The sequence below is a fragment of the Ornithorhynchus anatinus genome, chromosome 4 (genome assembly GCF_004115215.2).
Source record: "Ornithorhynchus anatinus isolate Pmale09 chromosome 4, mOrnAna1.pri.v4, whole genome shotgun sequence".
NCBI classification, from domain to species: domain Eukaryota; kingdom Metazoa; phylum Chordata; class Mammalia; order Monotremata; family Ornithorhynchidae; genus Ornithorhynchus; species Ornithorhynchus anatinus.
The window spans coordinates 7019754-7089643 of NC_041731.1; the positions used below are offsets into that span (position 1 = coordinate 7019754).

Below are 69890 nucleotides of genomic sequence, written 5' to 3' on the forward strand. Positions count from 1 at the left end.
CTTCCTTCCCCCCGTTCCCAGATATCCTTTGGGACCCCAACACTACTTCCTCACTCCCTTCCTCCCCTCCCAGTTCCAAGACCGCAAATGGAGCCAAGAAGGTGTGGGGGCATACTGCCTTCAGCTCCAGCCCCAAGCACCAGAAGCTCTTTCCCCAATCTGATGCTCAGGTACCAAACCCCCCCGCAACCAATGGCCTGCCCAAGTCTGGACTTATCGCTTGGTGGGAGGGTGGGGGGCAGTTCCTGGACTGGTCTGGGTTCCTGACACCCCCAGAATGACCAGGTTTTTTTGTATGCCCCTTGGGAAGCTGCTTCCAGAGGTACTGGGGAGGGGAGAAGAGCAACTAGATTTAGGTGGGTGGGCCATTTTGGGATTCTATACCCCCCCCTCCTCCCAATGCTAACTCGCCCTTGTACCCACAGCCTTGTTCTAGGGATGGGGGCAGTCCTGCCCATCCCAACAGTTGCCCTCTGCCCTCGTCATGCTGTCACCCCCACCCCAGCCTCCCGAGGTGTGTGTGCGAGGGTTAGCTCCCACAAGCCAAGATGAGCTAGAGTGCCCAGGAGGGTGGATTGTGGGCATGGGAAGGCAGGGCTGGGTGTGTGCCAGACTAAACCCAGATTAAGCCCCCCCTTTTCCTCTGCTCCTCCTCCCCTCCCCATCGCCCCAACTCCCTCCCTCTGCTCTTCCCTCCTCCTTGCCCCACAGCATTTGTGTATATATGTACATATGTATTATTTTATTAACAATGTGCATATATCTATCATTCTATTAATTGATAATGATGCTATTGATGCCTGTTTACTTGTACCTGTTTTGTTTTGTTCTGTTGTCTGTCTCCCCCCTTCTAGACTGTGAGCCCGTTGTTGGATAGGGATTGTCTCTATCTGTTGCTGAATGGTACTTTCCAAGCGCTTAGTACAGTGCTCTGCACACAGTAAGTGCTCAGTAAATACGACTGAATGAAGGAATGAATGAATGTCACACTGGTGCCATCAATAAGAAATGCAGAGACCCAGTGCAATTGCAAAGCGAGGAGCAGTCTTCCTTTCCAGATTATGCCACGGCCTGGGGATTGTTTCAACACCAGGTCCCTTTTATCAGGAAAATAAGCAATCGATCCATTTTCTGTTTCACAATTATTCAGGACAAATGATCACTTTATAAACAAGTCCCCACAATAGGCACCTGGCCTGCTTCCCTCCCCTTCCACTCCCTTCCAGCTTCCTGCTTTTGAGTACAAGTCAAAACTGACAACAACTGCCAAGTCAAAACTGACAACAGCTGCCAAGCCCAACATCACCAGTCGGGTCCCGTAAGCAACTTCCGGGACCTCTGTCAGAGAGAGACAGAATCCTGTTACGGGTGGAAGGTGAGTCTGACCCAGCCTGGTTTCGTTAGGGCCTTGTGGTCTGAATCAGTCAATTAATCCATCAATCAATAGTATTGATTCAGCACCTACTTTGTGCAGAGCACTGGACTAAGCACTTGGGAGAGATACGATCTCTGTCCTCAAGGAGGAGACCAACACTGAAACAAACTGCAATGAATTGCAACAAAGTGAGAGGAGGAAATAATGTGTACTAAGTATAAAGATAAAGACACAAGTGCTATTTAGGCAGCCGAATGCCTAAGTGTTTAGGTTATAAAGTGATAAAGTGGCATTTGTGGGATGGGTTTTAAAGTACATATACTAAAAGTATGAAATATATAAACTATGAATGTATATATTGTATATATGCAACTGGATCTGTGACCTTCAGGCATTTGATATTTACCCCATCCTCAACCCTACAGCACTTGCGTACGTCTTAAAATAATATATTATAAGTTATTTATTTATATTACTATCCGACTCCCCCTCTAGACCGTAAGCTCGTTGTGGGCAAGAAACGTGTCTGCCAACTCTGCTGTAGTGTACTCTCCCAAGTGTTTAGTACAGCGCTCTGCGCATAGTAAGCACTCAGTAAATATCATCGATGATGATTGAAAATGCATACATGAATGCACATAAAGTATATACATTTACCATATAAATATAAACATATAAATATATTTATATAACTACCTCTATATCTCTACTATAATATATAGTAGTATATACTATAATTTATATAGCCAGTTTTATATGCATTTATATAATATACAGAGTGGGCCAGGGGAAGAGTGTGTGTGGTAAATCCAGAAAAAGGCATACTAACTAGCCAATACTCGGTTAGCAATAAAGATTTTGAGCTTCATTCTAACCCAGCAATAATCTTTACCTCCACTCAGAGCTGGATTTGGGTGCGGGGGCAAATCGACCTGCAAATTTTACCCTTTTCCTGCTAATCACCAGCAACATCTAAAGTGGAAGTTGGAAGGATCTGGGGGATTTCCTGCCCTACCTTAAGAAGAACAGAACCAAGGGGGGCTTGGGGTAAGTGGGGAGGGGAGAGGGGTGGTAAGGGGGGCGAGCCCCGGTGAGTGGGCCAGACCCTCAGTTAATTTGGTGCATTAACTGAGCACCAAATGAGTGCAGTACACAGTACCAAGAGCTTGGGAAGGACGAAACAGAGAAATCACTAATTTCTTGCCCACAAGGAGCTTCCCTTCTAGAAGGGAAAGACAGACAAAAATATTAACAGAGCAATCCAAATAAATAAATAATAGGATAAACATATGTACACAAGGGTTGAGTTGGGTATAAATAAGTGCACGCACGAAGAGAAGCAGCATGATGTACTGGAAAGAGCTTTGTCCTGGAGTTTGAAGATCTGGATTCCAATTCCGGTTTTGCCACTTGTCTGCTGTGTGACCCTGGGCAAGGCATTTAACTTCTCTGTACCTCAGTTTCCTAATCTGTAAAATGGGGACTCAATCCCATTCTCCCTCACCCTGAAACTGTGACTGTCAGGTGGGACAGGGACTGTTTCTGATCTGATTATCTTGTCTCTACCCCGGTACTTAGCAGGGTGCTTGGCACATAGTAAGCACTTAACAAATACCACAGTGTTTTATAATAATAATAATTATTATCACAACTATTATTTTCTAGAGAGTGAGCTAGACTCAGAAGCTGCCCTCCTTCCACCCAGTTTGTTTGTCTTTCTAGTCGTAAGTGCGTTAGCCCTGAAATTTATTGGGCTATTCAAATACACCTGTAAGAAGTCCAAATTCTGAAGCTCCTAATGGTCCTTGGAATTTTATGATGCCCTTCCCTTCCCCATGACTGATTAACAAACCTCTCCCTATATAAAGTGAAGAAAGAGAAGGAAAAGTTACACATCCTGGTTCCGGTCCTTGGCCACACAGGAATCTTAATGGGCAGGAAGATGGGGAACTTCCATATCATTCTCTTGGTGGTCCTGCTGTGGATGGCGTCAGGTGAGTTACCCCCTGGAAAATGGTTAAATAGATGTGGGACCGAAAATGTAAGCAAGGCATGTTGGTTGTGGACAAATCCATAGGTCAGTGGCTCCTACTGGTCAAGGGATTTAAAGGGAGAAGTTAGGGATGATAAAAGGTCCATCTTTTAGGGGTCTTAGAAGGTCCATCTTCCAACATTAGGAGCCATCGGGATCATCAGGGGAACCGTCGCTTGGTCCCTCCAAGCCCCCGGTTGCCCTTGCCAGAGAGACAATGCTGGACTGGATGGATCAATGGTTGGACCCTGGAATAGCCCTGCCTGTGGAATTCTCGCCTGTGAATAGAAATTTCACGGGTCAGGCAGGGGTGAGCTGGAGGGGCCCTGGGCTTTAATCCGGGGCTCGGGGTTTAGTCGCTGTTTGTTATATTGTATTCTTCCAAGTGCTCAGTGCAGTGTTCTGCACACGGGAAGCACTCAGTAAATGCAGACTGACTGACTGTTTCTGATGGGAGGAGAGAGAACTAGCGGATCCAGAAACAAGAGGACTCTCCTCAGCTCCAAGGTTCCCCGGGGAGGGAAGCCAGTCATGACTTCCAGCCACAGAAGGACAAACCAGTTGATATCTCAGAACCAAGGGTCCCTGGAGAAATTGAGGAGACTCGGGATGCCCAGCAGGGTCTTATTTCTAGAACCTAGATTTTCCTCCATGACTCGGGGGTCTCTCTGGAAGCTGAAGCTGGAAGGTCTCCTGGATTCAGTCAAGACCCCGGGGTTCCTCTGCCCTGGGGACAGGGTGGGTGGTTGAAAAGGTGGGTAGGGGAGGGAGCTGGTGGAGGGTGGATGGTAAGGTCGAGGCCCCCAGGGACCCCTGGAGTCAGTCAGCTAACGAATTCTGAGGGGCAGAAACTGAGAACCAAGTGGTTGGAACTTTTTCACCACTGTGAGTTATGGGGTCTGCAGGTGGATTAGGGGAGAGGGACTAATGTTTCCTCCCCACTTCCCTATGGCTTCCTTACTGACCAACCGAAAGCAGAGCTTTCCCGCTGCACTAGATCTGTTTTCACCACCCACCTCCTCCCCAGTTCACAATTCCTCCATTCCACCGCTGTTCTGCGATGGAACCCCTGCAATCCCCGATCGGGAGCAGGGTTGGGGCGGGAATCTAGAAGCCCTTTCATCATAGTCCCCCTCACCCAACTCTCCAGGATGTTGGGACGTAGGATGACCAGGGTGGTTTGAGGGTTATTTTATTCACTTTATCCTCCTCATTTTCAGCCAAATAGGTTCTGGAGGACCTATGGAGTCCTCCCATCAGCGGAATCCCCTTTCCCTGGACCAGTCTTCTAACACTGCGTTGTTTTGTGTTTTCTGCTCCCAGCACACTCCCTGAGGTGCCACGTATGCCATTCAGAAAGCTCTGACTGTCAAAATCCAGTAGAGTGTAAGCCCAATGAGTTGGCATGTTTCAGCAACTATAAGGGTAAGTTTTTACCTTTCTGAAAAGGAACTAGGTAACTCACTAATTGTGCCTCTGGGTTGTTCTGTCTCAATCTCTCGTGGATTTTGCCTCTGACTCCCTTTCAGCTCATCTCTGTTTCATTATCTTCCCATCTTGGCCTCTCTCTCAGCCTCAAGCCTGTTCTTGGCAGGCTCAATCTCTCTTGGTTTCAATCCGGTCTATCCTTAGTCTGAAAGTGAGGAAACCACTCCTCCAGGATCTCCACTGGTTGCCTATCAACCTCCAGATGAAGCAGAAACTCCTCGCTATTGGCTTCAAAGCTCTCCATCACCTTGCCCCTTCCTACCTGACCTCCCTTCTCTCATTCATTCAATAGTATTTATTGAGCGCTTACTATGTGCAGAGCACTGGACTAAGCGCTTGGAAGGTACAGTTCAGCAACAGACCGCACACTCTGTTCCTCCGGTGCTAACCTCGTCACTGGGCCTCCTCACCCGTCCCGCCGTCGACCCCTGGCCCACGTCCTACCTCTGGCCTGGAACACCTTCCCTCCTCCCATCCGCCAAACTAGCACACTTCCTCCCCCTTCAAAGCCCTACTGAAGGCTCAACTCCTCCAGGAGGCCTTCCCAGACTAAGCCCCCCTTTTCCTCAGCTCTCCCTCCATCGCCCCGACTCAATCCTTCTCCTCTCCTCCCCCTCCCCGCCCCACAGCACTTGTGTATATATATATACATCTATAGTTCTACTTATTTATATTAATGCCTGTTTACTTGTTTTGATGTGCATATATATCTATAATTCTATTTATGTAGATGCTATGATGCCTGTTAACTTGTTTTGATGTCTGCCTCCCCCTTTCTAGACTGTGAGCCCGTTGTGGGCAGGGACTGTCTTTGTTGCTGAATCGCACTTTCCAAGCGCTTAGTACAGTGCTCTGCACACAGTAAGCGCTTAATAAATACGATGGAATGAATGAATAAAATGAGGATTCACTACCTGTTCTCCCTCCTACTTAGATTTTGAATTCCATGTGGGTCAGGGACCGAGTCCAATCTGATTAATTTATATTGACCCCAGCCTTTAAAACAGGGTTTGACACATAGTGTGCGCTTAATAAATTTAATGATAGTAATAACAATTCATCATCTGTCATCCTCAATGGTATTTACTGAGCACTTTCTATGTGCAGAGCACTGTACTAAGCACATGGGAGAGTACAATTTAACAGAGTCGACAGACACATTCCCTGCCCACACTGAGCTTACAGTCTAGAGGTTGGAGGTATCAGGCAGTGGGACTTAGTGGGAAAAGCACAGGCCTGGGAGTCAGAAGGACCTGGGTCCTAGTCCCAGCTCCACCACGCGACTGCTGTGTGACCGTGGGCAAATCACTTGGCTTCTCTGGGCCTCAGTCACCTCATCTGTAAAATGGGGATTAAGAGCGTGAGCCCCTTGTGGGACAGGGACTGTGTCCAACCCGATTCGCTTGTATCTACCGCAGCGCTTAGAACAGCGCTCGGCCTATATTAAGCACTTAAGTATCATAATTAGTTTGGCATCACTGGGAGCAGGGCACCGTCTCTGAAATGTCCTCATCCTACCGTGGGGTTTGTCCTGGTCAGGGAGGACCCATGAGCCACCGGCTTTCATTCAGTGTGTGGGGCTCGGGCGGGAAGCAGGCCAGCCTGTGCGCCAAAGACTCTACCCACAACCCACTCCCCTCGGTGCCTGCCCTCCCTCCCCCCTCTCCTTCTCTTCCTACTTCCCTCCTCACCTGCTCATTTTGGCATTCAGCACCAGGAGCTCCACAGAATTTATGTACACAGCTGTAAATTCTTTATATAGTCCGTCTACCCCGCTGGACTCTAAGCTCGATTTGGGTTGGGAATGTGTCCACCAACTCTATTATAGTGTACTCTCCCAAGTCTTTAATACAGTGTCCTGCACCCAGAAGAGCTCAGTAAATGTTACTCACTGTACCTCGATCTCGTCTATCTTAACACTGACCCCTCACCCACATCCTGCCTCCGTCCTGGAACACCTTTCCCCTTCCTACCCAAGGAACGATCACTCTCCCATCAGACTTTAAAAGCACACCTCCTCCGAGAGACCTTCCCTAAATCCTCATTTCCTCTTTCCTCACTCCCTTCTGCGTCACCCTCGCACTTGGATTCATTCCCTTTATTCACCCTCCCTCAGCGCCACAGCACATAGCCATAAGTTATTTATATCAATGTCTGTCTCCCCTACGATTTTCTCATTTTCAGAAATAACAAATGGTTCTGAGACCATCAGATCAACAGTGAAAAACTGTACTGCGAACTGTGACCACTGCGAGTCAGAGCCTACACCTGTGACTTCATTTTTCCTGAGCTCCATGTGCTGCAACAAGGATCTGTGCAACTGGGCCAACAGTGGGAGCAGCAGCTTTGGGGTGGGGGTCCTGGGCACTGTGATCAGTCTGACCTGCACCCTCCTCAGGATTTAGCTGGGAGAAAGTCCTCTAGAAGAGCCTTTAACGTAACCCTGCCTATTTGGAGTCCCCAGTCCAGAAAGAGCACGGATCTGGTGTGCATTTGTGTGTGTTTGTGTGTGTGGAGGGGTGCTGGGGTGGTCAGAGGGCCTGGGTTCTATTCCCAGCTCTGCCACTTCCATGCCGAGAGATCTTGGGCAAGTTATTTCACTTCACTCGTTCTCGATTTCCTCATCTGCAAAATATGGATTTAATGCCTGTTCTCCCTCCCATTTAAACTGGGAGCTCCATGTGGGTCAGGGACCCCGTCCGATCTGATTGCACTCTATCTCTCCCGGCACTTAGTGTGGTGGTTGGCACACAGTAGGCACTTGTTCTACAAATGTTGTTATTGTTATGATTATTGTAATCATCAGAATAATTCTAAAATGATGCACTGAACAGGAGCTACTCTCTGTGCAATCAGTGTGGAAGTCCCTGTGTGGCTGGACGCTAATGTGTGGAGTGTAAACTAAACTGTAAGCTCACCGGGGGCAGGGAATGAGTCTGTTTATTGTTATAGTGTACTCTCCCAAGTGTTTAGTACAATGCTGTGCACACAATAAATGCTCAATAATACAAATGACTGGCTGACTGACTGGAGTGGGGACCACTGCACTCTCAGGGACCTTTCCCCGCTTTCTACTCTTTCTCTTGCCTCTCCCCAGCCCTGCTTAGGTCCTGCCAGCGATGCAGTCGATGCCCCCGCTCTCCCTCCCTCCTCCCCAGATCGCTTTCCGTCTTGTTCAACAGGGCAGGAAGGAGGCACCTCCAAACTCCCTCAGATCCGCTCCCTGCAAACCCCACATCCCCCCGACTCCTACCCTGTCCCCCCCGTTCCCCGTGACACTTCTCCCCATCCTCCACACCCCGCCCCAGGCCCAGGGCTACCCGCGTCTACACCTCCAGGCTTGAGGGTGGGATTGTTTTCCCCAAGATCCACCAAGCCCGAGGAGGCATCGTAGACTCTGCTGGGAGGCTACTTCCCCACCCGACTCGTCCGTGAACTGATAGTTGAGAAGCAGTGTGACCTTCAGAGCACAGTCCCGACAGTCAGAAGGATGTGGTTTCTAATCCTGATTCCGTCACCTGTCGGCTGTGTGTGACCTTAGGCGGCTCACTTGCTTCTCTGGGTCTCAGTTACCTCATCTGTAAAAGGGAGATTAAGACGGGGAGCCCAGTGAAGGACAGGGACTGGGTCCAACGTGATTAGCTTGAATCGACTCCAGCACTTATTACAGTGCCTGGCACATAGTAAGCACTTAACAAATGTCATAAATTTAAAAAATTGACTCGGCCCCTGATTTGAAGAATTCTGTCACCGCTTTCCTGGAGGCCTGACGGCTGTGACAGAGATCACTGGTAGTCACTGGGGTATTTTCCCTTCCAGACTAAGCTCAGCCAGTCCAAGTGAGCCTCTCCTGGAGGGCCCCGAGGCCCCGCTGGCCAGTCCTGATCCCTTTCCGCGGGAAGTCATGGCCCAGCTTCAGTCTCTTGCGGAAGCAGCGAAGATGATAATAATAATGTTCGTATTTGTTAAGCACTTACTATGTGCAGAGCACTGTTCTAAGCCTGGGGGAGATACAGGGTATTGAGGTTGTCTCACGTGAGGCTCACAATCTTCATCCCCATTGTACAGATGAGAGAAGATGTTAAGTCACAACTTTGCCCCAGTCCTGCAGTATCAGTTTTGGCAAAGTAATAATCTGTTAATTGCTTACTATGTGCCAGGCACTGTACTAAGCGCTGGGGTGGATACAAGCACAACGGGTCAGACCCAGTCCCTGTGCCACATGGGGCTCACAGTCTCAATCCCCATTTTACGATGAGGGAAAGGAGGCCCAGAGAAGTGAAGGGACTTGCCCAAGGTCTCGGAGCAGATAAAGTGGCGCAGAATCCATGACCTCCTGACTCCCAGGCCTGTGCTGTATCAACCACGCCATGCTTCATCTATAAATAATAATAATAATGTTGGTATTTGTTAAGCGCTTACTATGTGCAGAGCACTGTTCTAAGCGCTGGGGTAGATACAGGGCCATCATATTGTCCCACTTGAGGCTCACAGTCTTCATTCCTACTTTACAGATGAGGTAAGTGAGGCACAGAGAGGTTAAGCGACTCGCCCACAGTCACACAGCTGACAAGTGGCGGAGCCGGGATTCGAATCCATGACCTCTGGACCACTCATCCCTGTCTCTCCCTAGGATGCAGGACTGTCGTGCGGATGAAACGTGGTTCAGTGGAAAGAGCACGGGCTTGGGAGTCAGAGGTCATGGGTTCGAATTATTTATCTTGATGATGTTGTCTTGTTCTGTTTTGTTCTGTTTGGCTGTGCCGTCTGCCTCCCCCGGTTAGACTGTGAGCCCGTTATTGGGCGGGGATCATCTGTTGCCCAATTGCCCATTCCAGGCGTTTAGTCCAGTGCTCTGCACGTAGTAAGAGGTGCTCAATAAATACTATTGAATGAATGAATGAATGAATATTTATCTTGATGATGTTGTCTTGTTCTGTTTGGCTTTGCTGTCTGCCTCCCCCGTTTAGACCGTGAGCCCGTCAGTGGACGGGGATGGTCTCTGTCTGTTGCCCAATTGTCCATTCCAAGCGCTTAATCCAGTGCTCCACACATAGTAAGCGCTCAATAAATACTATTGAAGCAGAGCAGCAGCGTGGCTCAGTGGGAAGAGCCCGGGCTTGGGAGTCAGAGGACACGGTTTCTAATCCCGGCTCCGCCACTTGTCAGCTGTGGGACTTTGGGCGAGTCACTTCACTTCTCTGAGCTTCAGTGACCTCATCTGTCAAATAATAATGTTGGCATTTGTTAAGCGCTTACTCTGTGCAGAGCACTGTTCTAAGCGCTGGGGGAGATACAGGGTCATCAGGTTGTGCCACGTGACGCTCACAGTTAATCCCCATTTTACAGATGAGGTACAGAGAAGTGAAGTGACTTGCCCAGTCACACAGCTGACAAGTGGCAGAGCTGGGAGTCGAACCCATGACCCCTGACTCCGAAGCCCGGCCTCTTTCCACTGAGCCACGCTGTTCATGGGGATGAAGACTGTGAGCCCCCCGTGGCACAACCTGATCACCTTGTATCCCCCCAGGTCTTAGAACAGTGCTTTGCACATAGTAAGCGCTTAACAAATGCCATCCTTATTATTATTAGCGGGGCTCAGGGGAAAGAGCATGGGCTTTGGCGTCAGAGATCATGGGTTCGAATCCCAGCTCTTCCACTTGTCAGCTGTGTGACTTTGGGCAAGTCACTTCACTTCTCGGTGCCTCAGTGACCTCATCTGTAAAATGGGGATTAAGACTGTGAGCCCCACGTGGGACAACCAGATTCTCTTGTGTCTACCCCCATTGTTTTTACGAGATGTCCTTCCCCTCGACTCTGTTTATTGCCATCGTTCTGGTCTGTCCGTCTCCCCCGATCAGACCGTAAGCCCGTCAAAGGGCAGGGACCGTCTCTATCTGTTGCCGACTTGTTCATTCCAAGCGCTTAGTCCAGTGCTCTGCACATAGTAAGCGCTCAATAAATACTATTGAATGAATGAATAAATACCCCAGCGCTTAGAATAGTGCTCTGCACAGAGTAAGCGCTTAACAAATACCAACATTAGCGTGGCTCAGTGGAAAGAGCACGGCCTTTGGAGTCAGAGGTCATGGGTTCGAATCCCAGCTCAGCCACTTGTCAGCTGGGTGACTTTGGGCAAGTCACTTAACTTCTCGGTGCCTCAGTGACCTCATCTGTAAAATGGGGATGAAGACTGTGAGCCCCCCCGTGGGACAACCTGATTCCCCTCTCTCTACCCCAGCGCTTAGAACAGTGCTCGGCACATAGTAAGCGCTTAACAAATACCAACATTATTATTATTATTATTATTATTATTACGAATGAGAGAGCTGTCCAGCCCGGGGCTGCAGGACGTCCAGAAGAGGCCACCAGAGGGCGCCACGGCCCCCCATCCCGCCCCGGCCGTTGCCATGGAAACGGCCCGGGCTTCCCCCTCGACCCGCCCCGTCGCCGACTGCCCTTCGATCCAGCCTGTCGTCGACTCCGCCTTAGCCCCTTGCTGCCCCAGGTGACCTTACGCCCCGAGACCAGCCTCAAAATTTCAGCATCGGTCGCGAGACCTCCTTTAGGACGTTTTCAGGTACCGACCACCCAAAGGAGAAGAGAAAAATGGTTCAGCTAAGGTGCAGGTGACTCTCCTTGGATGGGAGGAAGGACTAGACAGAGGGAGAAAGAGGAGGAGGGGAAGAAGGGGGAGGAGGAAGGCAGGGGACGGCAGCCCTGGCAGTCCCCCAGATCCCCAAGGCCTGGCTCGGCCGGCCCGTCTTCCATCCCCGCTTTCCACCCTGGCCCAAGAGGTGACCGGAGGCAGGATGCCCAGGATGCCCAGGATGCCGGGTGAGCCGAGGCCTCCTCCAAACTCTGCCCCTCCACGGTCCCGGTCCCCATCTCTGGCAGAGACTTGCTACCGCAGGGGTCCAGGTGGCCACGACGGTGGGGCAGCTCCGGCTGGCCTAGGCCGAGGTGACCGTTTGTGTGTCTCTACCTGACTGTGGGGGTGTGGGGGTGTGGATGATCTGGGCGTGTGGCAGCTGCCCCCCGCTCTCCCCCAACCCCTCATTCAATCGATGTCCTTGTAATAATAGTAATGTTGGTATTTGTTAAGCGCTTACTGTGTGCAGAGCACCGTTCTAAGCGCTGGGGGAGACACAGGGTCATCGGGTCGTCCCACGTGAGGCTCCCAGTTAATCCCCATTTTACGGATGAGGTCACTGAGGCACAGAGAAGTGAAGTGACTCGCCCACAGTCACACAGCCGACAAGTGGCAGAGCCGGGGGTCGAACCCATGACCTCTGACTCCGAAGCCCAGGCTCTTTCCACTGAGCCACGCTGGACCGGGACAGTGTACCCATCTGCTTATATTGGTCTAGGCGCTTTGCACAATGCCTGGCAGAGAGGAAGCTCTTACCAAATGCCACAGTTACTAAAGAGAAGCAGCGTGGGCTCAGTGGAAAGAGCATGGGCTTTGGAGTCAGAGATCATGGGTTCGAATCCCAGCTCTGCCACTTGTCAGCTGTGTGACTTTGGGCGGGTCACTTCACTTCTCGGTGCCTCAGTGACCTCATCTGTAAAATGGGGATTAAGACGGTGAGCCCCACGTGGGACAACCTGATTCCCTCGTGTCTACCCCGGCGCTTAGAATAGTGGTCTGCACGTAGTAAGCGCTTAACGAATACCACCATTATTATTTTTTCCTTTTCTCCCTGCCCTAGTCCCGGCTCCACGTCCAGGCATCATCCCCTGTCCACTTTGATTTCTCCCAAATCTGGTATCTGGTCCCCCTGAGCCTCCTGTCTGCCCACAGCCCAAGAGGGGATGATCACGGCTCTTACCTGCCCTTGCTGGGTGGCTTGGGCACCATCCTTCGGTGGAGGAACATTGTACTCACGTGTCCAGGGTCTCAGAGGAAACGCATGCCCAGGCAGAGTTTACAATCCAGCAGGGAAGATGTGAGTACGCAGAAAGGCAGTAACTGAAAGAGCAGCAGAATAGATCTGAAGGACTAACGTGGGGACCGCGATAGCCATAACGAGTCAGTAACAACTAACAAACTAGCAAGCGCGACGCGAGTCCGGCCCAGAGTGCGGGGACCCCAAACCCCGCGTGGGGCACCAACCTGGATCGTCCTCCCTCGGGAGTCGGGGTCCGAGGGCCGGACGGGATCGGGGTTTTGAGGCTTTGCTCTCCCCCAGGACCGGGTGCCGGGTGCGGGTCCAGTGCAGGCCTAGCAAAGGCCAGAGACAGGCTGGGTGAAGGCCCCACTGCAGCCGTCCGGAGATCAGGAGTAGGGGCGGGCCAAGGGCCGACATCCGGAGGGCTCCGGGGCCCTGAGGAGAGCGGCCCAAATGGTGACGGGAGCCTGAGGAGAGGCGGGGGGTGGCGGGGGGGGGGGCAGAGGTGTGTAGTGGAAGTGTGATTGTGTCTCTCTGGGTGTGTCTAAAGAAGGAGCGGCGGGAGCTGACTCTGGGGAAGGGAGCAGTAGGGGAAAGGGCCGGGGCCAGAGGAAAGGAAGGACGGCGGGAAGGAACTGGGGGTGCAGAACGAGGCCGGATGGGGAAGAGGGAGAAAGGGGGCCAAACGAGAGGTGGGGGTTGGATGGGTTGGAGATGGAGTGAGGGTGAGGACTGAGACGGGAGACCCAGAGTTGGGGAGCAGTGGGGCACAGAGTCAGAATAAGGGGAAAGGAGCGACCAGGCCAGAGGATAGGGTTCAAGTGGGAGAGGGCCGGTGTGAAGATGAGACCAGGTTGGGGAGATCTAGATGGAGAGAGAAAGGGTTGGGGGGTGAGGGAGTCCTGGGGCAGGACCCTTGAGACAGGAGTGAGAGCAGCAGCCGAGGAGGAAGGGAGGAGTAGAGATAAATTAGCAAAATCCTCGCGGGGCTCAAGATGATTGTTTCTAGAGGGCGTACGTAGGGGTGGTTGCGTGATCTCATGGGAGCGCGTGACCGTGGGTTTGGGGGGAACACGTGAGGGGGTGGCGGGTAAGGGGGAGCGGTCAGGGCTCGTCAGTGGGATCGGTGAGGTCTGAGACCCCAACTGACCGGGCTCGACCCAGGCTTGACCAGCTAATCTAGCCCGCCCTCCTGTCAGGTTTGGGGCCGAGAGGCAGGGAGTGGCCCCTCTCCCGAATCGCCTTCTCCGGCCTGCGTGATCCCCGCTCCCATTAACCTTTCCTCCTAGTTCCCACAGGCCGGTGCCGGTGTTTTGGCTTCTGCGGGCCCCGGCTCCGGCCCCGGCCTGGCCCCGGTCCCAAGACCGGCCGAGACTTGGAGCTTGAAACCTGAAGCTTCGACAGCCGCTGGCCCCGCTGACCCCACTTCCCTCTGCTCCTGCGGCTCCCGCTCCTCTGAGCACCGGCTACCGCTGGCCAAGGGCCTGGGGGTTGGCATCAGGATCCCGGAGGCTTGCGCTGGGTTCCTGGGGGCTGGCCTAGGGCCGGCATCGGGCTTCTGGAGTCCGGTACCGGGTTCCTCGGGGGCCGCCATCAGGCTGGCACCGGGCTCCCAGACGCTGGCATCGGGATCCCTGGGGCTGGGCGGCTGCGGCTTTGGGATCATCTGGCGGGGAGGCGAGTCCTCGTGACCGGTCCCTGAGGCGACCTCACCTTTCCCCCGGTCACAGCCAGCCGTCGCGGTCACGCCGACCCCTTCCTCCTCACTCACCGACCCCTCCCGCTCTGCTCGCTGACCCCCATTTCCCCACTTCTTTGACTCCTCCCATCCCAGTCACTGACCACCCCCACCGGCTCCCCGATCCCTCCCACCCTCCTCATCTGCCTCTTCCAACCCCCTCACTGATCCATCCCTCCCAGCTCAGCTCTTTGCCCAGGGAGTGCCCAGAACTGGCTGGGCCCTTTGATATCATTAACCCCAATAACCACCCGTGCCCCCCTCACCTCTCTTCTCCTTCACCCTCTGCTAGTGGGTGGGTGGAGAAGAAGAGCCCTCTACGGGGTCTGCCACCGGGAAGCCCGGCTGAATGACTGGTTTCCAGCCCAACCTGGCTTCCCTGGGAAGCAGGGGGTCCGGGGAAGGTCCCGGGCTGCTGTGAGTCTTATCTGATGCCGCTTGGATACAATGTGCGCTCAAGGCCAAGAGTCCTTTGATGGCTGATGGCCTTTCCAGCCCAGCTGGGGCAGATATTTTAAGCTCCCGAGGAAGCGCGGACGCCGGGCAATTCCGCCGTCGGGGAGCGAACCGGTTGGTCCCGTGCAAGGTGTTTCCCCGCCAGCCGAGGGAGAAGAGGCCCTGCCCACCCCTACGGTCAATCTGCCATCCCCCTGCTCCGGCGGCTGGAGCCGGAGGAGCCGGGAGGAGCTGGGGCGCTTGGAGGCCCGCGTTGGTGAGTCCTACTCTTCAGGGAGGCTGGGGGCTTGACGAGGTGATCTCTGGCATCAAGCTACGATATGTAGGTTCCTGGATGCCGTTTCCCTGGCGGGGCGATTGACATCATCATTCTGGCTTTTGGGGTTACGTTCTGGCAGTGAGGGCATTCATGGGATTCCTGCCCGCATCTGTCTCCCCATCTGTCTCTAGCAGAGGGGCCGTTTTCCAGTCAATTCAGGTCCCGGGTCACTGACCACAACTTTCTGGGCTACTCAGGCGGGCTCACGGGCCTGGCTCAGGTCTCGGCCTCCGGGGACGGCCGGGGGCCTACTGGAGTTGGGAGCCTGGGTGGAGAGCGGAGGGGGTGGGAGGGAGAGCTGAGAGGGCGGGAGGGAGAGCGGAGCAGGTAGGAGGGAGAACAGAGCGGGCGGGAGGGAGAGGGAAGGATAAGCAGCATGGCCTAGTGGATAGAGCGCGGCCTGGGAATCAGAAGGTCATGAGTTCTAATCCCATTTCCCCCCACTGTCTGCTCTGTGGCCTTGGACAAGCCACTTCACTTCTCTGTGCCTCAGTTACCTCATCTGAAAATGGGGAAGAAGACAGTGAATCCTGTGCGGGACAGGGACTGTGTCCAATCTGATCTGCTTGTATCCACGCCACCGCTTAGTAGAGTGCCTGGAACGTAGTAAGCACTTAACAAATACCGTAATTGTTATTATTATAAGATGGAAAACAAGGAGATGTGGGGCTCGAGGAGCAGGGAGGATTAGGGATTCAAGAGGAGGGTTCCTCTGTGACCCTTCCTCGTTCTGCAGTCCAGGGTCCCCGGAGAATCTCTGATCAATCGGTCAATCAATCAGTGGTAATCGAGTCCTTACTATGTGCAGAGCACTAGTTTTAATGCTTGGGAGCAGATAATGGAAGAGAATTAGCGGACACGTTCCCTGCCCATAACTAGCTTACAATCTAGAGCAACAAAACAACATCTTCCTTTCCCAAGCTTTGTGGGGTGAACTGACGTGGAACTTCCTGTGTGACGCAGGCCGATGCTTTCGCTGCTGCTTTCTGGGCCTGAGTTTTCTCTCCAATATGATCCCGGTGCTATGTAAGCCCTTACTATGCGCCAAGGACTCTGCCCAGTTCTGGGGCTGATCGGACACAGTCCCTGTCCCACATGGAGCTCCCGGGCTAAGCGGGAGGGGGGAACAGGTATTTACAGCTAAGGAAACTGAGGCCCTGGGAGGGTAAACTCACACAGCAGGCAAGCGATAGAGGCAAGACTCAACGCCGGATCTCCCGCTTCCAATCCTGTGCTCTTTCCACCAGGCCACACTCTCTCCCTTACGGCTCTTACGCCGCCATCTCCTCTCCCCTCATGCTGGGTGAACAACCCCGCTGAGAGTCCTGCCCGCCCAGGATCACCCGGGGAGGTGAGCCTGGGCGACAGTTGAGGAAAGACCTCAGGAATGCTTGGAGACACACCGAACACAAACTCCTCAGCCCTGGCTTTAAAGCGCTCCATCACCCTGCCTCCTCCTCACTCGCTTCTCTCTCTTTTCACCCCAGCCCGCATACTTCTGCTTCTCTTGCGCTAATCTCCTCCCTGTGCCTCCACATCGCTGCGCGCGCCGCTGACCCCTGGCCCACGTCCTGCCTCTGGCCGGAAAAGTCCTCCTTCCTCAAATCCACCGGACAATGACTCTCCCCTCCCTTCAAAGCCTTACAGAAGGTCCATCTCCTTCAAGAGGCCTTCCCAGACTAAGCCCCACTTTTCCTTACCTCCCACTCCCCTTCTGCGTCCGCCTTGACTTGCTCCCTTTATTCTTCCCCCTCCTCCCAGCCCCTCGGCGCTTATGTATAGAGCTGTAATTTTATTTATTTGTATTTTTGTCCGTCTCCCCCGCTTCTAAACAGGGACCGTTCCTGTTTATTGTGGTATTGTTCTTTCCCAAGCGTTTAGTACAGTGATCTGCATACAGTAAGCACTTAATACGATCGAATGTATAATAATGTTGGTATTTGTTAAGCGTTCACTATGCGCAGAGCGCCCGTTCTAAGCCCTGGGGTAGATCCAGGGTCATCAGGTCGTCCCACGTGGGGCTCACAGTTAATCCCCATTTTACAGATGAGGGAACTGAGGCACAGAGAAGTTAAAAGTGACTCGCCCACAGTCACACAGCCGACAAGCGGCAGAGCCGGGATTCAAACCCGTGATCTCTGACTCTCAAGCCCGGACTCTTTTCACTGAGCCGCGCTGCTTCTCTTAGACTACCTAGCTGGGGGGCTTTCAAGGCGTGGCCTGAAGGGGCCCAGTTTGCTGCCTTGTTCCAATGCTCCTAAACTCCTCGTGGGTAGGGAACATGTCTACAAACCCTCCTATACTGCACTCTCCCAAGCGCTTAGTACACTGCTCTGAAATCAATCAATTGTACTGATTGAGCATTTATTGTGTGCAGAGCACTGTACTGAGAAGCAGCGTGGCTCAGTGGAAAGAGCACGGGCTTGGGAGTCAGAGGTCGTGAGTCCGAATGCCGGCTCTGCCACTTGTCAGCTGTGTGACTGTGGGCCAGTCACTTCACTTCTCTGGGCCTCAGTTCCCTCATCTGTAAAATGGGGATTAACTGTGAGCCTCACGGGGGACGACCTGATGACCCTGTATCTCCCCCAGCGCTTAGAACAGTGCTCGGCACATAGTAAGCGCTTAACAAATACCGGCATTATTATTATTATTACTGGGTGCTTGGGAGTATATAATGTAATAGAGTTGGTTGACACGTCCCCTGCCCACAACAACCTTACAGTCTAGAGCCTGTAAGGGCTCAGTAAATAGGACTGATGGATTGATGATCCTGTGCTTGGCCATCCAGTCTATGGATTATCCGGGCCCTTCGGCTCTGGGCCTATTCGTCCTCTCCCCATGCCCATTAGCAAGAAATTAAGGAGATGTCGAAGAAGAGTTCATCGTGGTGTAGCGGATAGACCATGGGCCAGGGAGTCAGAAGGTCACGGGTTCTAATCCCGGCTCCGCCACTTGTCTGCTGTGTGACCTTGGCACGTCACTTCATTTCTCTGTTCCTCAGTTATCTCGTCTATAGAATGAGGATTGAGACCGTGAACCCCGTGTGGGTCGGGGACTGTGTCCTACCTGGTCAGCTTATATCTACTCCACCACTTAGTACAGTGCCTAGCACATAGTAAGTGCTTTGAGCCCATCACTGGGCAGGGATTGTCTCTATCTGTTGCCGCGTTGTACGTCCCAAGTGCTTAGTACAGTGCTCTGCACATAGTAAGCGCTCAGTAAATACTCTTGAATGAATAACAGATACAACAATTATTATTATTATTTTGGGGTGGGGGCAGAAGGTAATGATGGCTAGATCATCTGTGGTTTTCAGTTATCCATGAGGATCTGCTCCCAGGGAACATGGATCACAGACAACTTTCTGGAGTGTGGGGGAGGAGGGACAGGAGATTGTCTGTCCCCCACCCCACTCCCGGGTACAAAATGGGTTGACGAAGCACCGGCGAGCAGGGCCCCAGGATGCCGTCTGACCCGTTCCCCTGTCTCCAGGAGGGTGAGCAACTAATAATAACCCCTACCCCACCCCCGGGTACCAAATGGGTTGACGAGCAGGAGGTAAGAGGGGGCAAGGTACTTGATAACAACTGCGATATTTGTTAAGCGCTTACTATGCACCCAGCCCCGTGCAGAGCGCCAAAAGCAATACGATCCCATCGGGCCCCGTCCCTCACGGGATTCCCAGGGTTGTGGGCCGCCAGGACACCAGGAGTCCGGGCTGAGTCCACCTGCAGGGCTGGGGGCCAGATGAGGTCGACCCCCCTGCCCCGACGTGGCGGGGGGACAGATGGTCAGGGAGAGACATCAGCACCAGGAGGAGAAGGAACAACATGGACCAGAACAACTTCCACCCTGCCCCAACACCCTGACCTCTGTCCCCCGGCTCAAGGAGGGAAACACACAGTCTAAGGCCAAGCCCAAGGACAGGCCAAAAAAATCCATTGTTCCCAGCAAAAGCTGGCGGGAAGCCGGAGGCAATTAAGGTTGGGGGCCTGGCGGAGGCCCTTTCCTTGCCCGCCCCTCCCCACCCCCGAGTTCCCGCAAGCTCCGAGGACCCCCAGACTCCCGGGTCTGTCTCTGCCCTCCAGGAGACCGGCAGACCCTGTCCGCAAAGCCCCCGAGGATGAAGGCTCTCATGACCGCCCTGCTGACCGCCCTGCTGACCGCCCTGCTGACCGCCCTGTTTTGTGCCGCGCAAGGTGAGGGGGGCATCACTGGGAGCGCCGAGGGGACCGAGGCTCGGGTGGGCGGCCCCCCTCTCTCTGGAGGTTGGGGAGGGTACGGGCGTGGGGGGCGGTCAGGATGTTGGGGGAGGGGACCCGGGGCGGGCAGGATGTTTTGAGAGGATGAGCCCATCTGGGCTGGATTGGGAGCAGACGGGGGTTGGCCGAGGTGATCCCCGAAAGTCCTGGGTTTCTGCATCTAGACAGGAGGCCCAAATTTAAGTCCCTGTTGGGAAGGAGTGAGCTGTTTTTTATTCCTTTTGGACCAGCGGGGGTGGGCACGCCTCCTCCCCACCTCCCTGAGTCCCTGACCCTGGAAGAGACCCCGGTGGTCTTTGCCTGGGGAGAGTGGGAAACGGGAACCGGGGAAAAAGGCACCTCCAATCCCCGCCCTCCTCACACTCCGCTTCCTCTCCACACCCGCCGACCTGCCCCGGCACCGGCCGACGGAGGGCTTTGGGGGCCTGGAGGGTGGGGAAGGAGAAAGAGATGATCAGATGCTACGCCAAGCAGCGGCACCCCGATGCGGCACTCAGGGTGGCCCCCACACCTGCTCGGCTGCCGGATTCCAGTTGTTCTCCCCTGGCTGATGGGCCCCGTTCCAAGGCAAGGGCACAGGATTGGAGTAGCTACGTCCGTGCGGGAGAGCAGCGGCACAGAACCGGGGCAGCGGGACGGAACCGGGGCAGCGGCACGGAAGTCGGGGAGCATTACGGAACACGGGCAGCGGCCCAGAGCCCGGACGGCACCCCAGAACCCGGGCACCGGCAGAAGCAGCTTCCTCGGCACCTTTTCCCCTTCCTTCTGGGGTGGCGTCGATCCTCCGTGTGACGCCGGGGCAGAGGCCGCTGACCCTCTGGGTCATTCCCGGGCACAGGCGCCGTTGGGGGCGGCAGATGGAGCCGGGGGGAGGCGTCGGAGCCCTCCGGGCTGGGAGCTTTACGGTCCGGGGGTCTGGCAGGTGTCGTCGGCAAGGAGGTGGGGCCTGACAGGCCGGAGACTGAGGACGTGGAGGAGGAGGAGGACTATGACGACGAGGATCTGGAATACGAAGCGCCGACGGACGGAAAGAGAGGTATCCCCGGAAGGCAGGGGGAGGATTGAGGATGGACCCCAGGAAGGGCTGCTGACAGCGGGGAGGACGAGTCCCTTCACTTTTCTGGACCTCACTTCCCTTCTCCGCAAAATGGGGCTTCTATGCCTGTTCTCCCTTCTACTTGAACTGTGAACTCTAAGTGCTACCTGATCATCTTGTACCCACCCTAGCACTTAATACAGTGCTCGGCACATAATAAGCGCTTAACAAATAGAACAACAGAGGGATTGAGGGAACCTCGTCCTCACAGTCTTAAAGAAAGATTGATTTTGCACCTCGAGATGGGTTCACGTGCTCTTAACCCGGAAGCGGGGGCCTTATCCCAGGCTGAGCATTTGTGGGAGTTTGTCAGCTTGCAGAGCCTAATTTAGGCCGGGGGGTCCAAACGCCTTTATGGCTCCGAACTCCTTCTTGGGAGGTGTCGGAGGGAGGCCTCCCTGCCGGATCCCTTACCCTCTCTTCCCTCGAGGAAGGAGCGAGGTAGGGGAGAACCCGGCTTCCCCGGAGCTCTGTTGGGCGGGGGAGGGAGGACGAGGAAGGCTGAGCTGGCAAAGCGCTCTCGCTGATGAGATGGACCCCTGGCCTCGAGCAGGGCCCCAGGATGCCATCTGACCCGTTCCCCTGTCTCCGGGAGGGTGAGCAACTAATAATAATAATAATTGTGGCCTTTATCAAGCACTTATTACGTGCCAGGCACTGCACTAAGTGCCGGGGCAGATACAAGGTAACTGTGTCGGACACAGTCCCTGTCCCACGTAGGGTTCACCGTCTTAATCCCCATTTTCCAGATGAGGTAACCGAGGCCCAAAGAGAAGGACTTGCCCAACGTCACCTAGCGGACACGTGGCGAAGCCAGAAATAGAACTCGGGCCCTTGTGACTCCCGGGCCCGTTGCACTATACTCTAAGCCACGCTGTTTCTCTCAGGGACTAAACCCACCAAGACAGATTGGTGCCTGATATTTCCTTAGAGAGCTCCAGGGACAGTCCCCAGTTCCAAGATTGGAGCCTACCAACAGTCAGGAAATGCTTCCAAATAAAAGCCATTTCCTCTAGTTGGTCCTCGGGGGCCCCAGAAACAACTGGTCAATCTCCCCCTCGGTGGAGCGGGACTGAGCTTGGGGCTCAAGATAAGGTAGGGGGAGGCTCCCAGCCCCCAAAGGCAGGGGCGGAGGTCGGGGGAGGTCTTGGCTCGGGCTGGCCGAGTGGGGAACGATGCCCCGTCTCCTCTCTTCCCCCACCCCCTGCCCTGCAGGCGGCGAACTGAGGTGTTACACGTGCGAGTCCCAGTTCAGCAAGGAGTTCTGCCTCAACGACACCCCCTGTCCATCTTCCAGCAACTACTGCAAAACCCTCATCTCCTCAGGGTTGACAGGTGAGCCCCCGACCCCGGAGAGACTCCCGGCCACCCCGGCCCCCGGCCCCTAGCCCTCCGGGAGGGTCAGTCCCGCCGCAAGAGGGGAAAGCGGGACCAGAACCGAGGTTAGGGGTGAGGGGTCAGGAACGCGGAGCTCAACCCAGTGACCTTCGCCTCCTCCGCAGCCTCAGTTTCCTTGCCTGGAAGATGGGTGCCCAGGTCCCCGTTCAGTGGCTGCCTCCCGGCAAGGGAGCGGGGAAGACGAAGGACGGAGGGACTGGTGCGGGGGATCGGGAGGCAGGGAACACGCCAGTCTTCGATTCGCTCCCCCCAACCCCGCCTCAGGGGTGATGGGTTCCTTCAGCTGGGACCCCCCCCGCCGCTTCTCTGCTCTGTGCCCCCGCAGATTCCGGGCACCTGACCACCTACTCCATGTGGTGTGCGGACTTCTGTGAACCACTGACCAAGACCGTCCACGGGACGTTCTTCATGGTGAGCTGCTGCTCCAGCAGCCTGTGTGGAGCGGACAGCCTCGACCGGAAGGAGGAGAGGGACGGGGCTGCCGCCGTGGCCGGGGGGAGTCTGGCGGCCCTGGGGGCCAGCGTCCTGCTCGGCCTGCTCGGGGCAGGGCTCTGAGGCAGCGCCGGGTACGGGGGATGCCCTGCAGCCCCCGTTCGCCGCGAAGTCTCTGCAGACCTGGCATCCCCACCACAGGGCTCGACCCTCCCAGACCAGCTCATTCCCTCTCCCTGCATCCCACAACTCTGCTTCCTCCATCCCCGCCCCGGCGACCCCGGGGATGACCCGGCACTGGTCCCGGTGGGATCTGGACGGGCAGGAAACCTGGGAATACCGGCACAAGCTCAAACCGACGTGACCCGACAGTTTCCCAGCGCCCCCCGCCTCCGTTCCCCACCGCACCCTTGCCGGAGAGGGGGGCGGGGGGATCGGCCGAGCACCGAGGCCTTTGCCGCAGACAATAAAGGTTTTATTTCTGAGTCAGCCGTCAACCCCACCGGACCCGGTTGCCTGGGAATGCCTCTCCACCGGGCCTCCCTCTCCAGGTGTCCTTTCCCTCAGCCCCATCCTAGGGTCACTTGTTTCCTTCGAGGAGTGGACGTTTGCCCAGTCCGCCCGGAAGACGGATGAGCAGCAAACCCTGCCCTGGGCACTGGGCGGATGGGCAGAGGGAGGAGGAGGCCCGGGCCCTTGACCCTAAGGGACTGCCCGTCAGCTCGGGGAGACCAGACCGACCCCCGCTGGGCCCCGGTTCTGAGGGGAGGGACTCCTTGAGGGAGGAGAAGAAGTGGGCCCTGGCTTTGAGGAGCTAAGGATCTGAAAAGAGAAGATGAATCAACTCGGAAAATCCCTGTTTGAGCCCAACAACAACCTAACTGGAAAGTTTCTCCCGGCTACCACGGGGGTCCCAGATAAATCCCATGTATGTACACACCCTGGGCCTCGCCGCCCGCCGAAGGTTAAGAGTGAGAAGACCCTTAAAAGAGAGAAGAGGCCTGCAGGCACGGTGGCCCTGACAGCAGATTAGTCCGGCTGGAAACTGGCCGATCGGGAGGGACGAATTACTAACAATTCCTTCCCCAGAACACACTTGGTCTGGGGGAGGATGCAGGGCTGAAGCCTCGGGTACCGGTGGCGTTGGCAGAGAGGCTCAGGCCCGGTGGGCGAAGGTCCGGGCTAGTGCTCTGGCGGCCTGATGGTGACAACTGGCCACAGTAAAGGTGGGCAACAACCCACAACCCCATGAAACAGTTTTTATCCCACGGGGCCAGCGGGCATAGAGGTGTGTGTGGGGGCTTCCATGGCAAACTTGGGTGTTCGTACCCAGTGGAGCAGGGAGCGAGAAAGTGGGGAGAGGAGAAAATCTCTACACCGCCTTAGGTGGTGCCTTAGGGCCGGAAGGTCTGTGGAGCCAGGAGATCCTAGAATCCAGAAGACTTCGATAAGACTTAGAATCCAGAAGACGTGAATCCCAGCCTGGGGTTCACGTGATGGGTAAGGACAGAGGAGAAGGGGTAAAGGTGCGGAGGAGACCAAGGCTGCTGGGGTCCAGGCAACCGTCAGACTATCATTTGCCTGGTCAGGCCAGTGGGGAGGGTCGGGGACACAACGGAGGAGGGGTGAGAGGAAGGGAGAGGAGGTTCTTGAGAAGTGATTGGTGTGTTTATTCTCAATGGCCTTTTTTTTTTTTTTGTATTTTTAAATGCTATTTGCCCAAGCACAGGGGTAGATAGAAGCTAATCAGGTTGGACACAGTCCACGTGCCACATGGGGGCTCACAGTCTTAATCCCCATTTTACAGATGAGGCAATCGAGGCAGAGAAGTTAAGGGACTTGCCCAAGGTCACACAACAGACAAGTAGCAAAGCTAGAATTAGAATCCAGGCCCTGCGGCCATGCTGCTCTTGCCTTACAAGGCTTCCCGGGCGACAACAACTGTTAGCCAACTCCTGCAGCAGCGGATGGCAGGCAGCACCCCCAGGGCAACCGGGCATCCAGTATGTCCCCCCGTTCCACGGCAGCAGGGGCTCCAGACAGTTGGCACGGCCCCCAAACATCCGGCCAGCAAAGGAAACAGCGCGCAACATCAGCGGACAAGCGACAAGGAAGGAATATCTTCCCAGGACTTAGGACAGAGTCAGAGGGGAGGGAGCTCAAGAGGGAAGCTCCCAGTTCCTCCCAGTCCAGTGCTGACCACAACCAATGTAACGGTGACCAGGAATCCCAGCCCCACTCCCTCGTAGCTGATCTGGATGCCGACGACTCTGTCACCCAAGTCGGTGACACAGGAGGTCACGAGCGGGTGCCTGGGCGGGTCCCAGCTGAAGACGCGGGGCTTGGTGGAGGTGGTTATCACACTCCGCATCAGGGAGACAGAGCCGCCGTCGACCGGGAGAGAAAGCGCAGAGCAAGTCCCAGCCCGCCCTGAGCTCCTTTGGGTGCTGCAAGGAGCGACAAAGAAAGCAGCGACGTCTAGCGGATAGAGCACGGGCCTGGAAGTCAAAAGTACCGTGTCTGTTGGTGACCTTGCCCAAGTCACTTCACTTCTCTGTGCCTCAATTTGTAAAATGGGGGCTTAGACTGTGAGCCCCAAGTGGGACACTGTGTCCACAGAGTTCAATTTGTATCTACCCCAGGATTTAATACAGTGTTTGGCGCATAGTAAGCACTTAACAAGTAACATTTTTTTTAAAAGTTGCTGTTCCCGCCATCAGGGAGGTGGGAGACAGGATATACACGTATGTATTTATGCGCCCTATTAGAAACAGTCTGCGTTTGAAAGGCTGATAGTGGGCTTCCTTCTAGGAGGCCAGAAGAAGATAAGGGGAGGAGGGAGGGCACTTCCAGGAATTGATCACGTGTGTCAGAAAAGGCGGAGGAAGAAGGCAGAAGAAGTGGGGAGGCCCGGGGACAGAAAGCCTCTGGACTCAGACTGGGGGCGGCTTCTGAACCCACCAGAATCCCGGAGGTTGGCACAATTTACCGCTGGGGATCTTCACGGATCGGACCCTTTGCTTCCAGGACTTGAGAGAGAGTCAGAGGGGCGGGGGCTCGAGGGGAGCCCCCAGGTCCTCACAGTCCAGTCCTCACCACGACCAACCCCAGGGCGACCAGGAAGATCGGTTTGAGAGGCCCCGCGCTCCACTGGCTGACCACGGTCTGGGCTGGTGCGCTGCATGCAGCTGTAGCCCTTGAGGTTGGCACGAGCTATGAGAAAGAGGTCAGACCGATCCAGACGCCCGGCGTCTACCCCGCAGACCACTGACGTCCAGAAAACTCCCCCTCCCTATCCTTATACCCTCACACCCAAGTCCACACCCTCCCTATGTTCTGGAACTCTGTTCACACCTCTCCCCCCTTGTCAAATCCTACAAAAATCACAACTCCAAGAGGCCTTTCTCATTTCCCCTATTCACTCTCTCTTCTCCATCACCAGTGCACTGAAATCTGTGTACCCACGAAGCCTTTGCTCAGTGGAAAGAGCACGGGCTTTGGAGTCAGGGCTCATGAGTTCGAATCCCAGCTCTGCCACTTGTCGGCTGTGTGACTGTGGGCAAGTCACTTAACTTCTCGGTGCCTCAGTTCCCTCATCTGTAAAATGGGGATTAAGACTGTGAGCCCCACGTGGGACAACCTGATTCCCCTGTGTCTACCCCAGCGCTTAGAACAGTGCTCGGCACATAGTAAGCGCTTAATAAATACCAACATTATTATTATCACTCAAGCCACTCCCAGCAGCTCAACACTTACAGCGCTTATACAGTGCCCTGCGCAAAGTCAGCGCTCGAGAAATACTATTGATTTTGTACATATCCTTATACTCTGCTTCTTCCTATCTGTAATTTATTTTAATGTCCATCTCCCCCTCTAGATTGTAAGCTTTTTGTGAATAAGGATCACATCTACCAACTTAGTCTTAATGTACTGTCCCTAACACGTAGTACAACGCTCTGCACACGGTAAACAATACCACCGATTAATTCGTTTCACAGGCTGTGAGCCTCATGTGGGACAGCGACTGTGTCCACCGAATGAATTTATACCTACCCCGACGCTCTTTGTGGGCAGAGAATGTGTCTCTTATATTGTACTCTGCCAAGCACTTAGTAGTGCTTTGCGCACAGTAAGCACTCATTAAATACCACTGACTGACAACCCTCCATGTGGTTTCTCAGATACAGCAGTGAGCTAATGGCTTGAATTTTGTTTTCATTTTTACTACTTGCCATTTTCAGGGTATGGTGAAATGAGGACACAGCTATTTACATCATGAGCAAAGTCTTAGATTAACATCAGTAGGGCAGCAGGAACCAAAGCCCAAACACCAACATCCTTATCATTGTTGCATGTTAATAGAATAATCAGAGAAAGGAAGATTGATCAGATTTATGGCCTCGTGAGATATGGTACAAGAAAATACTGTTAGACCAGGCTGAGCCAGCCAAACTGGCAGAGACCAAACTGCTTCTCTGGGCCTCATTCTTGTCTTCCTCACCATCCACCCCGAGCTCCCTCCCTCTTCACATCTGGCAGGCCCTAAGTAAAATCAGATCTCCACTAAGATGTCTTCCCTGACTTATGTCATCTCTCCACTCTATTTTCCCTACCTACCGCATCAATTCCACACGAATCTGCACCCCTTAAGCACTTCAATATCCGCCCCGGCCCCACGGCACTCGATGTCCCTGTTCTTATGTCAATCGATGGCATTTATTGAGTCCTTACTATGTGCGGAGCACTGTCCTAAGTTCTTGGGGGAGTAATAACAGAATTAGCGGATACGTTCCCTGCCCATAACAAGCTTACACTGCAGAGGGGGCGACAGACATTAATATGAACTGTGTTGCTTCCCCTACCTGCAACTTATTTTAACATGTGTCTCTCCCTCTAGATTGCACGTCATCTACCAACTCTCTGGACTCTCCCCAAGGACGTGGCACAGTGCTCTACATACAGTAAATGCTCAGTTAGGGCCATAGATTGATTGTTTGGAGACCTGACCAAGCAGTTAATTAGCAAGTGGATCTCCTCTTGTAAGTCTATAGCAGGCCACTACCGATAGAGCCTATCCTGTGCCCAGTTTAAGGTGAGGACACTCGGGCCCTGTAGCACCTTCCCAAGCACCAATTGAGAGAAACATTGGGTAAAGAATATACCTGAGTCATCTCTTAGTTTCGCACTCTGTCTGGCTAGGGAGGCCGTGGAACGTTGTTGGGGGGCACTAAATTAATAGTGTTTTCTTATAGAGACACTGAACACGCCCAACTTAGAACATTTCTACTCCAGCCAACTTCCATTCCTTCAAAACTCCCCTCAGAGTCCCACCTCCCACCCCCTTGAAACATACTTCAGCCAGTTGGTTCTCCTCAGAGCAATATGTCATTTTCCCCTTTAAATCGCCCTTTTGCTTGGACACTTTCCTTGGTCTTATGGCATCCCAAACAACTCAGTTCACTCCCTAAAGGTCTCTTCCTCCCCACTCATCTCACAGGAAAAACGCCCTGCTGCAGAGGGATTCCTTTCAGAATACCACCAAGAACCACATACTTAACGGAATCCAAAAGCCCGACGTGTTCTCGGGGAGTCTGACAAAAGAGTGATGACAGTAGTGGTGACGGTACTGTCGCGGTATGGGCTTTCGCCGCCCGCTTTGGCTAGAATGATGTTAGGGAATCTTCGTATGACAGGGCGGGCCCATTTGGCGGCCACGATCCGTGAGGTCGGACAGCTCACGGTCACGCTCGCGGTCTCGGAATGGGTGAGCGCTACAGCCTGAGTTTAGCTGCATCTCTGGGGGAGTGGGGTTATGAAGGCTTCCAAGCAACTTTTCACACTGTCCCTGGCTTAGGAGAGAAGAAAATTATGGGATGAATACAGAACAGAGGACGATTCCTCTTGGAATGATCTCTCTGAGATTCTCCCTCTTCTTGGCCTGTGGATCCTAAAGCTCCTGGGTGGGTAGGGACAGCCTCCACTTAGCTTTTGTTGAAAATAATCTTCTCTGACGATGCTATTCAAATCTACTCGGGCACCTACTTTCACCCCCCAAAGTGAAGGAATGACAACAGAAAGAACAGAACACCAACTCTCAAAAATCCTGACTTCCACGCCGCACAAAGGCAAAATTTTTGACAACGGCAAAAACTGACTTACGATACAGTACACAAAAATACGTTGATTTTATTGAATTGTGATTCAAATGTAAAGAAAACTGAACTTGAAAACAGTACCATTATACCATAGAAAATGCTGCCCCCAAAAGAAAAGGAATGAACTTGACAGCTGCTGAGCCATGCAAAACTTTTTTCTTGGAGTCAGTTAAAATGTATTCTCTTCAACTAACCAACGGAACTTCCTTACAAAAACACTCAAAAAAAGGTGAAAAAAACTTTCACTGGGAGCCAAATAAATGCCAATGCAAAAAGAGCAATTTGATTTCAAGCTAATTTTCACTGTGTCTCTTCTTGGATCTACTGGTTTTGCCTAGGCTCACTGCTGTTTATCCATTTACCTCAATCTAAGTAGCAGCTTAACTAGAATCCCACACCCAAGATAACTGTGTAGCACAATGCTACTTTACAGTGGAAACCCCCTCCTAGAATTGCAAAATTTCCTGAATAGCCTGCTCTAGTCCAACACCCTTTCTCAAAGTTCAGCACTTTTCAGTGAGACTCTGAAAAACTAACATCTCCTTTCCCAGAAATCTTCGAGCTTTGTCTTCCCCAAATCGCAAAGTCATACAATGTGGTTTTTGCTGGAAGATCTTTGCCTAGCCTTCAGCAGCAACTTCTCCATAACTGAATCTTTCTCCTGCCTTTTACTAGGACCCTTTTCCACCCCCATGGAAAATACATCAGCTCTACTTGTGGACATTATGAAAACTTTATCGACGAAAAACAATTTAAAACTCCAAATTTCTCAGTTGCCCTATTTTCTTCAGTGTCAGAAGGCGCATCTCTGTACATCTTCAGTTGTTTGGCTGCATTAAGACCAATTTGTGTTTTCACCTTCAGAATTTCCAAGAATTTCAATTTTACTCTGACAAGGATGAAGGGGAAGAACTGCCAAAGTCTGGGTTGTTCACAATTAAACTTCCTGTCTCCTCTGGGCTGGGAAAAAATTCTGACACTGCAGTTATAGAAATGAGGGAAACCTGTGCCACCTTTCAGACCTATATATAAATATTTAATCAAAACCTGACTATATTCCTTGTCTCACACACAGAAAAATCCTTTATCAATATTTTTAAATTCTACGTGAAAGAGGTAAAAATATCAAAAAATAACCTTCCAAAATATACAGAAAAACATCTGTTTGTTGGTAGATACGTGCTTAGAACTCGAAATCTTCATCCGCCATGTCAATTGCCCAGGCAAACTTCTCTCTCTGAGTCTTATTATAAATCTTCTCAATGGGCACCCCGAACTTCTTACACCTGTGAACAGGTTAAACGAATAGCTATTTCACAAAGCATGAGGTTGCTTAGCGTGGCCAAACTGATGAGCCACTAAATTAATTAGTGCTTTCTTATAGAGACACTGAACACGCCCAACTTGAAACATTTCTACTCCAGTCAACTTCCATTCCTTCAAACTCCTCTCAGAGTCCCACCTCCCACCCCCCGAAACATACTTCAGCCAGTTAGTTCCCCTCAGAGCAGTATGTCATTTTCCCCTTTAAGACAAACTGCCTTTTGCTTGGACATTGTTCTTTTTTTTTTTTTTAACATATACGGAGCGCATTAAATCATTAATACGATGTCACCTCACTCCCTCGCCCTGCCCCGCATCCAAAATACATATAACCGAGCAAGATTTCCCTAATGAAAGAGTTCTCAGCTAAGGATCTTCCCCATTCATTTCTCACTAATGGCTCAGTAACATACCATGCTACGCTAATCCTGGGATCAAGGTAGTTGAGTTTGGACGTGCCCAGTGCAATCTGTTTGTTCTCCTCTTTATCTGTAGCTTGTACACTCAGCTTCATCAGCTGTTCTTCTATTTTCTGGAGAAGCTTCTTTTTCTTCTCCAGGTTACTGGTGGAAAAAATCACAGAAAAGCCCAACTGTCAGCTACAATGCATTCTTTCTAGCATAGAAAACGATGCAGAGAGTAGCCTAGTCCTCAGCAGTCTTGGAAAGAAGAGAGGTGTAGGGGGAAATTGGTGCCTGACATCAGAGCTGGGCCTGTCTCAAAATAATAGGTGGGCCCTCTTTAAGGAGGGAAAAGAAATCTCAGTCTCCCATCTCTACAGTGGACTTTCCTGGGATCTATCCATCTCCCTTGGATTTAATACATTAGAAAAACTGAAGTTCTTTGAGAAAATAAAAGGAATTTGAGAGAAGGAGAGGAATTTCAGGAAGATTTCATTTGTCAAGACGGATGAACTCTATTTCACCAGGGGCCGGAATGATATGCTCCTGGCTAGAGGGTAACGATCCGAAAATGAACCGACAGGTACAAGTTTTAACTGACTAAATACAGTAAGATCCTCATTTGGACCATAGCACCATTAGGCATGGTTGGCCAGGTCTTCTAAGCACTGCAAGGTCAGGGATCAGGTCTTTTTGTTGCTGTTGTTAATGGTATTTGTTAAGCGCTTACTATGTGACAAGCACTTGTACTAAGCGCTGGGGAAGATATCAGTCAACCGTATTTACTGAGTGTTTACTGTGTGCAGAGCACTGTACTAAGCGCTTGGGAGATAACAATATAACAGAGTTGGGAGACATGTTCCCTGTCCACAAGAAGTTTACACTAAAGCCGTGTGACTTTGGGCAAATCACTTCACTTCTCTGTGCCTCAGTTACCTCATCTGTAAAATGGGGATTACGACTGTGAGCCCCACGTGGGACAACCTGATTACTTTGTATCTCCCCCAGGGCTTAGAACAGTGTTTGGCACATAGTAAGTGCTTAACAAGTGCCACCATCATCATCATTACAAGATAAACAGGTTGGCTCACAGTCTTAGCGTCCGTTTTACAGAGGAGGTAACTGAGGCAGAGAGAAATGACTTGCCCAAGGTCCCACAGCAGACAAGTGGTGAAGGCAGGATTAGAACCCAGGTCATCTGACTCCAGGCTATGCTCTTTCCACTAGTATTCCCCACGCTCTGGCCCTTAGACTCCCCCCAACTCCCGGGGGGCTAAGGGGAAAACCACAGTTTGCTTTGCTCCACCCTGAGGAGAGGCAGAAAGGGACCAGAGGGGCAGCTAAGCGCTCAATAAATACGACTGAATGAACGAATGTTGGCTCTTCCTCTTGTGTCCTGCTGGCCTTTCCCATTGTGACTGGGCAACGTGGTAACTGCAGCAAGATGGAGACTGCCTGGCCCTGTTAAGGTGAGCGCTAACACTGCCGTGACCCCTGTGGAACCCCAGCCTGCCTGCACAGACAGGCAGGAGAAACTAGTGGATGGCTCATTCTCGAGATAATAATAATAAGAATGATAATGTTGGTATTTGTTAAGCGCTTACTATGTACCAAGCACTGTTCTAAGCGCTGGGGGAGATACAGGGTAATCGGGTTGTCCCATGTGAGGCTCACAGTTAATCCCCATTTTACAGATGAGGGAACTGAGGCACAGAGAAGTGAAGTGACTTGCCCACAGTCACACAGCTGACAAGTGGCAGAGTCGGGAGTCGAACTCACGACCTCTGACTCCGAAGCCCAGGCTCTTTTCCACTGAGCTACGCTGCTTCCCGATGGCGGGGAGGGGAGGGCAGATGCCAAAGGGTCCTGCCCTGGAGCCTGGTGATGACAGCAAAGGCAGCGTAGTGAAGGAGGAGAAAGAGGAAGAGGCAAGAAAGGTGAGTACCCATCTCCTTCCTCCTTCCCCATCCCTCTCCCCACCCCTCAATACTCTCCCCCAGTGCTCCCCACCCACCTGAAATGGAAAACCGGCCTTCTGCTTTACACGCACAAGGCACTCGTCAAAAGCTGCTGCTACTGAGGAATGCCCACGGTGCCAACGTCTTGTCCAGCAGCCGCTCACCTTTTAGACTTGATATCCTTCTTGGCTTTGTGGTCAGCTTTTGCTCTTTTGAGCTCAGTTACTGCTTCGTCCAGCTGCTCCTTCTTAGCGTCAATCTTCAAAAGCAAAGATATCCATCAGGACCCTCCTCCCTTCTAAGAAAGCCCTCAAGGTTATTTGACGAAGGGATCTACTTAATGATGACTAAGAATTCCACGGAGTCGGGTAATCTCAGTCAAATATAGCCTCCTAACCCCTGGGTTCCTGACTCTTCTCCACCCTGAAACTCATCGGGCTATTCCTCTGCTGGCACTGCTTGTGGGAAAGTGACTCTGCACCACTCCTATACCACAAACATTACTCAAAGTGGCCTCTCTGGTTTGGGAGCCTGTTGTAGCGCTTAACAGGTTCCATAATTTATATGGATATAGATAATCTTCCTAAGGTTCGGGGATGGAGAAAATGGTATCCTAAAAGGGAAGAAATGGCACACCTGGATCAAGGAAAGAGGCTAATGCCACTTCAGACATCTTCTAGGCGCAATGGGCTCTGGGCCACACCTTAACCAGAGGGGTGGTGTACTCTGAGAACGGGGCCCTGCTTCTGGAGCAGCTGGGAGAATACACCAGAAGAGATTTGGAAGACACGCACCCTGCCCACAACGAGCTTAGAGACTACAAGATAATGTCCCAGGGAATCAGGGTAGCTGGAGGGGAGTTGCTACTAAGTACGGGGAGGCAAGTTTCACACACGTTAGAGGCAACTCTACTCTGTCCCGGACAGGACAGGACAGCACGTAGTCACGTCGATGTGCCGTTGCACTAAGCCAAACTCCGCCCACCACAGCTGCTCTTCCCCTTTATGGCCTTACCTTCGCCTGCAGATTCTGCATAGACTTCTCAAAGGTCTTTGGAGTAGCCCGCTGATGGTTGCAGAGAATGGCCACAGCTCGGTTGGCTCTGTTGTACGACAAAATTTTCGCAGCTACATTGTCTTCGGCTGAAAGAACCAGGAACGGGTTCGGGTGTTACCGCCTTGAAAAAGCTCGGAAGGAATGATAATCCTCACATCCTCATCGAATGAGTATTCGCAGGTAAGTCGATAGAGAGGCCCCTTTTCTCAGAGGGGCAAGGCCGGAGGGAGACCATCAGGATCCCTGGCTCTCCCCACCTGGTCCTCTACTGACACAGTAAGAGCCCACCAAGGAAGACTTGGGATGACCTGCTCAAGCTGATCCCTGGGCAGGAAGGATGTTGAACATTTACCAAGTGCCAGTTTCACAGGGGGTGAAAAGAGCTTTGTCCAAATCCTGTAAACCTAGTCCAAGGAAACTGAGCGGTGCTGACATTTTAAAAAAACATTCCTTGATACTGCTGGCTTATGAGAAGCAGCGTGGTGTAGTGGATAGAGCCTGGGCCTGGGAATCAGAAGGTTATGGGTTCTAAACCCAGATCCACCACTTGTCTCCTGGGTGACCCTGGGCAAGTCACTTCACTTCTCTGGGTCTCGGTTACCTCACCTGTAAAATGGGGATTGAGACTGTGAACCCAATTTGCTTGCATCCACCCCAGCGCTTAGTACAGTGCCTGGCACAGAGTAAGTGCTTCACAAATACTATTATTATCATGCTTCCTTAGAGTTCCAAAGGGATGAAGGAGTCTTGGCCTCTTGGCCCGGCCACCTTGGTGGCCGCGGGCCCTATGACTCGGGCAGCTCATCCTACCCTTTGAAATTCATTTCCAGATTATAAATAACCACAACCACCTGACCACTAAAGTTTCATTCACGTTTCAGATATTTTCTTGGCACCAGGAAGTAGAACCCGAAGACCTGAGTTACTGAATCACATACGAAGCATGGAAGGTGAAAAACGCCGTGCCCTGGGGTACTTCGGAAGCTCTGACCGTATGGCTAAGAAAGCCTGTCGATGAACATTACTTGGGCAGAAGAGTCGCTCAGGCATGATACAACTACTTAACTAATGAGTTAATTGATTACTCAGTTCATGAGGCCAAGTCTCCCAACTCCTAAAGTTACTTCCTGGTTGCAAGGCAGGCAGGGGTTTTTTGAACTGTGGCCCATGAGTAAGATCCACCCCACTACCTGTGAATCAGACCCACCTCACAATGGGCTCGGCACCCCACAACCCCTGGTGAGAGGCAAAACTCTTCGGTGAGGATTCAAAAAAGTCCCTGGAACCAGTTGGTTCCCAAGCTAATTTCAGGGAATTTTAAAGGCAGAACTTTCATATTGACAAGTATACACATATTTGGCTGCGCTGTGGGGCATGTTTTCCCTTGCACTTAGTTAGGTTCCCGTCCAGAACCAACCACGATGTGACGGCACGTAAAGATTACCGTAAACCCCTTCCTGGCCCCTATTTGTTTGTCCTGGGACCTCCGGGGGAAACCTTGAACAATTATGACTTGGCACTCCTCGGTGGTGCACGCCTGATGAAGATAGCAGCGTCTGAACCTCCCCGTGATCGGAAAGCGTGAACGCGCTTCTCCGGGTGCCTGGCTTACTATGAGAAAATACTCTTAGGGGCTAAGAAAACTGCCCATGGCAGCCTTAACTTTCATCTCTTCCACTTTAAGAAGTTCCCCTGCTTGGATGGCCACTCCAAAAGAATAAATTACCGTCGGTGAGAGCTTTCAGTTGCTCTTGTAGTGTGATGGAGGCGTTGTAGGTCCGGAACACTTTGGCCGTCAAGCCGTCCATCAGGTCCTGAAGATGTTTGTTCAGGCTGGTCGTCTGCAATAGCAACAATAATAACGGTATTTCTTAAGGGTTTACTATGGGCTAAGCTCCAAGGTTCCCTACCTTGTAAGCTCCTCTAGACTATCGGCTCACTGCAACCAGGGAACGTCTCTGCCGGCTTTACTGTGTAGTTATCTAGTTTCTCAGGTGCTTAGTATGGTGCCTGAACATAGCAGGCCCTCAGTAAATGCCACTGATGATAATAACGAAGGTTATGAAATCAGATACAGTCCCTGTCCCACAGAGAACTCCCAATCTGGCTTATTCCCACTTGACAGTTGAGGAAACAGAAGTCTAGAGAGGTAAAGTAACTTGCCCAAGGTCACAAGGCAGGCGAGGGATAAGAGCTGGGATTTAAACTCAGCCTTCCTGACTCTCAGTCTTATGCTTTTTCCACAAGGTTATGCCGCAATCAGAAAAGAATAGAATGGGCCTGCAAAGTTCCTCTCGTTCTGGAAATGTGAAAAGTCGGCCAAAACCTGGATTCTGGATTCTAAATGGGCCTGTCCTTTGAAGAGGGCAATCTGCTCAGAAAAGCAGCAGAAGCGTGACAGGAGCAGCATGGCCTAGTGGAAAGAGTATGAGCCTGGGAGTCAGAGGACCTGGGTTCCAATCCCTGCTCCATTTATCTGCTGGGTGACCTTCGACAAGTCACTTAACTTCTCTCTGCCTCAGTTACCTCATCTCTAAAATGGGGATTAAGACTGTGAGCCCAATGTGCAAGAGGGACTGTGTTCAACCTGATTATTTTGTGCCTACTCCAGTGCTTACAACAGTGCCTGGCACATAGTAAGCACTTAAATAGCATAATACAGTGTAGGTTAATGGGAATTTCAACCGCACACAAAAAGTGAACTAGCTTTATCTCTTCTCCCAATCCCCTTCTCACCTTCTTTTCATTCGTTACTTCTTTTTCATATGGTGGGGGGAAGGGAAACGGAGATTTTAAAAATCATGGAAAGGGGACTAACAGAAGGAGGAAAGAAGAAGTAAAAATCCCAACAAGGAATTTATAAACGTGTAATTGAGATCCTGCAACTCAGGTGGCAGTCCCCACCCAGGCAGCTTCGGAACTAGGACCCTGAAAAGTTTTGTTTCGTTTGACCTTCTACAGGCTTCAGCTATGCTCTCTATTCCAGGCTGTCTCTGAACTAACCACACAACTAAGTCCTGAAAACTGCACCTTAGGGCATGATGATGACAGAACCAATTTGCTCCTAAGAACAGTATTAGAAATGGGAGATTGGTTCCTAAATTACTGTCAACTACCCAATTTTTTAACCAAAATTACCCCGATCTGTGTACTCCATGAATTTGACAGAATTGCTTAGCTATATTAATGTATTCGTATTGAATCAGAGCAGTTCCAAGACTGGGTAGGTGACTCCTACTTCATCAATTTCTAATTCCAGCTCCTCCACTTGTCTGCTGTGTGACCTTGGGCAAGTCACTTCTCAGTGCCTCAGTTACCTTATCTGTAAATGGGAATTAAGACTGTGAGCCCAAGGTGGGACAGGGACTGTGTTCAACCCAATTATCTTGTGTCTACCCAGTGCTTAAGACAATGCATAGCATATAGTAAGTGCTTAACAAATACCATAAAAACAAAAATGGAAACATCAACCCTCCCTAGATTTCTTTTTATGTAATTTGCCTCCCTCTTTTAGATTCAAAGCAGCGAGAGGGTGAGAACTGTCTACTAATTTCATTGTATTTTTTCCCTAGTGCCTAGTTGAGAGACCCATTTTGAGTAGTAAAAAAAGCTTGCAGCTCAAAATCAAAGTGAGGTCTTAAATGAACATGTAGCCACAGAAGCTACTCAGGAAAGGCATTTTAGTCTAAAGTGCCTAATGTATTTACTGGGGTTTTTTGCTTTCCATTATGATACGATTTTCCCCAAAACAAATTACAAGAGTTCTCACGTTTTCCAAAATCAATTTGGAATTAGAAAAGAAAAAGTCACAAATGCTTTCAGATGCAAGTTTACTTACACTGAGTCGATCAAATAGATCATCCCCTGGATCTTTGTTCTGCATGAATAACCGCAGGTTCTTATACACCTGGAATAAGAACATCAAAAAGAAAGATGGAAAAATTACTCAGTCTTTAAGTAAACAATAGAGTGGGGCGGGGGAAAGAGATGAGGGAAAAGAGTCGAGAGGTTCACAGAAGTTTTCCTGTTTTTTTAAAAACCTCAATTTTAAACGTCGACCCAAATCAAAGTTAACTGCACATTTGAGTGTTTGGCAACCTTGCATTTTAGCAAGCATCTGGAGATGGGGGTGGGGGGGGCGGTTAAACTTTTAAACAAGTCTTGCAAACAGCGTTCAAAAACCACCAGCTGTAATAAGTCAAGCAAATAAGTCTACCTAGTCCATAAAATTGGCACAAAATCTCTCCCTCTCCCTCCCACATTACTAATGCCTTCCTTTATTTCTTCCAGTCCTCCCACATTAACAAACTCAGAGAGCAAACTATCTTCCTGTGGCAAATGCACTCATTTCCTCCCACAGATCCTCATAAAACCTTTCCTGGAAAGAGACAGACAACACTAAACACATTACATATATTACTCTCGCTGTTAATCTCATTTGACCCCTATCAATTTCTTTCAAGCCCTAGGAAGATGGTCCAAGGCATATATCAGCCACATTAGGGACAGGGACCGTGTTTAATTCCTACCTTTACTTACATTTTAATGGTATATATGTGTTTACTATGTGTCAAGAACTGCTCTAAGTGCTGGGGTCGATACAAGTTAATCAGGTACGACACGGTTCCTGTCTCACCTGAGGCTCACAGTCAAGGAGGGAAAACAGGTTTGGAATCCCCATTTTAGAGTTGAGGAAACTGAGGTGCAGAGAAGTTAAGAGATTTGCTCAAGGTCATACCTGGGCATTTTCTCCAAGCGCTTAGTACAGTGCTCTGCATAGAGTAAGTGCTTAATAAATATTACTATTACTTCTTTCAACCAGGTTCTAGGCCAAGAGGGGGAATTTTGCAACTACAAACGGAGCCACTGGAGTTAACCACTAAATATGACATCCTATTCTGGTGATACCACACTCTTCAGGAAGTCTGCCAATCTCTGGAGAGTGACAGAGTCATCCAGGCTAGTAGGAAAGTAACACAGCAGAAGCAGCATGGCCTAGTGGAAAGAGCACAGGCTTGAAGTCGGAAGACCTGGATTCTAATCCCAGTTCTTCCAAATACTTGTTGGTTGACCTTGGTCACATCACTTAACTTCTCTGTGACTCAGTTCTCCTGGGAGCCCCACATGGGACAGGGACTGTGTCCAACCTAATTGACTTGTACCTATCCCAGTGCTTAGAACAGTGTTTGACACATAGTAAGCACTTAAATGCCATAAAAAAGAGCTCTGACAGAGTTAAATGAGGGGCTTCTGTTGGCTCACCTGGGCTCAGCTCTTGGGTTAAGAGAGTATTAAGAATTCTAGGCAGGAAGAAGCAGACCTGATCATCCCACAACAACACGTTGAAAAAGAAGGAATTCTGGAGGACCCAGGGCAGAAGTAGGGTATTAAGCATTTAAGACCAAAGTCTTAAATAAGGAGAAATGATAATGAAAATGACACTTTGTGGGGAGAGGCAGATAGCACTCTAAATATACATTTTATATAAACGTCATCCCATATGCAACTTCCAAGAAAAGTGATGAGTTCCTCAATGCTCAGTCATAAAGTATAGATGATGGAAAGTGAGTAGAAAGTGAGTAAAAAAAATCCATGGGCAGAATTACTGGATCCATTCATCTCACCAAATTTTGGGCCCAAAGTGAGATTCTGCTTTCAAGCAAAATGATATGACACAGCTCTGCTCAGGTGAAAAAGACAGTGCCCAAGTTGAATCCAAAGTGTATGGCGTTCCAGCTTCAGACCGAGCTGCTCCTGAATCTGAGCTCTGGAAAAAATGGACTGTTTGCCCTCGATAGGGGACCAAGGAGCCTCGACACAGGGGTGAGTATGCAGCATGTAGACCCAGCAGGGCTCTACAATACCTCAGAGCCAAGGGTCAGCGAGGAGAGTCTCACCTGTTTCTCCACAGGAACTTTGTTGTAATAGCGAATGGAGTCTTTGCCAAGGAAGTCAAACTCGACAACGTGCTCCTGCCCATCCATTTCTCGGTGCAGCTGGATATGCTCAACGCGCAGTGAACAGCACCCGACGGTGTCGGCTGTTTCTCCTTCTTCTTTTTCGTTACCGGCTCTCAAGGCCAGCTGGTGCGTGGAAAGACCAACGGAAGGTGTAAGGAGCCCAAAGTTTTCCAACCATAAAAAATCACCAACCCTCTGTTTGGCAAAAATAACTATCACCACAGGTCATCAACTTTACGCCTCCTCTCCTCCGGCTGCAGCCATTCTGGGATGTCCAGAGCAACCAGATGTCATCCTTTCACTAACTGACAGCCACAACCTAAGCCAAGAAAGCTATCTCGGAAAAGGCAAGTACCTTATCAATGAAGTAAAGGGCCACTGCTCTTTGTCGTTTCTTCATTTCCTTTGACTTCCAGTCAGCCCGATACTGAGCCCGGATCTTATCCACTACTCCTTTCAGACGCCGGGCCAGTTCGTATTTTTGCCAGTCCTTCTCCCCCTTGATAACAGAATACCAAACAAAAAAAAAAATCCATCAGACTCTGGAAATTCTCTTCCTGAAGAAAACAATCCCAAACTACCCTCATCTATTTCTTCTACATGCATTTTTCAAGAGGTCTTTTTTAAGAACCGGGAAGAATAACCAGAGAGAAATTACAACTAGAATTGATCTTTTGTGTGTGTGCTAAACTCATTCAGAAACTAAATGAACGTATTAGAAGTAAATTTGAAAACTTCAAGCATTTCTGTGCCAGTACTGGTTTGATATTCACAACATCCTGCAGAACATGAAGGGCAGATTAGATGTTTAATGCACTCATTCTCTAGTTACAAAATAACCTGAACTTGAGAGGAATGCTTGTAAACCCATCAAATGGCACTGATTGAGTGTAAAGTACTGTTCTAAGAGGGTGAGCCAGTTCAATGGAAAGAAGAGGCATTTTCCTTGGCCCTCAAGGAGTTTATAGTCTAATAGGGGAGATGAGCAAAAATTATTTACAAATGTGTGAGCTGGAGAAAGAAAAGCCTCTAACAGGAAGAATCCAAATATACAGGATGAACCAGCCATGACCAACATCACAAAGGTTTAAAAGGCAGGCATTCCTCTACAACTAGTGAACTATTTAGTGATGGTATTTATTAAGTGCTTACTATATGTCACACACTAGTGAAATTGGTGTTGCGATATGGACATATTATGAGTGGTGACCCCCTCCCCCAGCTTTTTCTAGGCCCTGCAATCTGACCAGATCAACCAACCAGGACAGTAGGAAGCGGCACAGAAACCTTATCATCCCAACACAATGAGGACAGCAGATCGATCGGAATGGTACATGGATCCAAACCAGTCTGCCAACTGGTTGGAAGAGAAGCTATAGCAGTAGAGGCGAGCCACATGGAGAAACACAGCCTGCCATTTGGCATGCCATTTAGCATACCATAAAGCGGGACAGAGGGGATAAGATGGGATGAATGTTAAGAAGAAAGGGAAAAAAATGTGTTTTCCCTTTAAACCTCCCTCCCCTGACAATCAACCCGCTCTACACTCTTACCTTGAGTTTGGAGCTAGGATTCAACATAATGTACTTGATGGAATTCTGGATATTTTCAGTCCATGATGCCAGCCAGGTGACTGTATTGTCAAAGCGCACTTCCTTCCACTTGTGACCCGATGGTGGCTCAGGAATTTTAGAGTCCCTAGATGAAAAGAGTCACCCACTCCATTTTACTTTCTCCCACTCCAGAGTCATCTTGAACCGCAGCCCAGTGAGTTATTGGACTCGAAAAATATTGCTGCTTTTTCTTTCCACTCTGACTCCCTCAAAGGTCTTTCAATTACTTGTGGAAAAGGGCACAGTAAGTACACTATTGCTTTGTAAACATTACAAAGTTTGCCGAAACGGGGCTGAAGGGATAGTTGCTTGCAAAAAAGACTAATTTCTAGAATGAAGACAGATTATCTTTAGCCCCTCCCTGGTTTAAAGATTTGTTTTCCATCTAAGACTGGCTGGAATAGTAATTCATAAAATACTGAGAGGATGGGCTGAAGATCTCTGAAAATAACCTGCCATGTCAGTCAGGTAGCATCATGGTTTTTTTGTTTGTTTTTTTAGCATGCTAAGCACTATGTTCAAGGACCGTTATAAGCGCTGAAGTACAAGCTAATTAGGTCACAGACAGTTCCTGTCCCACATGGGACTCACAGTTTAAGTAGGAAGGAGAACAGGAATTAAATACCCATTTTAGAGTTGAGGAAAATGAGACACAGAGAAGTTAAATGACTTGCTTAAGGTCGCCCAGCAAGCAAGTGGCAGAGCCGGGATTAGAACCCAGGTCCTTCCCAGACCCATACTGTACTAAGCATTTGGGAGAGTCCCAAAGTGGCAGAAGATACTATCCCTGGCTTCGAGAACCCTCAAGGCCAAAAACTGAACAACACAAGTTAGTTTTTACTGAACCAAATGCATACTTGCTGCAGTTTATGATTACATCTTCTGGCATTATTCTCTTCTTCAACAACCCCATTTTCGGATGGTCCCCACGACCCCGGAATAATCCCGGTGGCTCGGTCTTGAAATTGCCTATTTTCTCTCGGTGGCCATCCAAAATACAATAGCCAAATTCTTCTTGAAGTTTTTCTGCCTCTTCTTTTAGCTTCTAAATTCATAAGAAGCCAAAAACACAAATTAGAAACATCATAAAAGGGCAAGGATAAACTGCCTTACCCTTGCACCTAAACTTTAAAAGAGAGCCTGCAAGAGAGGGGCATTGCGGTAAATGTCCAAAAAGAAGCAAATCTGAATGCAGATATACAATTACCAGTTAATTCAAGGAGAAGCATATCACTACAATACACCTAGCTACGATAATTTGCTTAAGGAATAAAGCTCTTATTTTTAAAAAGTGAAAATCTGCCCTTAAAAAATTAACCGAGTTTGCTTTAATAGTTCCTAGACTGATGGTTTTGCTAGGAAAGGTGCTGTTCCATAAAAAACCTCAACATAACTACTTCTAGATAACCTTTTGAAAGCCCATCATTAAAATCAATGAACAAAACTCCTGTGAAAACCATCTGCAAAGTGGGTGAAACATACAACAAATATCAGACATCCACAATCCTCACGGCTCATTTATTTTTAATTTAAAAATTAATGTGCAAAAAAATTATAAAAGTGCACCATTATGAGATTATTAAAGAAAAACCCTACAAATTTCTCAAAGCTGAATTTTCACTTTTTTTTTTGGAAAAAAGAGTCTGCACGTTCTTCTACATGGAACTGCATGCCGGTAAGATAAGTAAAGCAAAGCCCGGTGAGATTTATTTTACAACTAATAATATTTACTGAGCTCTTACTGGATACAAATCACAGTACAAATTACAGTGCTTGGGAGAGGGGACCAGAAGCAAAAAATCACAGTCCCTATCCTTAGGGCTAAAATCTCATAGAGGATATAAACATTTGTTTTTATTAATAATAATAATAATAATAATAATAATAATAATGATGTTGGTATTTGTTAAGCGCTTACTATGTGCCGAGCACCGTTCTAAGCGCTGGGGTAGACACAGGGGAATCAGGTTGTCCCACGTGGGGCTCACAGTCTTAATCCCCATTTTACAGATGAGGTAACTGAGGCACAGAGAAGTTAAGTGACTTGCCCACAGTCACACAGCGGACAGGTGGCAGAGCCGGGATTCAAACCCATAAACTCTGACTCCCAAGCCCGGGCTCTTTCCACTGAGCCAAGCTGTTGCTGCTTTTTACAAACAAAGGGAACAGAGGGAGGAACAAGGATAAAAGTGAAAGTAACATATTATGTTAGGGTGAAAACACTGAATAATTTAAGTCCCTTGAAATTAATTAAATTTAATAAGAAACACACACACACGTGTATATACAGCGCTTTGGAGTGACTTGGAAGATGGGGAGGGCTGTGGTCTGGCAAATTTGACAGGGGAGATTTCTGGGAAAGTGTAAGCAACGGCATATTTGAGAACAAGGTACAGTTAAAAGATGGGAAAAACAAAGAGAGCAGACTATGGAAGAGATACGCAGAGGAAAATGGGTAGCCAATGGAGGGTTTCGAGGAACAGTGGGGTGATGTGGACCGAGCCGCATTTTAGAAGGCAGAAGCCTTCTAAAGAAGGCTTTAAAAGCAGAAGTGGCTTCTAAGCAGAAGTGTGTAGTTGTACGGGCTGAGGGGGAAAGTGGTTGGAGGCTGGGAGACTACTGAGGAGGCTGAGAAGTATTTAAATTGTGATAAATGAGAACGTGAATCAGGATTCGTGGCTGTTTAGGTGGAGAGGGAAGAAGAGCCCCACAAACTGAGATGGCAGAAGAACCATCAGTTGATTAGCGGTTGAGTGAATGTGAGCACTGAAAAAGATTTGGGAAAGAAGATGTTGCCAAAGTTGTGGGCTTCTTAGAAGGGGAAGATGGTGAGGCAACATATATGGGAAAGTTAGGAGGAACACTGGGATTAGAAAGGAGGATGAGAAGATCAGTTTTAGACACATTAAGTTTGAGGTGCTCAAAGGATAATCGGGATGCTTTTACCCCTTGAAAACTCAGAAGTTTTATTTACGTGCCATTTAAAATCAAAAAAATCCAACTCATGAGTTCAGGTACAGCACTTTAACTCCACAAATTGCCAACCTTGCTTTAATATCCACATATCTCCCAAACAACCTGGCCACTACCACTAACTTATTACCGTTAGCCATCGACATCTACTTTATTAAGAAAATGTAAAAACATCCTTACTTGTTTCTCCTCCTTCGGCAAGGCTTTACGAGCTTCGTTTTTGTCTACAAAATACTTGTGGATCTCTGTGAAGTCACACTCCTCTAGGCATTTTATTGTTTTCTGCTCTTCTGGAGTCATTTCCTGCAGAAAATATCAGAACAGATTCCTAAGAGCATGAATCGTTCCATCCATCAAGTCACTGTATTTACTGAGCACTTACTTTGTGCAGAGCACCAGAGTGAGCAAGCACCAAAAAGTTTAGTGCTCTTAAAACACTAAAACTGGCTCCTAAGGAGAATGTTGATAGTATTTCCTTTACTGGAAAGGAAATAGGACAGACACATATGGTAAATGCATTCTAGCCCAGAGACCAGAGATTTATCTTTTGAAATACTTTGATCGTCACAATCCCTAATAATAATAATGATGATTATGGCACTTATTATTATGTGCTACTATGTTCCAGGCACCAGGGTAGAGATGACATTTACTGAACACCTACTATGCAAGGAATACTATACTAAGTACTTAAGGGGTAGGCACAAAGTTATCAAATCCGACAGTCCTGCCCGAATTGAGGTTCACAATCTAGTGTATCCCCACTTTTACATAAGTAGTCCAGAGAGGTTATGTGACTTGCCCAAGGTCATACAGCAGGCCACTGACAGAGGTGGGCGAGAATCCAAGTCTTCTGACTCTCAGGCTTGCGCTCTATCAACTAGACCAGTAGCCTCTTATCTTCAGTGCCATTAAAATGTAGCTATTAAGTCACTTTCTGAGCAGAGTGCTGAACTGGGCAGAGTATAAATAAAGACATTAGTTAGTTCCCTTCCTTCATCCAAACCAGAGTTGTTCAGCTCCGGCAAGTCTTCCAGCCAGTCCTTACTGTGGGAAAATGTTCGGTGCAGAAGTTATATGGCCTTTTGCTTTATCATGTTCCTAGATTTTGAGCGCTTCATTGCTTTTACTGGCCGAATGATAACACCTTAAGTATTTTAACAAAGGATCTGTAGTGTATTTTGCCTGATGCAACCAAGATAGCCCTCTATTCTTTCTCTCATTTCTTAAATTATTTTATTTCTGTCACCGTACGTTTTCCATCATTTTAGTTATTAAAGGATACCTACTGAGCGATCACCAAATACACTGTCTCCGGGAACGAACTATCCAAAGAGCAGTTTAACAGCAAAACATAATCGAATAGTCAATAAGGGATAGGTTTAAGAGAAAGAGTTGATCCCTCAATCATGACTAAATCGAAGCAAGCAAAACAAAACAAAAAAATATCAGTCTGCTCCCACTACTGAGTGGAAGACCAAGCCGGTAACAGTTAACTTGAAATTATCTGGAATACCAGGGAAGTAACGGAAACCGAACTCTAAACTCGGTTTGGCCAATTGTGTCAACTAGCGCTCAGTACAGTGCTCTGCACACAGTAAGCGCTCAAATAAATACAAATGAATGACTTAGGAGTTTCACTTTCTACCCTTCACTTTGGAGGAGGTGTTAAGGACTTTTGGGGAACAAGCAGGGTGGAGAGTAAGCTCATTGTGGGCAGGGAATGTGTCTGTTTATTGTATTGTACTCTTCCAAGTGCTTAGTGCAGTACTCTGCACTCAATAAACCCTCAATAAATATGATTGATTGAGAGAAGCATAGAGCCTTGATCATTTACAAATCAGGATCCAGATTCTGGACCCAAAATATCCCCACCATTAAGTCTGTTTGCAGCAAAGTACCTTTCTCCAGTCACTGAAGAAATTATTTTGAAAGATATCCTTGGTGGTGTACTCATGGTCCAGCATTTTCCCATAAAAAGTGGCAATCTCTTCAGTTACTAGACTCAATTTCATGGGCTTTCCTGGAAAAATGAAATAATTGACATGGAACATTTTTTTCTAGTCAATTTAGCTCCTACTTCCCAATTTCAAATGTAATACTGTGCACTCTACACACCATGGGCAGCTCAATAAATGTTGTGGATTGTTTAATAGATTTCATTTTCTTGTCACTTCACATACAGGATACCAAACTCCAGGGTTTTATGGGTATTTTTTTAATAAGGCAATCACATATACTAGAATGAAAAGGTTCTTACTCTCTGAGAATATAATTTATTTTAAGAATATTAACGTTACAATTGATTTACATGGCAGAGTAAGCTGAAATATACAAGTGTGGGGGCCCTTAAATATTCACCAATATAAATACAAAGGCAGGCCGAATCTAGCCATAATAGCAGCAGCAGCTGCAACATCCCAGTTTTATGATCCATGTGCCATGATGTAATTCACTTTAATAAAAAAAAGTAATGTGATTTGAAGTATTACAGCCTCTGCCACTGACTCCTCGCATGTAATTTTGAGGTGAAGAACTCTGACAGTTTCTCCACCTGTAAAATAGGAATATTACTTTTCAACTACTCAGGGGGACAGTGAAAGATAAAAACGTTGGTAAAATAATTTAGGTCAAGAGGCTGAATCAGAAAGAAAATTCTAACTGGTGTCTCAACACAAATGCCAATCAAACATAATGGTAATGAGACTTCACTGTTTTGGAAAATAGACAGCCAGTGGAAAAAGAAATGCTTTTCTCAACCTTTTTTTTTTTTTAGCAGAACTAAAGCAAGTTTAAGCTATCCTTATCTACTCACCATTATAATAAAAGTGAACATGATCTGGAAGGGGCTCATATAAAGGTGCAAAATATGGCCCTCTGTGTTCCAGCTGCTTCCATTTCACACCATCTTCCCTCTTCTCCTCTTCCCACCTAAAGAAACACGGTTCTCGTGACATTGCTGAATCTGAAACTGCTGTTGAAGAACTTTACTGTGGAAACTCTTTAGAAGCAGCGTGGCCTAACGGATAGACCACGGGCCTGGAAATCGGAAGGACCTGGGTTCTAAGTTTCAGCTCTACCACTTGACTGTGCTGTGACCTTGGAAAAGTCACTTACCTTCTCTGTGACTCAATTCCCTCATCTTTAAAATGGGGATTGAGACCGTGAGCCCCTGTGAGACTTGGACTCTGTCCTATCTGATTATCTTCTCTCTACCTCAGCGCTTGGTACAGTGCTTGGTACACAGTAAGTGCTGGTGTTTAATGTACCAACAGCATTTAATGCCAATAAAACACCTAGTAAACAGAATTAAAAATATTACTCACATCTCTCTGCAACTGTCCTGAAAGATGCATGAGCCACTGACTTTAGAATCTATTGCTTAGCTGGCCCAATGCACCTAAAAGGCAGTCAATAAATCCTTGATTTCAACCATAATAACAGTAATAATAATAATAATACTAATTGTAGTATGCACTTTGATCTGTACTCTTTGAGCACTTGCTGTTCACCCCACCGTCAGCCCCACAGCACTTGCATACTTATCAAGAGTTTATTTATATTACTGTCTCCCCCTCCGGAATGTAAGCTCCTTTGGGGAAGGAAACTGGTCTACCAACTCTGTTATACTATACTCTTCCAAGTCCCAATCATATACCATTGATTAATATTTAAGGGTTTAATATGCGCCACGCACAGTACGAAGCATTGGGGTAGATACAAGATAATCAGTTTGGACACAGTCCCTTGTCCCTCATGGGGCTCACAGGTTAGGGGCAGGAAAAACATTTTACAGATGAGGAAACTGAGGCAACTGAAGCTGAGTAACGTGCCCAAAGTCACACATGAGGCAACTGAAGTTGAGTAACTTGCCCAAAGTCACACAGGAGGTAAATGGTGGAACCAGGATTAGAACCCAGAACTTCTAATTACCAGGTTCCTCTGTTTGTACTTTCAACTAGGCCACGCCGCTTTCCACGTCAAGAGGTTATTAAAGAAGCTATCACACGTTCACATAGTTCTAAGAATTCCATCTACGGCCATGAAATAATCATTTGTATTAGAGAAGGGTAGTGTAATAAATGACCAGACGGACCTGGCAGCTCCAGTTCAGCAGAAGCTGATGGGACTCTGTAGCATCGGCCGCCACAGTCTCCAGGGATCCCCACAGGAAACTTGCAGCCCACTCAAGCTCAGACCAGAACTTACATTCGGCAAATCCTTTCTCGGAGTTCTGAGAATTGACACTGAAGTGGGGGGGAAAAAATAACCTTACCTGACTTTAGTTGATTTTGTTTTGTTCTGTAAGGCCCAGACCTGTGAACATGTGGTTACTTGGATGTTCATAAACCAAGGGCTAGTGTTAGAGCGAAATTTAACTTTTTTAAACCATAGCACCAACATGTTTAAACTTCCAAGAGAGTATCTCTGGAAACCATGATCAGGAACTCCAAAGGTTGAAAAAGGCTAGTAGACAAAAGAGAAGTCAGCATGTACAAGTGACGTGAGCTATGGATTCTTGGATTCTGCCCCCGGAAACGACTCTCTTCAGCGAGACGTTGGTCAAAGTGACTTCAATTCCCATCATGACCATGTTCTGTGGTATTCTGGGAAACGTAGTCCTAAACATGAGCTCGCTGTGTGCTGTGTTTAATCAACATATGCACTGCTTTATCCCCTACGGTATTAAGAATTCACCTCAGATAAAGCCAGCAACAGTTAATACTGTCTTTCCTGCTGCTACCTAACCTCATAAATAGTCCCAGAATGGGCCATTCACAAAGAGCTGCACTTAATTACAATAATTGTTGATAAGGAGACGGGGATTCCCTTCATCTCAGGGCTATTTATGGAAGCTTAAGGAAGTATGCAGTCAGCTGAGACAAAATTCCCCATATCTGGGGCAGTTATTTATCAGACAGCTGATTAGGGGATGGGGAAGCCGGAGTGTATAATGCACGAAAAAGCGTTACCAGTTCCAAATACATCAGGCTGCAGGGCAATTTAAAACACACAATCGATGCATCGTCTCTATTAAATCTGCAGGGAATTCAGTTAAATTTATAGGGGACTTGACTATGCACACCACACACACAAAGCATAAACTATACGTAAGATGCTAATAAGATTTGCAGAGTTTAGAAAATGCAGGTCACAGTGAGCCTATTTCACAAGCTTTACAAATATGAACAAATTATAATAAGGTGAGTCAATGACAGAGCTGATAAAGGTCTTGTCTAGTCATCAAAAATCACATCTGGCTGCAAATTGCGATCTATTTCTACCTCCTGGAATCTCCATTATTGTGTAATCGGGCATGTATTCTTAATTTATGGTGACATCTAGCGGCTTTTACAACACTAACAAATTGTGAGAACTCGAAATACTAAACAAGAAAAATATACCGTGCACTTTAGTCACGTGCACTAGCGAAAGAGAGAAGAAAAACCGTGACTAACCCACCCATAGTTCCACAAATACATACACCTACCTCACACCCTCTCACTCTTTCAGATATCCGATCAATGGCATTTACCGAGAGCTTACTATGCCGACAAGAAGTTCACCGTCCGGAGAGGTGTTCATATAAATAAATTACAGGTATGGACAGAAGTGCTGTTGGGCTGATGGTGTATGAATATCACTATCAAGTATGTTTTCAACATAATAATGTTGGTATTTGTTAAGCGCTTACTATGTGCAGAGCACTGTTCTAAGCGCTGGGGTAGATACAGGGTAATCAAGTTGTCCCACGTGAGGCTCAGAGGTAATCCCCATTTTACAGATGAGGGAACCGAGGCACAGAGAAGTGAAGTGACTTGCCCACAGTCACACAGCTGACAAGTGGCAGAGCCGGGAGTCGAACCCATGACCTCTGACTCCGAAGCCCAGGCTCTTTCCACTGAGCCACGCTGCTTCCTACATGTACAAGGGTGATGCAGAAGGGAACGGGAATAAGGGGGAGTGTGGGCTTCGTCTTAAATGACTTCTTGAAGGAGATGGGATTTTAATAAGGCTTTGAGGGTGGGGAAAGTGATGGTCTGGTGGATATGAAGAGGGAAGGGAGCTCCAGGCCAGGGGTGGGGTTGGGGCGAGGGGTCGGAGGTGGGAAAGATGGGATGGAGGTTCGGTGAGAAGGTTGGCATTAGAGGAGCGAAGCGTGCAGGCTGGCTCATACTATCCCACGTCTAGTCTCAATTTAGTCTCAGATTGACCTACTATCCCATGTCTGGTCTCAATCTAGTCCTAGATTGACCCGATTGATGGTTTGGGGAAACTCCTCTCTGCCAACCTCTCTGAAAAGCCTAGTGGATAGAACAGGGGCCTGGGAGTCAGAAGGACGTGGGTTCTAATCCTGGCTCGGCTGCTTGTCTGCTCTGTGACCTTGGGCAACTCACTTCACTTCTCTGTGCCTCAATTCTGTCTGTAAAATGGGGATATAAGAATGTGAGCCCCATGTGGGACTGTGTTCAACCTAATTATCTTTTATCTTCATCAGTGATTAGTCGAGTGCTTGGCACATGCTAAGTGCTTAGCAAATATTGCTTTAATAATAATAATGATGGTATTTGTTAAGCGATTACTATGTGCCAAGCACTGTTCTAAGGGCTGGGGTAGATACAAGGTAATCAGGTTGTTCCACATGGGGCTCACAGTCTTAATCCCCATTTTATAGATGAGGGAACTGAGGCACAGAGAAGTGAAGTGACTTGCCCAAGGTGATACAGCAGACAAGTGGCAGAGCCGGGATTAGAACCCACGTCCTCTGACTCCCAAGCCCATGCTTTTTCCACTACGCCATAACAAACACAGAACCAAACAACAAAAATAACCCCTCTGCCTTGGGGTTAATCAACTTTAATGGTCTGTTCCAAGGAAGTTTTATTTATTGAGGGCTTAGTGTAGGTGCAGAGCACTGTACTAAGCGCTTGGGAGAGTACAAGATAACAGAGTTGGTAGACATGCGCTCTGCCCACAACAACCTAACAGTCTAGAGAAGGAAGTATTTTTCTATCAGTTCAGCCTGACTTCCAGGTTCTCTTTCTTCCCCCTACCATGCTCTTTTCTGATCCTGGAGTAGGAGTCATTGCCTTATAATCCCTTCCTTTCCTGTGTTCTTTTTTTTAAAAAAATTGTATCTGTTAAGCACTTACTATGTGTCAAGCACTCTTCTAAGCACTGGGGTAGATATAAATTAATCAGATTGGACGCAGTCCCTTTCCCACATGGGGCTCACAGTCTTAGTAGGAGAGAGAACAGGTTTTGAGCCCCCATTTTGCAGTTGAGGAAACTGAGGCCTAGAGAAGTGAAGTGACTTGCCCAAGGTCACACAGCAGGCAAGTGGCAGAACTGGGATTAGAACCCAAGTCCCCTGACTCTCTCAAACAGAAAAGCAGAAACAGAGTGGCAGAAAGCACAGGTTTAGGAATCAGAGGACCAGGCTTCTAATCCCCAACTCTGTCACTTGTCTGCTGTGTGCACACCTTCTCTGTGCCTCAGTTTCCTCATGTGTAAGATGAGGATTCTCCTGCTCTCCTTCCCACTTACACTGTGAGCTCTGTTTGAGAGAGGGATTTGGTCCGGGTCTGGTTATCTTCTATCTGCGTTTAGTAGAGTGCTTGGCACATTGTGTTTAACAAATAAAGTAATAATAATAATAATGATATTAGTTATCATTACTAATTCTTACTCTCCCCCTCTTAAAATTCCTACCACCTTCACTCCCAAGCTCAAAATGAAAAGTCAGACCACTGGAAGGATGTAAATCCACTGGCTAAAACAAGCCAGAACATTCCTGTCCCTCAACAATTGTCTGCATTGAATTTAACATTCTGCATTTTAAAAATACTTTACTCTTACAGAATTTTCTCTATTTCTCTTCCAAATTTTTCCTTGTCTTATAAATTTTCCCAAGACAGGTCACACACTGTAAAAGACACAGTTATTATTGCCACGCCTGAAAATGAGAATTCCACTGGCCACGTATAAAGGTATAATATTTTAATAGATGCATTGTCATTTAAATTAAGAATAAACCTATAGAGAAGAGATAAAAACTAGGCAGAAAATGTCTGCTGTGCCCATCACGAGTAAAGCCTTCTTTTTCTTTCACTTCTGGCATATCTGTAAAGTCAGATGTACCAAGGTACTTGTCTTTGTACTGCTGTTACATGGAAAGTACCATGAAAACCATTTCAAGGAATTTCAGAGGCAACATCCGTACAATCTTGCCAACACTCAAAATGAGCCAAGTGGTTTTAAAATGATCAATTTTATGCAGTTCACCATTGTCTACCTATACCAGAGCAAAAATCAGAGTGGAATCGTACCACAAAATGGGGCATTAAATCCTGGATATAAACAGGAAAATTCTTCTAAACTGGATTATAGAACAAACTTTTTCCAGATTAATACGTTTTCCAGAAAAACATTACTTCCAAAGCAGCTGGAGGACTTTCAGATCGTCACAGAATCTTAGAAAAGACTGTGAATCTGAATTCTTCAGCTCTGTACAGGCATCTCCATGGGTAGAGGAAAAAAAACATGGCTTTCTACAACGGAAGAATTTCTAGAGGAAGGAACGATCATTAAAAAAAAACACACACTCCACCACCCTTACAGCACCGAAGTCCAACTGACTGAAGAGTGGCACACTCATGTTATTTTAATAAACTAACAAAACTGACGGACCATGGAAACCATTAACAAACTTGCAATGAGTTCACACCCAGTTCTCACAAAACCCTGACAAAGGAAAATTCACACTGTAGTTCTTGTCTATTCCAAAGCCATGTTCCTTATTGCTTGTTAGACCATACAGGATTGTGTTTTCAAACCAACATTCCCTGATCCCCTACCGACATTCTAGCTAAAACATGCAGTTGGAGCAGCCGGGATAGTAGCCAAAAGATGCAGTTAGAACAGCAGGTATGGTAGAACTGAGAGATTACTTTGGGTTTACAAGACATTTCCCTTTGAAAGCCCCAGCAACAGGATCATCCAGATTAAATCCAGATTTTAACTGTGTCCTCTATTTTTAAGTACAAAAATACAGTTAATGGGGAAATTTGCCAACATGAGTGGTGGAAGCAAGAATACCAAAGCTGTACCCACTGTAGCAAGACTTACCATTTCCATTTGCTTGCTCCTTCATCCTCTTTTTGGTCTTTGTCACTTCTCTCAGATTTCTCTTCATTTTTACTTTTCCCTTTTCTGGAACTTTTTCTACTGGCCAATTTATCTTTCTTTTTAAGTTTATGCTTCATTCCATCTTTATTCACTGGGCACTCATTTTTATCCTCAGTTCCTTTCTCTGGTTTCTTTTCTTTTGATGTTTTCTTTTTTGGTTTTCTCTTTTTCTCAGGGTCTTCTTTATCGACATGTTCTTTCTTAACTTCACGCTCTTCTTCCACCTTTTTGCATTTGCCCTGCTCACTGTCAAGTTTTTCACTATTCTCCTTCTCCCTATTTTCCTCCTCTTCCACATCTTCACTTTCCTTTTTTGCTTTCTTCATCTGGGGCTCATCTTTCTCTCTGTCCCTGTCTTTTTTCCTTTTCTTCTTTTCTTTTTTGGATCCAACTTTCTCTTCTTTATTTTTTTCTGTCTTATCTTTCTTTTCCTGCCACTTCCCCATCTCCTCTGCCTTCATGACGTTATCGCAGTTTTCATTTTCTTTCTCTACTTTAATTTGCTCAATCCCCCTTTCTTTTTTTTCTGTATTTTCTTTACTTTGAATCCCTTTCCCTTCAGATGACTTCTGCACTTCCACATTTTCCACCTCACTTTCTGATAGTTTTTTTCTTTTAGCTTCTACTGACTCATCTTCTGTTTTGTATTTCTTTTTTTCACTCTCTACTTCTTTCTTTCCATCACTTCTGTCTTGAGTATCTTCTTTCTTTCTGCCTATACATTCGCTTTCCATTCTAACTTCATTCCCTCTCTTCTTGGATTTCTTTGGGTTCTTTTTCGAATTGTTGGTCTCCTTTTCAACTTTTCCCTTTAACACATCTTTTTGGGTCCCCATCTCTCCCAAGTTAATGTACAATTTTCTTAGCTTTTCATTAATTTTCTTGTGGCCACTACTAATTCTATCTTCCAGTCCTAATGTCTTTCTACTAACTTTTTTGGTTTTGCGTTTTTTGAAAACTGTATCCTTCTCTCTCTCTCTCTCTGAGATCTCAGCTCGATTTTCTCCCTGTTCAGTTTTGCTTTTCACCAAATTTACCTGGCTCCTTTCTGTTTGCTTATTTTCTTCACCAAAGATGCCTAAATTCAGAGAATTCATGAGATCCATTTTATTTTTTCCATTTGCATCAGCTTCATTTAGCACATCAGCTTCATTTTCTACATGCATCTCACTTTTGAAGCTTTGCTTATTTCCACTCGTAGCTCTCTCCACTTCGTTTTCATTAACTTCTTGTTTTGTAATCTTATTCAAAAGAGAAAAAGAAGACACCGATGAGGAAGGAAACACAGATGCCCCAAGAGGCATTCGACTATCCTGAGCCCCTTTACACCTTTGTTGCCAATAGCAGCATGCTAGTGGACATTAGGATTACATCTATGTTTCTGTTCTTGAGGCCTCAATTTTCTACTAATTTAAGGGAGTTTTGTAGGAGTTTGGGAAAAGTGGAGTTGTGGTGGGCTGAACTTCCTCCTTAGGACTGGCTAATGCTACAGTTTCCCCAAATTGCATTGCACTATGAAGAGTAGCATGGGCTAGGGGAAAGAGCATGGAGTCAGGGCACCTGAGTTCTAATCCTGGCCCTGCCATTTGCCTGCTGTGTGTTCTTGGGCAAGTAGCTTGGCTTCTCTGTGCCTGTTTCCTCAACTGTAAAATGGGAATAAAAATTCCACTTCCACCTCCCCTTGGACAGTGAGTTCCAGGTGGGATAGGGACTGTGTATCCAACCTGGTTATCTTGGATTTATCCAACACTTAGTACAGTGCCTGGCACATAGTAAGCACTTAAATACCACAATGAATATTATTATTATTACTATTACTACACAGAATCCTATACTGTGTCTCGATGTGCATCCAGAAGCAGCACCCCAGAGTTTGTCACTTAGGCATAAGGATGGCCATGAAGCATCAATTCCATTTTTAAAAGCTACTTCTAATTTCTCATTTTCGATTCTGGCAAAAATGCAGCACCTACATTTAAATTTATCTTGTTTGTCAAACCGATAGGTTGGGGGGGTCACCATCATGTCATAGTTTTCCATTTTGGTTCTCACGGTTACTAGCCTTAAACCATGATGATGGCTTAAAGATTACAGAAAATTGTATTTTTCAGCCTTATCTTTGTTATCACTTTAGAATAAACAGTAGAATGTAAGAGAGAAGCAGCCTGGCCTAGCGGACAGAGCACAGACAGGCGAGTCTGAAGGACCTGAGTTCTAATCCCTGCTCTGGCTGCTGTGTGATTTTGGACAAGTCGCTTCACTTCTCTGTGCCTCAGTTTTACCTCATATGTAAAATGGAGATTAAGACTGCGAACCCCATGGGAACATGGATCGGGTCCAACCTGATTACTTTGAATCTAATCCAGAACTTAGTACAGTGCCTGGCACATAGTAAGCACTTAGGTACCATTAAAAGAGCACAAATAGACAACATCTAGTTAAAAACATTATCTTAATAACAACTACCAAATTCCCTCCCTAAATAATCATAAATGGCTAAAATAGGGATTGCTGAGCAATTCTCCAAGTTAACTCCAGCACACCTATGAAGCAGCAAAACCATTATATTAGTCATCTCTTCATAATTACAGTAATTCACTCTAGCTTCAAATCAGCGGAGACTCATTGTTCACAATTAACTGAATATCTGACAACTTGAGCAATTAGTTGATTCGCTGAACTGGCAAATGATACGATTCTGCAACTGAACAGAGTCCAGCCTTCTGGACTTCCCAGTCATTACATTAAAATACTAATTTAGCACATTAGCATCATAGGAAATTTAGCAGGTCTGAAAAATGAAGTTATAAAATATGGGTATATCCTAAATTATGATCGTACACATTTCAGATTTCACTATTTTTTACATATTTCACTCTCTAAATTAATGATGCTATTGTGACCACTATTTTATCTGTATGCGTGATACGTGATAATTCGGAATATCTAGTTGAAGTAACTGTTATATCCTGTATGCCTAGCACAGAAGTTGCACAAATCTCACAAAGTATCTTGTAAATTTTTATTGCTAAACACTCAATATAAAATATTCACTCACTTGACTGTCTGCTTTCTTCATTTTCTGGTCATAATCGGTTTCCATTTCTTTAGCAAACGGCTCTGATCTAGAATATAAAATTCATATAGGAATTAGCTTTCTACTGCCCATGCTGCCTGGTCTAGACTCTAAGGGTTCCCCAAACCCCATTAAGTCATAAATGTTTCATCAAATAGCAAACTCCTTATTTGCCCTCATTTCCCAATAAACTCCAATATTTGGCTCCAGTCAATCATACCTACTTTCCATTTTCCAAAGATTCAACTTCTCCATGAAGCCATCCCAGATGAACTCTACCAGGCTCCAGTCACTTGATTTACTTTGAGAAGCCCTCATATGTTTAAATCGCCAAAACCTCTAATAGCAGCTTCTGAGTTCCTTTCTGCATCTTCCAAATGTTGCCATGAAGAAGTGAACAGTATTGAAACTACTTCCTTGTCCCAGTGGTGATAAAGGGCCAATCAATGCTCCTCCAATTCTGGCTTAACCCACCGTAAATTACCCTTGGGATCTTGACAAGCTTTAGGACAGGTAAACCTGTATAAACACTGGCATTAGGATACTTTCTGTCTTTCGGTAAACTCTCAACAGGCTTTGTTCACCACTGCAATTCTTTGAAGCATTCATATAGGGCATGCCATATGTTGATCACTGTGCTACGGACATACTGAAAAAGTCAGATCAATGAGTACGAACGACTTTGCAAAATCAGCAAAGCACTGCAAACAATTGGCCTGAAGATTATAAGCAGCCTCCGAAATATACAAATATAAAAAGTGTGTTCACGTTGTAAAGGGAAACACGGGAGTGAATGCCACGAGTTTAGTACAGGGCTTAGTAAGCCCTTATCGAGTACCATTTTTTTTGAGGGCGGGCAAACATCTCACAGTCCCTTTAGCCTTCAGTTACTACTGTCAGAGACAATACACTAGGGTTCATGGACCAAGTCACCATTACGAGGGGGAGGGGGATGGGAAGGAGGACCAAGTGGAGGGAAAGGGAGGAACAAATGGGAGGTGAAAGGGAAGAGGAAGAAGAAAAACGGTATGAGAGGGCAGCTACTTTTCTGTTCCTCCAGGGCTCCGGCAGAGCCACTGCTGCGGGAGTCTCTGAGCCACTTTCCTCACCTTTTTACGGCCAGGATCGCTGGCCGGGGCAACAGAGGTGGAGGGCAGCAAATGCAGCCATGGCCCATGGGCCCTGGCCGAAAAAGCGGTGCAGTGAACCCGGGGTGGCATGCTGCTGTGTTGGCTCTGGAGCTCCAACCCCCAATCAGTCCCTTGTGACTTCCCCACACTGCCTAGGTGAACTGGGAGGATGTGCTGCGAGCAGAAAGGACCAGAAAAGCAGTGGCAGTGCTGGAGAAGGGCCACAGGGAAGTCCTTCTCTCTCAGACTGAGAGTCCCATGTGGGACAGGTACTAAGCCCAAACTGATTATGTTGTATCTACCCCAGCTCTCAGTACAGTGCTTCGCACACAGTAAGTGCTTAACAAATACACTATTATTATTACCTTTTCCTTTCTCTTCCCCTGCACTTCCTCTTCCCCTGATTTTCCAAAGCCTGCTGGCCTGCTGTCAAGTCTGCTCAAAGTGACAACTCGCACCCTTGGTGGAGAGCCGAACCAAGATATCTAGAGAAGCAGCTTGGCTCAGTGGAAAGAGCCCAGATTTGGGAGTCAACGGTCATGGGTTCGAATCCCAGCTCCACCACTTGTCAGCTGTGTGACTGTGGGCAAGTCACTTCACTTCTCTGTGCCTCAGTTCCCCCGTCTGTAAAACGGGGATTAACTGTGAGCCTCACGTGGGACAACCTGATTACCCCATATCTACCCCAGCGCTTAGAACAGTGCTCTGCACATAGTAAGTGCTGAACAAATACCAACATTATTATTATTATTTTTATTATTAAGATGTGTTTTTTGGGAGACTGTCAATGGGACATCCAACACAAACACAGAGAGCAGTTCTAGGGCCTAACACTTGTTAAGACATTCATTACATTTGCCTTTCTGAACAAAATATATCAGTCATACACACAGCAAGTGGAAAGGTAGGATCACTAACCACCTGATCCTAGAATGCAGGCTCTTCGGATTCTAGAGAGACACTCTAGGATCAGGTTATTCTTCGATCACCACAGACACAAACTGCACTAACGGGTACAAATTCAGTCAGAAGTACCACTTCTGAACCCTAAAGACTATTATAGGCATCTCTTTTAAAAATACATGAAAAGCGTGTGTCATTTACTTCCCTACTGTGGATTTTTGCATTCTCATTTGTTTGACCAGATCTCCCGGCTAAATTGCATGCTGAAGGGAGGAGTGTGCTATGTACACACTAAGCACTCAGTAAATACGATCGAATGAGTGATGTCCTGCGGAGCACCTCACGTTTTATAGAAAAGTGCTTGGCAAAGAGTGGGCCCAAATCCAATGACTGACTGGTGGCTACCATTTTCAGTGGGGAGATTACCCGCTCCTCAATCCTTCACAGGGAGATGAGAGAGATGAAATGAGAAATTATGTGAAAGCTTGAGTTCTTAGGAAGATAGGTAATACATTCAGGGTACTATCACTTGCAGCAGAGAAATAGAAGTTGCTTTGAATTTTGTTCTGATTAACTCAGAATTTAATGAAATTTTACCATAATGCTTTATGGAGTCTAAAAGCCTATAAGTCTCTGCCTTGAGGCATAACCTTTTAATCCCACTGGCCCTCGGAAAAAAAAAAGGCAGGTCACTTGTGAACTATGTCAGCCCATTTTCGTGTTATAACTGGCATTTTCCACTAAAATAAATGAGCAGTTTTATAAACCAGAAACCTCTCTTTTTCTCAGAAAGACACCATGTACCAACATAAAAAGTGAACTCTAGGCATGCACTCTGAAGCTAGTCCAATCCCCCCTTCTTGAGAAAGATCGTTTTAAAGCAGTAGTTTTTACCAAAAGACTAGGGGAAGAGATAATATAGTCAGAAAAGATTCTGAACAAACACACACTGATGATGAGAAACAGATGAGAGCAGTCAGCTGCTAACACTGTGGGGTATCAGCAGAGACCTTGTACCAAAAAGAAAAAAAAACACCCAAAACCCAACTAATGGTTTCTGTTCCAGAGCTAACTAAAAGCCCTGAGTTAACTAAGGTGGCTCTCAAAGACCAGCAGCTGTTGACTATAAATCTTGTGAATTGAATAGCTTATTCTTTGAAGAACTTTTGTTTATTAACCCTGCACTGAACCAAACCAAATCAAAAGAACCGCAGACAATTCCCTGTATCATGTTAAGAAAAACCTGTCAGTGTAAATTAAAACATTACATTGCCCTGCACAGTAGATTTCACTATTGGGAAAAAAACTATTAGGTAAATCTGTCTGCACTTCAGGCTGTGCTTTTGTAGGGACAGTATCTCTGGATTAAGACTTAAATGCCTGGCATTTTCATGAAACACACTGGAGAAACACAACTTAAAAGGAATGGTGAAATCATTTAAAATGGTTTGAAAAATTTTAAATATATTAAAATAGTGATTTAAGGAAAGGGTTGTAGTCATATAGTTTTCCAAAACTCTCTTTATGTTGCCCTCTAACATAGACAGTACCTTAAATTAAAAATAACAGAATTGCTTTCTGGGGGGGTGAAATATTCATTCTGACATAGGTTTTTTGGATAAAGGCCAAACTATGTACCTTTGTAGGGGTTTTTTATGGTACCTGTTAAGGACTTGCTATATGCCAGCCAGTGTTCTAAGCGCTGGGGTACATACAAAGTAATCAGGTTGGACAAAGTCCACATCCCACATAGGACTCAGTCCCCATTTTACAGATGAGGTAATTGAAGCACAAAGAAGTTAAGTGACTTGCCCAAGGTCACATAGCAGACAAATGGTGGGGCTGGGATGAGAACCAAGGTCCTTCTAACTCCTAGGCCCATGCTCTATCCACCCCAGTGCTTAAGAAATACCACAATTACTATTATTAGGCTACGTAACCTCTCTTCATTCTAATTCCTTCATTAACATCTTGTGTTACGCTTATGTAACGACACAAATTCTCATGGAGTAATTCACAAAGATTTAAATTAGTCTTGATGTTTATCGTAGTTACAATAATCATTTTAAAAGAACTAAAGAAACATTACTCTGATTACAGATTATATATTTACCTGCCTCCACAGTAAACACAAAATCACTTTTGTGGAGAATATGAATCTTGATACAACCTTGATTTTCCAGGCATCTGTCAAGAATTTACTCTCACAAAGGGAACTGTACATCAGTGAAATTGAGATGCAAGACACATTAATTAAAGACAATAAAATTCCTCCTTTTGAAGCAGGCATGAAGCACGGTCCCAGAAGTGCCCTTGAAAAATCTAAATCTTTAGAAAGAAGAACAGCCCCTCAGGAACAATTACTCAAGCTATTTGGGGCATTAAAGAGGAGAATACTCTAAACAAGCAACTGCCTGTCTCGTCTACTGTAAATTGAAATGATTCTAGGCCAAGCTCGGGTGTATGCATCTGAAATGGGGCCGGAATTGGTATAGAGGGCAGAGCAGTCCAAGAGTTGACCAGATATTTATGTTCTCTTTATGGCAGGCCTGGAGGTCTAATTTAATTCGGACACTTGGAAAAAGAACCCAAGCATCTGGACCCCCTACCTCCCCCAATCCTCAGAGCTGGGATGTTGAAAGTAGACTTTGGAGAAAATATCGGATGGACAGTTCATTCACTACATTCTCTTCAATGCCAGGTCTCCCTAGGACTCCTGTTAAGAGGTGAAAAAGCAGAAGGGCTAAATTTGGAAGTCTGGTTCTGATTCAGTATGGACCCTGGGATTCAGAAAAAAAGATTCCAACTCTCATTTGTATTTTAATTCCAGAGTTGGTCTCCCATTGGGCTCATTTGAGGTGACTGATAGAAAAAAATTGAGAGAACCATAGAAAGCAAAAGCACGCTATTTTCTTTTGAAATCATTAAAATAGGATCCGAGCAGTCATCATCTTCCTTCTGTTTTCACTGTTTCTAGTTTATTGTAATTTACATATCCAATTTGAAAATAAAGAGGCAATGTTTGAAAATGATCAGCAAATTACTATGTAAGGGGACGTAGATGACATATTTATAATCTATTCCTTTTTGATGAGTTCTAATCATTTCTATCCTACACAGAGCTCTACATACCAAAATCACAAGTCTCCTACTGGATTAGGGTCAGGCTGAGATTACTGCAATCTATTAAACCTCAATCACTGCAAACAGGGTCCTTTTTAGGATAAAAAGAGGAATGACCAACAGGAAAATTTAAAGTCATACCAACTGCAAGTAGATCATTCATCTGGATTTCTTAAAAAAAGTTTTGATTTAGACCTACTTGAATGTTCATAGACATAATAATAATAACTGTGGTATTTGTTAAGCACTATGTGCCAGGCACTGTACTAAAAACTGGGATGAGTACAGGAAAATCAGGTTGGACACAGTCCCTGTCTTGCATGGGGCTCACAGTCTTAATCCCCATTTTATAGATGAGGTAACAGAGGCACATTGAAGTGAAGGGACTTGCCCAACAGACAAATGGCTGAGCCAGAATTAGTAGCCATGACCTTCTGATTCCCAGGCCCGGGCTCTTTCCACTCGGCCACGCTGCTTCTCAAAGCTGCTTCTCAAAGAGGAGCTCCCAGACTGAGCTCCTCTTCTCCCTCTACTCCCTCTACCACCCCCCCTTCACCTCTCTGCAGCTTAACCCTCTTTTCCCCCATTTCCCTCTGCTCCTCCCCCTCTCCCTTCCCATCCCCTCAGCACTGTATTCATCTGCTCAACTGTATATATTTTCATTACCCTATTTATTTTGTTAATGAAATGTACATCGCCTCGATTCTATTTAGTTGCCATTGTTTTTACGAGATGTTCTTCCCCTCGACTCTATTTATTGCCATTGTTCTCGTCTGTCCGTCTCCCCCGATGAGACCGTAAGCCCGTCAAACGGCAGGAACCGTCTCTATCTGTTGCCGACTTGCTCATTCCAAGCGCTTAGTACAGTGCTCTGCACATAGTAAGTGCTCAATAAATACTATTGAATGAATGAATGAAAGCCAGCATCTGAACTGCTCTTGGGTTTCTAGCCAGAATCCCTCTGCTTAACTACGTGGGCAAGTCACTTAACTTATCTGTGCCTCAGTTACCTCATCTGTAAAATGGGGATTAAAACTGTGAGCCCCACGTGGGTCAACCTGATTCTCCTGTGTCTACCCCAGCGCTTAGAACAGTGCTCTGCACATAGTAAGCGCTTAACAAATACCAACATTATTACGTAGCCATGATTAACCCCAATTTATGTATATAAAGCAGTAAACAAATGGAGGCCAAAATCACCTTATGGTATACAGGTGCAACCCCCATAAGGTGGTCACGGGCAATTCACCCCTTCTCTTCTCTGTGGCTGGACTGAGTAGCACTATTTCGCACTCTCACAACTCCCCCTTACCTCCCGCCACTTCTAACACCCTTTTAGTTTGCCTTAGCGTTTTATTCCCAGTTGAGATGATCCCAGTGCAGGCTAACACAAAGGCAGGGGGATGGCTCTACTGTATGCCGGGTTCCTTTCAGGTCTTTGGTGCTGTGTAAGGGAGCTGGAATGTAATTCCACTCACGGGCTCAGGTCTGTGAGCTACATACCTCTGTCACCAAGTTGCTGACCGCCTGATTGGTGTCCCCAGTGTTTGAGGACCTCACAATTGATGTAGGTAAGGAATTGCTGGGTGACCTTTATTCTCCCTTCTGCCCTTAGAGTCTGCTGGGGCTATGTAGAGGACAATTCACATAATCTGGCAGGCCTACAGTAAACCTGAGAGGCCTAGCTCCTGCCTCCATAATCTTGGACTCCAGACCATCTTCCTCTGGCTACCATGTGGCACTCGTGAAAATTTGGGTTTTCTGATTCAGTCAGAGGCAACCGTAGCAAATACTTCTGACACTCTTTCACCCTGGGGAGAGCAGGGGGAGAATGTCTCCCCAGTCTCCTCTCCAAACAGACATTTGGGAGTTTTGTGGCTGGGTCTCCCACGGGTCTGCTAGAGGGTCCCATGTGTGAGTGATGACTTGGTGAAGCCCTATAATCCCTCGCCTTGCAAGGCTCACAATATCCAATTTCAATACACTGATCATGCGCTGGGCAACAAATTCATTCATTCAATCATATTTATTGAGCGCTTACTGTCTGCAGAGCATTGTACTAAGCGCTTGGGAAGTACAATTCAGCAACAAATAGAGACAGTCCCTGTCCACAACGGGCACGCTCAGAAGATGATAGTGGTGAAGTGGAAAAAGATGCTCATTAAAGACAGCCTGGACCCACCTGTCTTCCACCACTATGGAATTTCTGGTGATCGGAAGTAACCTGGTGACTGCAGATTTTACGCTTCACACATGTACTAATATGTATATCTACTTATTAAATGGTTATCTGCCTTGTCTCTCCTTTCATACCATGCAAAATCTTTAAATAAGGAGTAAAACAACTGCACTAAGGAACACTGTTGTTGAATTTTAGAATTATGGTATGGAAATTTGGAGTTATGACTTCAAGGCAACTTTCTGCTTAGAGTTTAGAAAGTCCTCTATCCTGTAAATGAATTTATATATTCCAAATGAAGAAATGAATCTTGAGAACACCTCAGAGTCAAATCTGTATTTCTAAAGCAAAATTCTTGGCAGGACAAAGAATTTTACAAGTCTAATGTAATGTCCTCACAATGTACATTATAGTCATATTTTATTTGACAATAAGAAAGGAATGTGGCATATTTTCTTGCAAGAATTACAGTCATTTTGATTTTGAGTTTCACTTGGCCTTCTGTGTTCTACTCAAAAAGAAGAAAAGTACAATCAATTGAGAATCATTTTCCAAACAGCAAGTTGTGTGCAGGTCTACAAACCTTATGAAAGCTCAGTAGTTGACTATGAGCTCAATAGTTGTCTATGAACAATGAAATCCCCTACACCATCTTTCAGTGGCTCCTCCTCACTCACTAATCCCTCCACCACCAACTCTTTAAGTGGATTTTCCCCCACACCATGATCCTTAGGCAAACCTGACAGGATCTTTGCAGATAAACCCTTTTAAATGAGTCTAGGCCCCCAGAGAAGTTACAACAAGCAGTTCTTCCCCATGCTTTTAAAAGTTTATCTAAGCACCAAAACAGTAACTAAATGTCTCACCTCACAGCAGTTTCTTGTCCCGGATTTGGCCCTTTAGATCCAGGAGTTTCAGTATCCTAAAAGGAAAGTTTTTATGGTCATTAATTTGAGAATCCAAAAATATACATGGAAACAAACTCCAAAGCAATCTGCTGCCTTTTCAACCCTGCAAATAAATTTACTACTTTCACAGGGCAGTCACTGAAGCAGTAGTTATGTGCTGAGTCAGGTCAGCTGTCCTCTCCTTCCCTTTATCTATGAATTTATGTACCTATTTTTTGCAGTGACTGATTACATACATCTACAGCTTCCCACTGGAGAAACAGTCAATTGATTGTATTTATTGAGAGCTTACTGTATGCAGAACACTGTATTAAGTGCTTGGGAAAGTACAATATAACAATAAACAGAGACATTCCCTTCCCATAAGGAACTAACAGCAGGGTCATTCTGAGTTAGAATAATTACAAAGTACTCAAAACCAACCAACCTTATGAATTTTTTATTTCTTTAATAATCCAAACCTCACTGAAGCACCTGCCTGAGTGAACATTCCTATGCTGGCGTTAATTTAGCCTTGCAGAGTGTAACAAACAATAGATGCTTGGAAACCTAATAAAATATATGCATCAAGGAGTAGCCTAATTTTTGAAGGCTTATATTGTAACTTGAAAAAGCTCCTCTTGGCACTTTGTGAAATGTTTCAGACTGGTCACATAAAGATATAACTTACTTACATTACCTACTAGGTGAATGAGGTGAAAATTCCATCTGGAATTTGGGAACGAACTTAAGGTTACTCATTTTATTCATTCATATTTATTGAGTGCTTACAGTGTGCAGAGCACTGTACTAAGCGCTTGGGAGAGTACAACAGTAATTATATAGAATATGATTATTACTAGTAGTATACTAGTTTCTGTTTGGAATACATTATACTTTGAGATTAATAGCCTGATAATAAAGGGACACATTCCCTCCCACAACAAGCTTATAGTCTAGAGGACCCAAAATGCCTATGAATCTTTAATGCTGCCCAGCTAGTTGGTGATCTAATCACAACTGGGGAGTAAAAGTGATATCCTAGCAACAGTCGGCACCTCTCAAGTGCCTGCCCTCTCCTGGCCTCAGGCACAAGTCTCTCCAATTTAATAAAATAACAATAATAATTTTGGTATTTGTTTAGCGCTTTCTATGTGCCAAGCACGGTTCTAAGCACTGGGTAGATACAAGGTAATCAGGTTGTCCCACGTGGGGCTCACAGTCTTAATCCCCATTTTACACACGAGATAACTGAAGCACAGAAGTTAAGTGACTTGTCCAAAGTCACACAGCTGATAAGTGGCGGAGCCAGGTTTAGAACCCATAACCTCTGACTCCCAAGCTCGTGCTCTTTCCACTGAACCACCCTGCTTCTCTAATTTACATAGTAGTGGACAATCTTTTCATTTAGGTTCTCAAGGGTGGAATGAGCTACGCATTCCCCACATCTGCCATGGGTCAAGGGGTCACTGATCACAGGCAAGCTCAGCTCACCTCACTCCCATTCCAGAAAGCTAGTGACTCCTGGTTATGCCTAGTTTCAAATTAAAAGACCTCTCACCATGCATTTTGAAGTGTCCAGTGACTACCCACCACCCATCTCAAATCCTTACTGCACTCATTTCATTCTCATTAAAAGGATTTATTGATTATCTATTTAAGTGTGGCAGGAAGAACGACAAAAGATTAAGAAGTGCTACGGTTGTGACCCTAGGGGCATTTGCAATCTAATAGTCTAATGATTTTCTTACCCTATCTCTTCAAGTAGTCTCTGATCCAGTCAAGAAAGTCTGTTTACCATCCTCCATGTTATTATTATTTCTTATTTCTGAGAACTAATAGTCTAATGATTTTCTTACCCTATCTTTTCAAGTAATCTCTGATCCAGTCAAGAAAGTCTGCTTACCATCCTCCACATTATTACTATTTCTTATTTCTGACGACAGTTAAAAGTGGGCAGGGAACTGTACTCGGTGCTGAGGAAAGGCACAAGGATATTGATGGAGATCCAGTCCCTGGCCCTTAGGGGCTCACAGACACCGAGTGGAGGATGAACAGATTCACAGGAAAATAACTAGGTCAATCCTGGGGCGGAAAAAAATTTAAAACCGGGGGTACAGTTATGGAAAGGAATAATTTTCAGGCTTCTCAAACCTCCACAACCTTCCCAACATTCTAGAAGGCATGGGCTGGTCTTCAGGCTGGTCTTCCACTCACATAGCTAGAGCAGGATGATTCTTTTCTCCTAGCCATGGTGAGTGGAGAGCCTCTCATCTGGCTCTAGTTATCCTTAAGCACTCATGCATAGCTCTATAAATTCTTTTTATATGCTTCTTTATCTGAGTTCTTTGTGACTCTTAAGTGCCCCGTCACTTGTTTTAGATGCACTGGATCTGGGTCTTGCCCTGTCTCCTTCAGTAGGAAGAAAACACCTATAGGGAAGGATCTATATTTTTCCTTTGAAACGTTCTATGATACTCTGCAACATACTTGGTAGAAAGTAAGAGCCAAAACACTGTCCAAGGCTATTTATAAAGGTCCTTTGTTTTTACAGAAAAATAACACCACCAAGGAAGAAGTCATTTCAAAGTTTTGAGAATAATTTCCTATAAGCCTCCCATCTCTAAATATAATCTACCCCTGGCTTCTCAGTTTGGTCAATTTTATCAATTACTATTCAGCTCAATGTAATTGTAAGCACTCTGATTTACATGTTCAGCCCAGCCCAACATACTAACAATTACAAAAAGATACACTGTATTGATGCACTTTGAAAGCATGATGCACCAGGGTTGGAGATGACATAATTCATCAAATACGATTTGGCAAATTACTTTTTCCAGAGTCCTTATTATTCTAGAGTTCTTAAGAGACTTAATTCACCTCTACCATTTACCTCTGGCTAAAGCCAACCATCTAGGGTTTGACCCATTCCAAATCCAAGCAATAAGGAACCACCTTCCCATCTCCCAACTTCTCCCTGCTAGGTAGTGAGTTGGATCCAGTACAATGAGAGGCCGCGTTGTGGAAATCCATCACTGCCACAGTCACGGCTTTCTCCAGTCCAATAAGTGGGCAGGGAGAGGAGGAGATAGAGATGTGGGAAGCAATTTAATGGCTTGACTTGTCCTGGGCCATCCCCAACTTAACTCCTGAACAGCTCCATAACCACAGTGTTGGGGTAAAAGCTGCATCCATTCCAAACCGCACACCTTACTTTAAGTGCCAGCCAAGCAGAGTGCTTCCACACAAGCAGTCGTCATGTTAGCCTGTTAGCATGGCTAGCTATTGGAACAATCACGCGTGTATGTAAAGCCGTGCACTTACCACGCATCCTACTCTAATCTTGCCTGGCTCAAAGAGGGGCGAATGAACCCTACCTGAGTCTGGTCCAGTTCACGTTTTACCAGCTTTTTGAGAGCTAAATATAATAGAACTAGTCTATACTGGACTCTAGCAAAAGCAACACAAACATGAACTCGGCCTCCCTTTCCATGGATTAGCCCAAATCCCACAGACCAGACCCAAACGGGGCCTGCTCGGGCTCTGGATTTATGAATCATCTTTCTTAAGAAGAATCAAAGCACTTTAAAAGCTTTGTTTTCTCTCCTACTTAGACTGGGAGCTCCATGTGGGGCAGGGACTGGGTCAACTTGTACCTACCCCAATGATTAACTTGTATTTACCCCAGTGCTTAGAACAGTGCTTGACACATACCATTATTATTAGTCATAAACCAAAGATTACTTCAATATCTGTAGCATTAATATCCATTTGCATAAGTAGTTTCAATACATAGTAATTTTCTATTTCAACCAACTAAACTATTTGTAAACTTCAGGGATAACTGTCTCCCTCAAAACAAGTTACATGGTTGGGCACGGGTTCAAACGTACCTCTTTGAATTGGGTCTCTTCTTCCTCAAGAGATTTTGCCGGTCGTGGTTGTTCGTCCGCTACTTCATTAGCATTATTTTCTTCGAGCACTTCTTTTTGCTTCAGAGAGCTTCTTAGGAAAAAAAAAACCCAACATAAAAGCCCATGAAGAACAACATCAAATTGTAATGGAGTTTCAATGTAGGTTAGTCTTGAAAAATGGTGTTTTAAACAGGCAACTGAACAGTCAGTTTGAACGTAGCTTCCCCGGCACAGCTGAATCACTTTTGTACACTGCAAGTGTGTTCCACTGACACCTCAGACTAAATGTGCCCCAACCAGAATTCCTTATCTTACCACCCAAACCCTGTCCTCCCCATCTTTGCCATCCCTGAAGACAACACCGCTACCCTCCCCGCTTCACAAGCCTGCAACCTTGGTTTTATCCTCGACTCGTCTCACTCATTAATCCCTCCTGTTCAATCCATCACCAAATCCTGTTGTTTCTACCCGTCTCCCCCGATTAGACTGTAAGCCCGTCAAAGGGCAGGGACTGACTCTGTTACCGATTTGTACATTCCAAGTGCTTAGCACAGTGCTCTGCACATAGTAAGCGCTCAATACATACTATTGAATGTATGAATGAATGAATACCCTCACGTCACTAAAATCTACCCTCTCCCCTTCATCCAAACTGCTATTCCACTGATCCAAGCACTTACCCTATCCCGCCTTTATTACTGTATCAGCCTCCTTGCTGACCTCCCTGCCTTCTGTCTCCCTCCACACGCCTACACTTTACTCTGCTGCTCAAATCATTTTTCTTTTTTTTTAAAAAAAGTCATTTGACATCTCCCCAATTCTCAACCTCCGCGGCTGCCCACTCACTTCCACTAACGGAAACTCCTTATCATTGGTTTTAAAGCCTTCAATCAACTCTCTGATTTCCTACTACAACCCAGTCTACACGCTTCATTCCCCTAATGCCAATTTACTCTCTGTACCTCCATCTCATCTATCTCGCCTCCAACCCCTTGACCACATCCTCCCTCTGGCCTGGAACTTTCTCCCCCTTCACATGCCATAGACCACCATTCTCCCTACCTTATTAAAATCATATGTAATGATGAAAGCCCCTTTTCCCCTATTCCCACTCCCTTCTATGTCACATAAGCACTTGTGTCTGTACTCTTTAAGCACTAGATATACACGTATAATTTATTTCAATGTCAATCTCCCCACACTTGACGTAAGCCACTTATGGGCAGGGAGCATGTCTACCAACTCTGCTGAACTCTCCCACATGCTTAGTACAGTGCTCTGCACACAGTAAATGTTCAATAAATTTCACAGATTGATCGCAAATCCATTGCCCACTTTTACATTGGTGGATCTTGTTCCATTTATGAAACACACACAGAGCCCTTCTTTTTAAATTCTCCTGAAAAAGGGAGAAGAAGGGAGGAAGAAACCTTTCCCAAATATAACACTCCATTCCTTTCTACATTAAATGACCCTGAGAATGTGAATGAACCTAAGATGATTGTTCCTGAGGAAGGCAGCAGTTTGGAGACATTCAGTGCCTTAGGCTAAAGTTAGAA

General features: G+C 47.1%; 3 protein-coding genes across 6 annotated transcripts; 2 read left to right on the forward strand and 1 right to left on the reverse strand.

Annotated features, from left to right (window-relative positions):
• Nucleotides 1–3317: 3317 nt before the first annotated feature.
• On the forward strand, nt 3318–7395 carry LOC114811084 (lymphocyte antigen 6D-like). The gene is made up of 3 exons (XM_029062214.2): nt 3318–3369; nt 4731–4832; nt 7080–7395. Exons 1-3 carry the CDS (start codon nt 3318–3320, stop codon nt 7298–7300), a joined length of 375 nt encoding a protein of 124 aa, XP_028918047.2. The 3' UTR covers nt 7301–7395.
• A 3936-nt stretch (nt 7396–11331) lies between these two features.
• On the forward strand, nt 11332–22985 carry GPIHBP1 (glycosylphosphatidylinositol anchored high density lipoprotein binding protein 1). Of its 3 annotated transcripts, none has more exons than XM_039911683.1 (5): nt 11332–11475; nt 19389–19499; nt 20485–20598; nt 21874–21993; nt 22382–22985. In XM_039911683.1, the coding sequence occupies exons 2-5, from the start codon at nt 19424–19426 to the stop codon at nt 22609–22611; spliced, it is 540 nt and encodes a 179-aa protein (XP_039767617.1). In that variant the 5' UTR covers nt 11332–11475; nt 19389–19423; the 3' UTR covers nt 22612–22985. The 3 variants fall into 3 exon arrangements, with proteins under 3 accessions (XP_039767617.1, XP_039767618.1, XP_028918046.1); XM_039911684.1 differs by having other exon boundaries at nt 11338–11403; XM_029062213.2 differs by lacking the exon at nt 11332–11475 and adding an exon at nt 14861–15237.
• Nucleotides 22986–28649: 5664 nt separating this feature from the next.
• Nucleotides 28650–53476, reverse strand: TOP1MT (DNA topoisomerase I mitochondrial). 2 transcript variants are annotated; one of them, XM_007659335.4, is made up of 14 exons: nt 53057–53476; nt 46743–46858; nt 45829–45950; nt 44108–44230; nt 41812–41999; nt 40895–41039; nt 39697–39840; nt 39279–39464; nt 37220–37288; nt 35108–35222; nt 33340–33467; nt 32490–32584; nt 30380–30529; nt 28650–29929 (listed from the first exon to the last, which is right to left on the reverse strand). In XM_007659335.4, the coding sequence occupies exons 1-14, from the start codon at nt 53440–53442 to the stop codon at nt 29827–29829; spliced, it is 2070 nt and encodes a 689-aa protein (XP_007657525.2). In that variant the 5' UTR covers nt 53443–53476; the 3' UTR covers nt 28650–29826. The 2 variants fall into 2 exon arrangements, with proteins under 2 accessions (XP_007657525.2, XP_028919866.1); XM_029064033.2 differs by lacking the exon at nt 53057–53476 and adding an exon at nt 48204–48495.
• Between the last annotated feature and the right edge of the window lie 16414 nt (nt 53477–69890).

Excerpts from the sequence above, each read along its gene's own strand:
- TOP1MT (XM_007659335.4), bottom strand. The coding sequence starts at position 53,442 with ATGAAGAAAGCAAAAAAGGAAAGTGAAGATGTGGAAGAGGAGGAAAAT. Across the intron at positions 45,951-46,742 it reads TGTTCACTTTTATTATAATG|GAAAGCCCATGAAATTGAGT; the intron begins GTGAGTAGATAA and ends TCATTTTTCCAG. Across the intron at positions 33,468-35,107 it reads ACTGAAAGCTCTCACCGACG|CCGAAGACAATGTAGCTGCG; the intron begins GTAATTTATTCT and ends TGGTTCTTTCAG.
- LOC114811084 (XM_029062214.2), top strand. The coding sequence starts at position 3,318 with ATGGGGAACTTCCATATCATTCTCTTGGTGGTCCTGCTGTGGATGGCG. Across the intron at positions 3,370-4,730 it reads CCTGCTGTGGATGGCGTCAG|CACACTCCCTGAGGTGCCAC; the intron begins GTGAGTTACCCC and ends TTCTGCTCCCAG. Across the intron at positions 4,833-7,079 it reads ATGTTTCAGCAACTATAAGG|AAATAACAAATGGTTCTGAG; the intron begins GTAAGTTTTTAC and ends TCTCATTTTCAG.
- GPIHBP1 (XM_039911683.1), top strand. The coding sequence starts at position 19,424 with ATGAAGGCTCTCATGACCGCCCTGCTGACCGCCCTGCTGACCGCCCTG. Across the intron at positions 20,599-21,873 it reads GCCGACGGACGGAAAGAGAG|GCGGCGAACTGAGGTGTTAC; the intron begins GTATCCCCGGAA and ends CCTGCCCTGCAG. Across the intron at positions 21,994-22,381 it reads CATCTCCTCAGGGTTGACAG|ATTCCGGGCACCTGACCACC; the intron begins GTGAGCCCCCGA and ends GTGCCCCCGCAG.